Consider the following 63762-nt stretch of genomic DNA (forward strand, 5'->3'; position numbering starts at 1 on the left):
TCCAATGGAAAAGCAGTTCTAAATTTATCTAGTCTTAGATCTTTTATTTATTGGTTTCGCCCGCGTGGAATTTTGTCTGTCATAGAAAAACAATAACGCGCGCGTATTTGCTCACCGTTTAGACCTACCCTGGACTACGACAAACATTTTAAAACCAAAATCAGCTCAATCGGCCCAGCCGTTCTCGTGTTTTAATCAGACTAACGAACATCAATTCATTTTTATTTATATAGATAGAATAGATATAGATAGATAATAGAAAGAAGAGCAAAGTTAAAGTTCCATCCCTAGACCAAGTTACTGAGGCGAGACTTAACGCTATCCGAGATTTGTAATTACGGCGCGGTAACAAATCAGCGCGCACTGCGCGAAATTATCGCGCACCTAAACACTGCGCACTCGCACGCCCGCGCGCGCCAGAAAAATTGGAACAAAAGCAACTCGTTCGTTTCAGCCAAATGACGTCCACTGCTGGACAAAGGCCTCCCCCAAGGTTTTCCACAATGAACGGTCCTGCGCTGCCCGCATCCAGGCTCTTCCCGCGACCTTCACCAGATCGTCGGTCCACCTAGTAGGAGGCCTGCCCACGCTACGTCTTCCAGCCCGTGGTCGCCACTCGAGAACTTTCCTGCCCCAACGGCCATCGTCTCTACGAGCTATGTGCCCCGCCCACTGCCACTTGATTTTAGCAATTCTGCGAGCTATGTCGGTTACTTTGGTTCTCCTGCGGATCTCCTCATTTCTGATTCGATCACGCAGGGAAACTCCGAGCATAGCCCGCTCCATCGCCAAAAGCAACTAAATACATATAAATCAAAGGTGACTGACTGACTGACATAGTGATCTATCAACGCACAGCCCAAACCACTGGACGGATCGGGCTGAAATTTGGCATGCAGGTAGATGTTATGACGTAGGCATCCGCTAAGATTTTACGAAATTCCACCCCTAACTTATTTTGTAGTTAAAACAATAATTCGGGTTAACGTAAACAAAAATGCCGAGTCAAAATGCAATAAAGCTTAATAGTCGTTGCAACAAAAACAACCGACCATAACAACGTTTTAACGCACATTTTAAACGCGTAAACTTTAACTTGTAGGTCATAAACCATTGGCCATAGACTATGGACTGACAGAACCTCTTCTCCAAACGTTTTAAAAACTTGTCTCGGAATTTGACGCGTTGATGTCTTTTTCATGAACTCCTTGAGAGCGGAATGTCATGATTCTTTAAACTGAACAATAAAATAACAATAAATATTTATATGTGACGTACCTAACAGTACTACTTTTAGAGCCTTTTACCTACTTAGTATCTATTTGATAAGTTCAGTTTTCCAAGTGAAGTAAACATAAAATCCAAGTGTAGGTACTTATTCGTATTTTCATTTTTTGAACATAACGTTATTTTACGCAAATGAACGATTTGAACAGATATTAAAATTGATTGGTGAAAATAGTGGTGGTATAATTTTATCTGGAAGTAGGTAGTAGATCACAGACTGGATTGCCTAATTGAGAATATAAAGCTGTTGCTAATGTGCACTAAAATCGTCCACGTCCTGAAAAGCCTCGTCAGCGCGGTAGTTGTATTTTTGTGCCTAAGCCCAAAGCTTGTGCCAAAGCTCAAAGTGAGCATCGACAGTTAGCCGGCGGAAGTAGGCTCGTGACGGGAACGCTAAACTGTGTACCGTAACTACTTAGTTGCTGCCCTTTATTTGCTACAGTATTTACTAAACAAACTCGAGCTAGGAAACGGTTAGAGAAAATGTTTATTTAAATACACAATTTGTAGGCAACTGACCGGTAAAATCTCATCTGTTTCGTGTGGTGGGTGTACAATAAGCAATATCAAATTATACCTACAATACACTACAAAAAATTTAAACAAAGCCTGATCGATGGCTTTCGCGCAGTAAACAGTTACAACTCTATTCATAAGGCTTGTTTATAGCCTTATAATAGGACATTAAATATGAATCTACACTTAACAATAGATCCAAGTCTGTGATTAGTCTAAATATGAAAATTATACTAATCACGTTCTTGAATCTGTTCTCGAACTTTAATGGAACTTTGAACTTTGTTAAGAGTCTTAAGAGAATATGATCTTACGATTTGACAATGTTTAAAAAAGTTTTGTACAATATGTTATCTATTGAAAGAAAGAAAGAAAAAAAATATTTTGGCAACAAAAGACATGAAACAAAGTTGCCAAAAAAGGTACTCAGTAACATCTTGACAGTGTAACCACAGAATAATAATAAGTAATACGTACAGAAGTTTTACTTCGCGAAGGTATTTAAAAAAATGTATGCTCAATGTCATTTACAATATGGTGTAATTTAGCCTGTCTCAAGAGTCAAGCACCATTTTGTTGACAAACGTCAGTGATCGGCACTGCGCCGAAGCTATAGGGCTGACTTCGGTAAAATGATGTGACGTGAGGTGCCAAACTGCGGAAAATGGCGGAGGAAATACCTACATGATTTAGCATGAATTATCATGAATAATATTAACTACTTATTTAGCTCTCACTCAGTGTCTTGAGGCAACTTAAAAAAGTACATTCTGTGTTTTTATTATTATTTAGGCAGTTAAATACTGCACAGTATTTATTACACCATTTTCTTTATTTTCTTCCATCATACACAAGAATACGCGTGCGTGAGTCAATGTTCGCTCGTATGTGAGGCCTTGTCGAATAGTATCCTGTAGGTGGGCCATCGTGCGTGTTTTGTTTTCGATGTAAACTCGCGGAGATGAACAGGCCTGGTGTAACTGACAAGAAGCTGATTTTCAGTGGGTGGGTCTATTGCATAGGGCTATACTCTTAATTTTATTATATCGATGATGTATTGCGCATTGGTGGGTAGACCATCTCCCTAAAATCGGTTTTCTGGTACCTACCCGGACTAAGCCCATAGGTATATTATTTAATTATTACGTTACAAACTATAATTCAAGCATATTATAAGCTAAGTAGTTACTTACTAAAATATGTTTGTTTTGTTTACTTTATAAACACGAAGTGTGTATTTCTATAAATTCCTTACACCTTGAACGTGCCTTTTGTCAGCGTTCAAAATATGTGCATATTCAGACAATAATTCATTATCACAATGACGAAATTATTTTACAAACCGTTACAATATGTTGTTGTTTATTTATATAAGTACAGCAGTCCGCATATCACGAGTAAACTACATAATATTTATTGTAAAATTGCAATTATTACATAAAAAACTCCACAGAATGAACTAAGTAGCCGACATCTTTGTACAAATGCATGTGGGTGGAATAAATAGGTATGAACGTAATCTTTAAATAGTATTATTAATATAATAAATTGACTATGTTAACGCAATAACATTAATATGTTAATTTAACCCTTAAATGCATGATTTTTTATTTAGTTATGAAAAAAATATTTCAATTAGATTTTTAGTCACAGATAGGGGGAAAAATAATAAAAAAAATCTTAGTACGAAAAAAAAAGCATATTTTTGAAAATTAACAGTATGTAGCCAAATGTCTACACCATGCGTTTGTATGCCGTAAAATTGTTCTATGGTTTGTTTATTTGGCTTTTCTTTTCAGCATGTTTGGCTCGCTATCTGAAAAGGAAATTGAGACAGCTCTTGCTGCTTTAAATGATGGTGCAGTCTCAGAAGATGATGAAAATTTAGATGATGATAACATCGATTATTACCCAAACGTACGGGATTTGTTGCATGATCGGGATGAGGAGTCCATAGATCATAATCTACCCTTGGAACATAACGAAGACCCTGGAACATAACCCTCCCATAGTCTATGAAGAGGAGCATATATTAGATCAGATCTTCGTTATGTTCCAAGGGTAGATTATGATCTATGGACTCCTCATCCAGACCATGCAATAAATCCCGTACGTTTGGGTAAAAATCGATATTATCATCATCTAAATTTTCATCATCTTCTGAGACTGCACCATCATTAAAAGCAGCATGAGCTGCCTCAATTTCCTCTTCAGATAGCAAGCCAAACATGCTGAAAAGAAAAACCAAATAAGCAAACCATAGAACAATTTTATGGCATAAACGCATGGTGTAGACATTTGGCTACATACACAAAAATCAAGTCGAAGGCACATTCGGGATAGATTACCAAAAAAATAAGTTATAATAATGAATTCTTAATTATTTCTAACACGTATGTATTTTTTTCCAATCGTTTTAGCAATTAATTCTCACTGAATCCGAAATTCAAATACCACAAATTTTAACACTACCAATTTTTTCTCTTTCGCAATCGCTATGTCAAATATCAGTTAATTTTTTTTCAAATCTACCTTCATTTGCGTTTTTTTTATTTTTATTATGATGTTTTCTTTGATATTAGCGTACGTTCAGAAACGCTTATAAAATGTGTTACTTTTTATAATCAAAAAAGTACTTCGTAGACATATGGCAACACTATGCATTTAAGGGTTAACGTCTGAGTCAGGTATACTCAGCGTCAAATAGTTAGTGACACCTAAAGTAGCCAATAGCTGACTGTATCATACTTACGCCCGTATTCACAAACATTACTATGAGGTCTCAGAGTGCGGGTGGACGCAAAGGGTGACACATGAACCAATAACAGAGCTCTATTCAAAGTTGTGCGGTCGATTTGCTGCTTCACTTAAGCAAGCATCGTTTGTGAATACGGGTGTTATTGCTCGTTCCGTTTTGCAAACATCGCAGTTAAGTTAGCAGTTATACAAATTAAGTTATCTCTGGAAAAAATCTGCACTAAAATTATCTTGTCTTTGAAAGTTGTTTGAACAATTTTTTCTGTGCAAAATGCAAATGCGCTAGCATTTCACGTATTTGTAATGTTAGTAACCGATATATAGCCTGACCAGGAACATAAAAACCCTGGCACAGAGGCGCTTCAATTGCATTTGATAGTGCAACACTGAGTACAGTCGTACATGTGTTAAATTAATAGGCTAAATTTATGTATCAGGATTCAGGATTACGGGCTAATTTGATATTTTCATAAATTAACGAAAAATATTATTAAAGATAACCTGGTTTAAATAAATTAAATGAAACCATCAATCGAGCTAGTAGGATTTATTTTATTATTCATCAATAATCAAATTCAGAACATGAATATTCAACTGCAATGTCTGCTCATGAACGCTTCAAACTCGGTACTTCTTTCCCAATTCCATAAAATTCAAAACTTAGAAAGTGACAAAAAACTTTAAAATAGGTAGTTGAAACAGACTACAGCTAATTTTCATAGTGGACTGTACCATACGATAAACATGTCAGTCAATTTGACAACCTTTGTCGGAAACATTATTCAATGAAAATATTGTCCGAACCCTTAGTATTTCTCTTCGACAAATACATTAACACATCGTGAACCACTTTTCTTTCACGACTATAAAAATATTTTAGCAATTTAATTCACGAAATCAATTGCACACATTTAAAATAAAGTTTGTTTACACTTTGACAACAATAGACTGACATGCATGGTGACATGTCAATGAAGTTTTCAGTTACTGTTGCCATTAAAAGAAATTAGTACCATTAGTTTTCCGCAACATGGCGAGGGTTTTTATGTTCCTGGTCAGGCTATAATAGGTTATTTATTCATTTTACTTTTCATCGCAATCTTATCATATTCCCTATGTAATTTTGATGTTGCCTCGTCTAACCTGAGTTGTTGATAGAATTATTCCCTGATACTTGTGTAAGTTAATGTCTATTTGTATATAGCATCCTTGAAGTCTACTTTATGAGCCACCATAGGTGATAAGAATAATGTACGAACCATGTGGTGTGTTTTAAGCAGCACAAAGCAAATGACTGCAATCACACCTGATGTTAAATGAGATGCAGTCTAGGATGGTAGAATACCTACCCTGTAAGTCCCTATTCAGTCTCGCCTACAAGATAATTCAATTAAAGATTACAGGTTCAGTTACCATTATGACTAAGTTTTACACATAATATTTTTGAAATCTTTGAATATCCAAAGGTATTTATTAATTTATATTTATCTACAGATAGTAACTATTCTGAACTAGTCTACAGCATTATCAGATCGATCATACTAACGGGACGGAACGCTTACGCCGGTCATAAAACCATTAGTTCACAAAAAGTCTCTTGAAATTAGTTTTTAATCGCATCCGCCATGCTTTTGCGCGCTGCGGATCGATTACCTTAAACAACTGTTGTGCAACTAATTAATATAAAGAATACTTTCAAACTTTCTTTCTATAAACGTGTAGTAGCTAAGCAAAGTTTAAAACATGCGGGTAGTTGTGAAACTTTGATTGGCAAAAAAGCGGGAGTAATTAATATTTTTATTTTCAAAATCTATTTTATCCCTAAGAATCCAGCAGAAAACTGGAATTGTATCTCATAAAATTATGTGAATTGATGAACTAAAAACAATTAGGTGTAAGTATTATCCATGACTGTTTCCTGAAAAATCTTTAAAAATATTTCACATAATTTTCCGACAGTAATAAGTTTACCAATGTAATAATTGGTAAATGCCGTTAATTACTAATTTTTTTCAACACAAAATTTTCGTCGTTTTAACTTCAATAGGCAATGTAGGTTATTGCCTTTTTACCAAAAGTAAGCGGCAAACATCAATAATCTTGAAAGTAATTTCAACTCGGATTTTTATTTAAGACAAAGTATTGATTTAATTAAGACTGTCGTTACGATACTGGTTATGTCACGGAGTGCTGAAGTTGGGAGTGTTATGAAAATTTTTACTTTACGTAAGAAAACCGGGTTTTTAAATGTCACGGAGAAAACAATACGTGCGTATGCACCTTTCATGCACCTGAAGTTCTGCAAAACTGTGTTTACTTTCTCGTAGTTAACTTAGGCTTTGCCCCCTTTTACTTTAACTTTGAACGTCAAAAATCTGTCAAACACCATACAAAAAGCACGGGATTGTTACGATTAAAATAAGGTGGTGCTACCCAGCCTTAATATTTTAGCATGCTTTTGACTGTTATGTTAGCTTTTGTATCAAGCTTCATTTTCAGGTTTTCACCAAGGTTAAATGAGGTGAATATTTACTACGTTTCAATTATGAATTAACAAGCCTAATTAATTGTTTCTAAAAACTGCCAAAACGTACGACGTTCTGTGTGCTCAGCTGTTGGTCCAAGGTTCAGAAGCGTTGGGGCCAACATTGTCTATACTCTATAATATCGGTGTTTGAACATTGTCTCTTTATTGGATTGCTAATGTATTTGCTCAAACATTTGATTAAACTTTACGAAACCTGATACCTGTAATTGTACATGTGTTTAAAGTACTTCTTAACTAAAGTACGCACCTATATTTAAATTAATTGCTACCTACCAGCTGCGGTGCGCAATTGTATAATAAGTCAGATCCAATGTTTGAAGAGTTTGTGAAAATTTACATTCCAACTGAACATGGAATATGATCTTGACAGTGGCAAAAAAAACTCCGTTATTTTGCGAAGAGTTCGCCGGGTCTATTGTTTTGCTGAATACACAACACTACTTTGCTACAAAGTTATTGAAATGACATTGTAGAAATCAATTTACCGAGCGATGAGCGAAGTGTGATTTCTCACTTTCCAGTTTTTTGCGTATTTCTAGGAGGCTTTCAGATTTTAGGGAAAGCATTACACAATCGTCCATAAACACTTGTTTTTAATTTTGTTAAAACAGCTAATGTTTTAAGTTAATGTTTTTAAAACAGCTACTTATAGGCACTATAAAACTACGAGCCTTAGGTAATACAGCTGAGGATTTGTGGTTGTTTATTTTAAAAATAATAAAGAGTAAGATGGCAACATAGTAGCGAGATAAAAGTTTAAAAAGTACGTAAACTTGGCCGACATCCGTGTGCATCAATTAATTAGCCACTGAGCACATTCCGCTGTTTTCTAAAGCGTAATTTATGTAAAGTAGTCCATATCAACACACTAGAAACTTTCCAACCGACAATTTAAACTTCAATTAAATCTGGATGCATAAACAGATGGTACTCAAAGACTTACTTGTGTTTAAGATGTAAATTCCAGTTGTAAAACCAAAGGAGAATAAATTCACTGAGGTGTAAGTTTTGTAAACACAGCACAGTCACAGAACTCGTTACTCGTCACGGCACTCGCGCGCGCGCTTCGTGCGCTTGCGTCGGTCGGCTCGCCCGTTATGTCGTGCGGCGCCCGCGCAGCGGTGGAAAGCGGCCGCGACAAAGATGAAGGAATGGTGGCGGTAGGCAGAAAATTAAAAATTATTTTTCTTAATTTTCCTCATGCAAGATTACAAGAGCGTTTACATAAAACATGTTAGTGATTTAGAGTAGGTTTGCGCTTACATTTTTATTACTTTTGTGTGAAAAATGTACGGAAAAAATATTTTTTAGAACTACAATCATTGCGTGTAAAGGTTTCGATACTTTGGCTTATAATTTGTTGGATTTTAATACGGAAACTGTAACATTTCCTCATGTAGTTTTAAATTAAGTAGTGCAAAATTTTAAGGACAAGAATACCGCAGCAGCAATTAATAAATTTTTCATTAATTAATTAAAAATAACGTAGGTACAGTCATGCGCAATTTTGTTTTAAACTGGTGCTATTCTTATGTCCATTTGCTAAGGTTGGAATTTGGCTTTTTCACGTTAACCTATTACTTGTGATGACTGTACTAAAATTAGGTCAGAATTTAATCCGCTTTAACTTTTGGATCAAACATTTTCCGTAAACTTCAAATACATGAAACTATAAATATCTTAATTACCCAAGTAAAATAAATATAATTTTACCAAAAATGTCACTGTAATTTATGCTTTGCTTTTAGCTTTTAATACGCAAATCAGCCACCACACTTGCTTCATAGGTAGAATACTGTACTACGCACCTGTCATCTCTGCGCCTTAGTCTATGCCCGCGCATGTTATCAATGAAGATGGGAGATGCTATCTGCTATCGAGGGAAAGTGCAAGAGGCACGACCTCGCGAGGTAGGTTATGGTCCGAGGACGCCTGTCTGGTGCCAGCCCGACTGGGAAAAGTCTACGCTGACCATACATAGCAGTGGACAAATCTCTCTGAACGGTGCTATCCGATAAAACATCTTAGTCATTAGATACTAAGCCAACAAACTAGAAACACAGGAAATATAAAGTGATTCAAATAATATAATTATCTGCAGGTAGTAGATAAAATTAGTCATTATAATCTGTACGTTGAAGCGTAGTTACATTTTATTAAGTGTGAATTTATTGCGACCTCGATAGCTTTAGTTCAAACTTCAAACCCTAGTGGTTTTTAAAGCTATGTATCCTATGTAGTTACCTAATTATATTTTACTTGTTAAATAAATAAATAAAAAGTACTTTGTTTTATATAAGAAGGGTCCTGTGCAACATCATTCTTCATCCCTTCATTTAAGTTGTCCGCTTTTCAGGAATGAATGTTAATTGGCGATGTTTTACATAGATAAGTATTTATTTCCAAGTACAATGTGGCAGCAGAAAATCCCAAAACACAAAACCTTTAACAATGGGTCGTAAAACACATAATAACACAGTTAACAATATATTTAGTAGTGTCAGTGTGTCGCAAAATATCCGTGATTTCCGCAGAGTAGTAACTTGCGCACGCGCCGGATAGTGTAAAAATAGCCACATCAGCGCAAACTAATCGGATAGTATCGATAAGTCGTGATTTCACATGCGCAGCCGCACGCAGGCTAACCTTGGTGCGCTGGCTGAATGACAACGCGGGGAAATGCGCCGGGCATCCTGTCCGGGTAGGGCGACCACACTGGAGAACTAGAGAGCTAGGCCCGGTATCCACCAAAGTGAAGAGAAGTGTTTGAATCGAATTTTGAATCACATCACCGCTCTGCGCAGCTTTGATTCAGAATCTAACTGGTTATGTAAACACATCTCCCCTCCTCTCCACTTTTGGAAACCTTGCCTTACTGCTGGGAAGTGGTATTTCAGTGTCCATCGTCCAGTTTTAAGGCCTGGTATTTTCTAAACGCGTGTTTGTTGATTAAACAATGTTGTTGCTATGTAGAAAATTTCCGATTATTGAAAAAGTGTCGCCGGATACTGCCAGTGCTAATGTGACAACAACAAATAATGCCATTTTGTAATGAGATTTAAACACAACTAGAAACAATGTAAGGTTTAATGTATTTTTTTTTTAGTTTAGCGAGTCGCTTTTGTATTCGTTTTAAATCTCTTAAATAATATGTAATTTAAAAGAAAACCGTCTGAATGTTGTGCTTACCCTTAAGTGACATATGTATATATCAGAAATGTTATCTTCATAAATGTTAATCATAAGAGTATAATATATATGTTGTTGGTATGCCATATAAATAAATAAATAAATAAGGTATAAAATTATTACAATATGTATAGAATTTGTACACTTGATTTCAAAACCAGAATCAAACATCGTCCTATTTAAAATGAAGGTCTGGTACAAAATCATTAAAAAAAAAACTCAGAATGTCCATATTTTTGTTACTACACATGGTCAGTATGGTCACCCTTTTTCTGATTCTCAAATGTATGCCCAACCCAAGGTCAGCATGGACGGAGAAAATAATGCTAATCGTAGAAAGGAGAGATTGAGCATTGACTCATGGGGCGAGCATCCGAGATGTTATGGCTGCTTAAGTGATAATTATGGGTTTTATACGAAAGTTAATCAGTTACAATATAAACACATTGTTTGTTAATTTATTGGGCGGATTTGGAGAAAGTATAGAATAAACATACTGCCTACGCGTTTGGGGGACACGTTAGAAACCTCATCTTGCGTATAAGTAGGTATTTGACCTTAGGCATAAAAATGGTTACATAATCTCGACTTACTGAACTGAACTTTGATTAGGTATGGGAGTTCCAGATATTTCCTTTCAAATATAATTTCAAAGTTACAGAGATGACATTTAGGCAAACTAATGACCCTCAAAGTAGCCAAAAAGTTCGCAGCACGTGCTTGATTATTTGTTACAATAGAAATAAGGTTGTGTTGTCAACTTTTTGACCACTTTGGGTGTGATGAACTATTTGAAGCTGACTGTACGTAGTTTTTAAGTTTTTTCCTTTTTCCCGTAATTTGAATAACGCAAAACCAGGTCACAACACTAAATTCTAGATGCACTCGTGTCAGTCCTGCTCACTTCCCGCAAACCACTGAAGGTGGTTGCTGTAAGTTGTTATTTAGTTGTGTAGTTGTTGCTACAGTTATTTTCCAGGAACAACATCCTGGAAAATAACTGTAGCAACTGATTGCCTACTTACGAGCAACAAAACACGATTTCAGAATCACCCTGTATAGTTTTAGAGTACTTTAGGACCGTTACAAAGGAAGATTACCTTGTTATTACGATAAATAGGGTATAAGCATTGTATTTATTAACCAACATAAGTATTACATGCTCCTGTAATGTAAAACTGCATTTGTAACAAAAATCTGAAATGTTTTTCAGTAAGTACGTTTATTCCGGATTTTCGGCTAATCTATGAAACGTCTGAACCGATGTTTTATGAAATATCGTAGGCTACTTTAAGTCTGAGCCCCGATTACGGTAACTTTTAACGTCTACAATCCAGACGCGTTTCTGATTCTGCAATACGATTGGTCAAAACAGCTGACGTGCGCTGTTGAACGACCAATCGTATCGCAGAATCGAGAAGCGTGTCTGGATTGTAGACGTTAAAAGTTACCGTAATCGGGGGGCGTGTCTGTAATCGGGGCTCTGAATTGCACCACTTTATTTTAACCGTAACAATTACAATAACCGGTGCTTTTTGTATGGAGTTTGACAATTTTTTTGTCAAACAAAATGGTGCAACTCAGCTTTAGTGTAGAAAAAAAAACTTCATCCAACTTAAATTATTGGCAACATTTTACTTATACATGAAGCAATAAAGATATTATGCTTGTGATTATTGACTTAGCAAGTTATATTCTGCAAAATAATTAATACTTTTTTTTTTTTTGCGTCAGGAAAATGTATTGAAATGCATACCCACCGGTCCGGGGGTTCCGGTGGGTTATGTGGGGCTCTCCCTGCCAGAAGGGCAGGGCCTACCCACTAAAATCCTGACGGGTCCCTCGGGTGGCGCTTAGTGGAGTAGCACGTAAGGCGCCGTTAAGTCGTTCACGTGCGTACCCCCACGCTTTGGCCGCAGCCTCACTCAAACTGTCGCCCTTAGAAGGGCAACTCTCTCCGAAGCGCGCGAGGACTCCGCGCGCACTTCGGGCCTCAATGTTAGGAGGCAGACGCCCCCGCGTCTTCCTCCATGAGGCTCGCCGTCGTGCCGGCTCGCTGCGCCGGCTTCGGCTTTTGCGCCGGCTGAGGGCAATCTTTTGCCCCCAGCATGTGCTCCACGGCCTTACCAGCCGCTGCACACAACAAGCAGCGGGGAACCTGGGATGCTTGACCAACACCTCGGTGGGCGACAACGCTCATTCACACAGTTTACGGTCGATAGAACGTCTTCATTCGCCCCCACCGAAGCAGGACCCCACTATTATTATACATCATCTATTTAATCTAAGATATTGAATGTGATACTGCATAAGGAAAGCCCGGAAAATATGCTTACAACGAGGAAATTGGTTTAAAACTTACATTAAATAAAAACATTGTAACATACAACGTAACTACACAAGTCACTGTAAACGTGAAACATTTAATTTTGTTTTTTGGAAAACAAAAAAAATGCATTAATTATAACTATACAATACACCTATAAATTACAATCCATTAAATAAAGTTACTTTTGGTAAACGAGTGTAATAATTAACTTTTTAAAAAAATAAAACCGACTTCAAATGCGTGAACACAAAAAAAAACTAAAAATTGAAAATATTGCGTATAAAAAAGTTCATCCCCAATTTTCCACCCTTGGGGGTGAAATATTTTCTTCAAATTCGCATGAAACCACCCTTTTGATAATACCTATTCAACAAAAAAATAATCGTTCAAATTGATTTATAATCGGCGGAGATATTGCGTATAAAAAAGTTCATCCCCAATTTTCCACCCTCGGGGGTTGTTTTTTCTATTATTAAATTTAAATGGGACCACCCTTGAGGTATTACCTATACGCCGAAAAAAGATTTGTTCAAATCGGTTCATAATTGGCGGAGTTATCGCGTAACAAACATAGAAAAAAAATTTTTTTAGAATTTTATACCCCGTAGTTATAAAAATAGAGGGGGGGGGACATACTTTTTACGACTTTGAGAGCTGATATCTCAAAAACCGTTCACTTTAAGAAAAATGTTTTTTAGAAAACTTTATATCATTTTAAAAGACCTTTCCATTGATACCCCACACGGGTATGTACATCGAAAAAAAATTTTCATCCCTCAGTTACATGTATGGGGGGCCCCACCCCCAATTCTTTTTTTTACTATTTAGTGTCATAATTTTGTAGCGGTTCATACAACACATATTCCCATCAAATTTCATCACTGTAGTACTTATAGTTTCCGAGTAAATCGGCTGTGACAGACGGACAGACGGACAGACGGACAGACGGACAGACGGACAGACGGACAGACGGACATGACGAAACTATAAGGGTTCCGTTTTTGCCATTTTGGCTACGGAACCCTAAAAAACATACGGGTCGAATTGAGAACCTCCTCCTTTTTTTGAAGTCGGTTGAAAACTAAAGAAGTAGCTTAAAATAGTTTCAATGAATACGAGTTGCTCAAACTACAATAAACCGTGTAGTTTATTGCGTCTGCTCATGTTTTGCGTGGTGTTATCTTGTGTAACTTCAAACTTTCCTTACATGCATACAACCTTGCTTATTCGCCATTTGCAATCTCTATTATTAGAAATGTTAAACAACACATTTGGTATATTTCCGATATCAACAATATGTGAGCCTCGTAATGTTACGCCCACATAGGTGAGTGTACCTCCACACAAGGATTGTTGAAACTTGAAGTCAAGAACAGTAAAATTTAACAATTACGTAATGCAAATACTACTTCTTGGTGTTTACACTTCCGGTTTTGGTTTGATATTGTATAACGACTATGCAATCGCCATCGATTGCTATTAATTAGTATTTTATGTTAATTTATGAAGTCAAATAAATTATTACGCTTATTTTGTCCCAAAAATTTTAATGATTTCCTTACTGTGCCAATTTTTAATTCCCTTGCGCGTAATGAAAATTAATTATATGATTCGGATTCCTATCTTATTATATTTTTTTTATATTACGGTACAGAAATCTTTTGTTTTTACATAACCAATAAAGCGATAAAAACTTTACGCATCCACATACAGTTAACCTGCCCTTCATGATACACGATAAAAATTCTCATTTAAATCTGCTTTTTCTGAAGAATATTGTCTTAATCAAAGGACGAGCGATATTTTGTTGTACGGCGACCCCGAAATAAATTATTATTTAAGGTACCATTCCTTTCTTTATTTTTCCTTTGACGAGCCGAAAAACACGCAAGTAAAACCGCAAGCCAAGGCTATATAGCCTCACGTGCGCGTATTACCATCGACCACATACCACCGGCTTTCGTTTGCTTTCCGATATCGCAATTAAATTGCATTATTTGTTGCATATCTTGCCGACAACTTCCGCAACAATCCGCGGTTATTACGGCACTTATGTAATTTAAGTGAATAATTAACCCATGCAGCAAACTAACTGGTTTTTGTTTGGGACTAGGCTCAATTAGCGGATTCGTGTAATGGAAGGATAGCGGCTATCATCGCTTGTCGAATTTTGGTTCTGGATTTTTTCTGTCATTGATTGGTAATTGGGAAAGGAATGAAATAACGAACTACTTATTAGGTTGGATACTTAAACGGGTACCCTGCAGTAGGTAGATGACTATACTGCGTGCGTACCTACTTTCACCCTACACACTACATAAGCAAAATATGATGATATTTATAAAACAAAAAGCCTGCAACCCTTTTTTGTGCATTTAAATGCCTTAATATAATCATCATATTTTTATATAATAATTTAGACTTGTTACTTAGCTTGTTAATCAAATGCTAACAAGAGCATTCAACTTATCATCGTCATTAACAGCCTGTTCAGAGGCGTAAATGTTTGTTTGTATAGCAATCGTTCATTAGGCCCAATTTTTATAAACGCGCGTTAATATCTAGTTTGCACCAATTCACTTCACCGTGGTTGTGTTCTCATTATCATTGGTAATAGCATAAATCTAGGTTTTCAGCAATACCTAAACTACTTATTCCATCAACATCAATATATTCTTCAGTGGCGGGGCAAGACCAAAATTTGATGTGGGCAAGACAGATTTCGCGAGGCCTTTTTCTGTGGCGACCTGAAGACGGATTTTATATAAAAAAAAAACGGGTCAACGGTCTATTCATTGACTAGTTTCTGATTTCTTGATTCAGTGATTATTTTTAAAGGAATATTGCGCCAAAGAATAATGTTCGTCACTTAAAACCGTGTTGTTGCTTAATTTTGTGTCTGATTATGGCTGAATTTGTTTGGAAAAAATATATTTTTTTTAACTACACTGTTTATCTATCAAGAATTTTTATTTAATAGTCAATGTTTGCATTTATTGTCGTATTGTGATATTGTCATCTCCACCTTGTATACATTTTTTCAAAATTTTTGATGCGCGAGGCCCCTTGTTCCGCGAGGCCGTAGGCGGTGGCCCACGTCGCCTACGCCTTACGCCGCCTCTGATATTCTTCGTAATAATCTTCTATAGTTGATCTCCAGTTCACAAATTGTACCTAAGCATGCAACGACATTAAGCATGAATGAATACTCACTCAATAATAGATTGAAGTCTTTGATTGATAACATGCATGAGTTTGTGCAGGAACTGGGATCATGTTTTGAGTTTTTTTATTCAAGGCTAAGTGACAGATGCCCTGATGTTACACTACGTATAGTAAGTAGGGGAAAGTAGTACGAGATGATCCCCTTAAGCGGGAATCGCTGTAAAATACATATTTTTCAAGGTAAACCAAAAATAAAGACGATTACTACTAGTATATTTATCTATCCAACTTTCCTTATACTCAAAACCAGAAATTAATTAAGGCTTCATTAAAATATTTCATTTTTTGCAAAACCTTACAAAGTGATCATCTTGTACACCCCTGTGGGTAAGATGATCCCCCAGGTAGGGGTAAGATGATCCCTATTATTCTGTTCTATGATCTATTATTTTCTGGTTATATTCCTTTCAGAGTACCTAATTATGCGAACAAATCGTTAAAAAGTTAGAAAAGAAAAACATTTACGAATTAAATAACGAAAATAAGTGATTCTTTCTTAGTACCTGCTAAAAAGCGTTTAAATAATTGAAACGCTTTTTGGCTGGAGCTGTGTTGAATATATCACTAATAAATTCACCTGCTTCATCACCCTCTACCCCAGCACATGCTTTTTGGCCCCATTTTCCACATGCATAACATTTTATCCATCCTTCACCCTTGGTATCGCTTGAAAACTTTTCTGTTCAGTACAGCCACTCGGTATCATCTCCTTCAGACTCAGGTGAGTTATATGAAGTTCTCTTTCTTTTATTTCACTTCCCTTTACCTACTCCATTGACTTTTTTGTTTTAATTCCCAGGGATCATCTCGTACATATAGGAAGGGATCATCTTGACCCAAGTCCCACTTTTTGTTAAATATTTGCTAAAATAATCTACAAGTACGCGGCTACGTTTTTATGGCCAAAATATTAAAATTAAACATAATAGAAAGCCTAACGACAACAGTAATTACATTTAACATTGTTTGAATAAAAGTAACATAAGCTCAAAGTCATGCCTATTTTAGATCAGAAGTACACAATTTTTCTTTTTTCTCGTCAAATTCGATGTATCGCTCACGCCACCATTACGATTTGACTGAGGCGGGGATGTGTCCAGAGCTATGTTTTACCAGTGAAAGAAACTAAATGACGTTAGTGGTTTCAGCACAATCGCGAAAGATCATCTTACCCCAGGGGATCAACTCGTACTACTTTCCCCTAACATGAAAATAAATACAGTAATTAAGTAAGCCTTCGCAAATCGCTGGCGAGCAAACCTAATGTAAACTCATGGTAAGCACACTGAATCGACCAATTAAAATAAGCTAAAATTAGTTTCTAATGAAAACTAAATTAGGTTTTTACAGAGCTATCAAGCTGCATTTCCCCCGAGTCATCTCAGGAAGAAGTTCCCATCAGTGTTGCCAGTGTTGTCAGTGTTGCCACACTGCAATTATGACGCAACGAGCCGGCGCTAACCCGAACGCGCGGCGAGGGAATTGAAATTAGATATCAATGTAGCCAGCTGAATTGAGCTGTGCACTGTAAATATTAATCTAATCCTCGTTTGGCTTAGCCGTAGGTGGTAGAGTTGAAAGATAGGTTAATGGGCTGCTACTGGAGTTTGTGCTACCTTGTAGTTAACTGACATAACAAAATACAAGACATTTTACTTGTGCTTCAAGATATTGCCTTTTGGCTGAGGTTCTACACACAGTGGATTTTTGATTAAAAAAATCTAACTAACTATATTTTTGTTTTTTTTTGTTCTTGACCTTAAACAGAAAGACACACATTATAGAGTCAGATAGACCACAAAGTGATGCATAATTTCTTTTAGTTAGTTACCACTTTTGATTTAGTTTGTAAAACTGTACAAAATTAGCCAGTGATTAAGGAGCTTTAAAGCTTTTCCAGACAAAGCACATACTTTTCTATCCACGGGACTTATCCGTTTATTGTCAGGCAAACTTAAACCAAACTTAGCTAAACTATTCCCCAGATTTTAAGATTACGCTAAATGCCTTCGCGGCCATGCTGCATACCAGCAGCCCCTTGGCTAAGCCAAGACGCCCCATCATAGTCATAACTCTGCGTGCCACCGCCGCGTATTTATGACGGCCCCGAACAAAGGCTTATCCTGTAAACGAGCGAATTAAATGGTTAAAAGAGCCAGGAATCCGCGGGTCCCGAAGGAATGCCTGGACGGGACGCACTCGCGGTAATGTCAGGTGATTTGATACCAATTACTTATACTTGGCTTTAATTGTAGGGGTATAAGTATCTTACTAACGTGTAAGATTTGATGAAGGGAATGAGGGAGGCCTGTACACTCTAAGAAATTTAATTTCGGCCAAATCACTCGGGAACGTGACAATTACAAACAAAACACATTTGTTTGTAATTCCTAAAATAAATAAATAAACGTCCATTTCAAACACACATTACGTAGTCCAATGCAAAAAACTTAGTTTAATAAGATACACCATCATCATCACAATAGGAATCTGAGAATTGAACTAACTAATTTAAGAAGAAAGAAAATAAAAAAATGTCTTAAACTAAAAAGTATGATAACTTGCATAGCCCAAAAAGAGTCTTGAATCAATAGTACATCCTTTTTCCGTCCATACATCTCTCTGTTGATACAGTTATATTATTTTTTTTTTCAGATATTCCAAGCAAATGCGCTGTCATTACCGGCAGTGCTGGCATCTGCGCGAGCGCACCGCGCTAACTCGCGCGGCGATTATCGGCGATCTGCGCATCACGCGCATCTCAGCGCGCATGCTAATTGGGAACATCGGCGGTAGGGTGCCCACGTTTCATCCCTTTCATGAAGGAAATGAAGTGAAAAAATCACAGGCCTCACATTGTATCAATTGTAAAATACGGCACATACTCGTCCTCGTAAATTCATAAAACGTTTCGTTGTTTTCACGCTATGATCTGTGCTATGATGATACAGCCAGAATAATTTGACATGTTTTATGAAATACTTCGGGAAGAACTAAGTTTAGAAGTAGAACAAGAGGCCTGAAAACATGGTATTACTTGGTGTCAACGATGCATGATGATCTTTGAGCAGATCTTACAGCTAAGAACCAGAAGACTGAACTCCAAACAATCAGGAAAAATATAAGAAGTGGATGGAAAATCACTGTAAACTCGCCTTTTAGTAACGAAAGACAGTCTTAATACGTTTTTATTTATTAGCTATTTGGTATCTAACGAATTCCACATGCATCAAAATATTACCTATCCTCAAATATCAAAACCACCTGCTCACCCTACAATGCACATTGTCGAAATACCTCCCACGAAATATTTCCCCTTTATCCGGCTTTATGCCCGGGGCTGCGATGGCCCCGCTAATGACTGAGGCTCCTGGACGTGATAATCAGAGGCACACAGCCGATGTGATAATCAGGATAAGAGCCTGAGAAATACCTTTCTACTCTCTTTCAGCTGACGTCAAGAGGTTTGTTGCCAGTTTTATACTTTGAAAGGTACGGCAAAAAGTATATCGATTGAATGTTTAACATATCCTTTTTAAAACAACTGTGTGTCGTAGAGATCGTCATTATGAAGATAGTATAATATTGATAGCGATTGCAATTTTGAATTGGTCAAGGAAACTCTAATCCTGAAGACACCGAAGTAGAGCAGTCTCATCTAGCAATGGACCGAGTCAAGGAGGACTATGAATGCGGGTCGGCTTTTCCGAAATATTAATTTGTAGGTACACATTTCCTTAGATTGAAAAGAAAGTATGTACCTACGAGTAGGTACTGAGTTCCTTTAGTTAGGATCTTAGAAATTCCAGCATGTAAGAATTCCTATTGTTTAAAATTCTTGCCGAGAGAAATAAAAAAACTGTTCTTTCGAAAAAAAAATCTATAAAATTATTGTCAAAGTTTTTGTTATTGGCTTTAAGTTTAGATAAGTTCAAAATTTTTCAATCAGCACTAAGCACCATCAACGTTTGAGATCGCGGAAGCGTCCGCGCCGTGATCGATAGGCGACTATCGCCTGCGCGCGCGGCTATGGCCACAATTAATTTCGAACGTCGTCTGTTCGCAGATACAAGCTTTGTAATGTTCGATATTTAAGGCGAGAACACACAAAGTAAGGGTTTAAAAGTTTACGCAAATACTTAATTCAATTTTCATTTTCTTTCCATCAACGAAAGTAGTTCTGGTAGAAGTAACTTCAAACTTATTGACCAAACTCTACGTGGTTAGATAAAACGACGAGCAAAAGCTAGTGAATAATGAAAAGTAAGTACCTACCCTACCTACTACTACCCTACTGGATAATTTTAAGAGCGTCAACACGAAACATCCGGGGTAGCGTAGAATGTTGCTGAGACTGCCTGAGGGACACTTCGGGGGAGTTTGCTAACGTTGCTGCAACACGTAGAATCTGAGTTGCACGAGGCATTTTGTCCCCTAAATATCCATGGCTTTATTCACTACCAAAACCCCGACTAATTACTAAAACTGCTAAAACTAACGCCGACAATATCGATTTGATGAAAATTTTGAAACGAAGCAATTAATGATTTTTCATAGGAGAAGAGGCAAACGAGTAATGAGGATTTGAAAATGACCCTCATGAGAACTAAAATCATTAGACATTGTGCTTACCTATACCTACTCTTTCTTCTTCTCCCAGTAAAGATGTACCAAGCCTTACCAAAAGTATGTTTGCGTTTGTTATGGCGCCCTTCCGTGTGATCGGCTAATTAAATTGGCCGCTGCTCGCTGCTAATACAAAATCGCGCTTCATAAATCTTTTGTGTGGTTTTGTTGCTCTGCGCGGGAGTCGAAGTCCTAGTGATGCGCAACTCTTCCGCGTTCGGAAATTGACAATTCTATATAATTTAAAAGCATTTAATTTACAATACTAATGGTAATGGATGCGAGGACCGGTCTTTGTGGAAATCCTTGGGGGAGGCCTTTGTCCAGCAGTGGACGTCTATCGGCTGAAACGAACGAACTAATGGTAAAACAAGCCTTACTAAAGACTAATGTGATAGTTTATCCACACTAAAAGTGATAAGTTAAGATAGGTCGGGTCTCAATTTATATGGGCACGTATACGATGAACGACAATCCTTTCAGCATTAGAATAATCTACTTACAATTTACTGAAACGTTAAAATTTTATGTCTTTTATGTAGTAAACTTACGAGGGCGCATTTCTACAAAAAGTGCACCTCATAAGCCAATCACAAACTTTTTGCTATCGAAAAATATGCCTATTAAGTAACACACTACAACCCAACTTACAATGTGGCAGGTGATTCTAAAACAATACTTACCTACTCGACAATCCTACAAAGCTCATCCCTCCAGCTTTTCAATGAGAACTGTAATGGACGCTTTTAGATAAATTATTTCCCGCGCTTATTGCAGCTGTATCTCCGCAGTGTGGCGGCTAACTTATGTATTCCCCCGTAAAAATGGCTTCCTGGTTTTACGTGTGAACGGGGGTTTGGTGGGAACCCACGTTGTTTATTGGGCAAACTTATAATTGGCAGAGAAGCTTTCTCTAATATACTTCTCTCTTAGTCATAAAATATGTAGGTAAAGTGTGCAATGTGTGTAGTAGTTAGAACTATATTCGTTTCTATAGGTAACCCTGTAGATGCTTCTCAAGGATCGCTTTTTTTCGTCTTATTAAAAATACCCTCCCTAACTTTTAAGGATAAATAAATGGCTAAATATTTTTACCTTTAGATGCCTCTGTGGATCTTAAACTGCAAATTCGTCGTATTCTTCAAGGTCTGAAAAAACAATAGTAAATGACTTATTTAGGACCTCATGGCTAGAAAATATCTCATTAAAATCATCAAATAAATGTACAAGTCAACTAATACCTCTAGCACGAAAAACTTTCGACTTCGAATCGTTTGCGTATTCGAATCGCCGTCAAAAACGAAAAGTATGAAAACTTAAACACCGCCCCTGTGAACGTGACCTGAAGTGAACTCAGTATGAGAAATGGTAGAACGAAACTAATTGACAGTCGAGATCGTTGAATTCGAAGGCTGGGTATGGAATTCTGTCGAATACGCAAACGAATCGAAGACGAAAGTTTTTCGTGCTAGCTACACAGCAGTTAACCTGTCTCCGAAAGTCAAAATTAAGGAATTACAGAACCATGTCAAAATGGGTAATGTGGTGAGTGTTGTGCTGCCAAACAAGACGCGTGCTTTCTCTATTATTATTCATTACGCAATTTATTCTTCCCCAAACAATAGGCTTATTACAACCTGTAATTTAGTTTTGGAAATCGTGAAAATTTCGCCCTGACAATGGAACAAGTGGGTAATAAATGTGTGATACACGATACACGATCATGCTTAGCTGCTTCTGATGAATTGGCAGTAGGTACATTAACCTAAGGTACTTAGTTGTGAAAAGTTTACCTGATGACTTCATCAAACCTACACCTGCTTCCAAGTCTTTAAATAAATCTACCTACTTGATGAGACATAGGGAAAACTTTGACAATCACTAAACTTTGTTGCATGATATTCCAGAAAAGCCAGAAATTGAACTTAGGACCTGTCAGGGAAACTCCAGAACTTAAGTAACTACAAACAAAATGCATGTGAGTAGATAAAGTAGGTACCTACCTATCTACTTGTTTGATGTTTCTGATTCATTGTAACTAACTATCAACATACGAGCACATGAGTAAATGTGATACAAGTGCTTAGCTAGAGATATCGTATAAATGAAATTACCTATGCAAATAAAACACAGATGGCCCAATTGCTAAACAGACAGCGAAGGGGCGCCGAGCGAAGCGGAGTCGTGGTCATTTTTTCTAAACTAGTGTCGACTCTGGAGAAGTAGAGCAGAACACCATGTAGGTATGCTGTAAATGAAGATTTTGATATTTTACAAAACCCTACATTAAGCATTCTTTCTTTGAGTAGGTAGGTAAATATTAAGTTTGTGAATACTTACTGCACTTACAATAAATATCCATTGTAAATAATCTAAATTGTTTTGATTTTGTTCTGTGTGGTTCTGTGCTTGTTTTTCGACTCGGCCAATGCTTTTTTTTCTAGAATGAGGGAAAAAAAATATACCCACCACACGGTTCCTTTTAATATTTTTTTTTTGTTTGACCACTGAGGCAAAGATTGTGCTAAAAGATGCGTGGAACGAAACAGCTATCACACTATTGGTTAATGGGAAATTTTGACATTGATCAATGCCATACCTTATTGGCCGATAAAGTTCCACTTGATAAATTATCTACCAATCAGTGAATAGAATTTTTGATTTCAACCAATCACAAACCGCGTCTTGAAATATAAATAAATTGATATGGCGTAAAAGCTGATCGATGTTATTTGTTGAAAACAAAGTTTTTAATATAAATATTTTATAATACTACGTTTAAATAAGGTTACGTTATAAAAAAGATATCGTTTTAACTTAAAACATGGATGAAATAGAGAAATTAAGTTGTAGTGAGTGTAATTATAACCTATGTGGTTAGCTTGTTATTTAAAGAGAAATTGTGAAATAAATTCGTGTTTTTTCAGAGGAAGAATTAGAGAATAGCGATATGGACCAGTCAGCTACTGAAGAACTCAAAGACATTGAGGAGAAACCTAAGAAAAAGAAGAGGAGACGACGAGAAATAGATATGGTAGTCAGTCGAGTTTGGTTCTAAAATTTCAATAGGAATCTAAACATTGCTGCATATTTTGTGTGAAGAATGAGTATAGTTTCATTATGTACGATTCTACTGTCAGTACTCAGGTAATTTCTTGTTTTAGATCAAACTATCTGATGATGATGAGACGGATGATGAAGGCCTGGCCAAGAAGCTCCTGCGCCGTCTTAGTCCCGGGCCTAACTCGCCGGCGTCTCACAGGGAGCCCAGGACTTGTGTTCTGAAGGTATGATTTGTTGATGTTAACAAAAAGCTACACAACTTTTTATGGTATTAAGTTTTGGTCTAACTTAAATTCCATATTACATTATCATACTATAGCTACTCTAATGTGTCAGCAACCTCAAATGTGTCTTAATCTCCGACTGTCTCCGATAGATGTTGTTATAGTCAGCTACATTAAAAATAAATGTTATTTTGCAGGCCAGTCAAAAGCGTCGTCCCCTATCTCGTTTGCTAGAACAACTTCTTCGGAACTTAGAAAAACGAGATCCAAATCAATTCTTTGCCTGGCCGGTGAATGACAACTTTGCTCCGGGATACTCCACCATAATCAGGAAACCAATGGACTTCTCCACGATGAAACAAAAGATTGATGACAATGAATACAAATCTCTGAACTGTTTTATTGTAAGTACAGACAGCTTGGTTGCTTTTTATGCTTGTTCTCAATGATAGTATGAATTAATAGGATTTTTTCCCAACGAGTCACAGTCTTACATGATTCAGTGTGACTAGTTGGGTACATGCTCCGTTTTACAGGTTATTGCATTGTAAAAGTTAGCAAATATCAAATTTTCATACAAAAATATACAAATCTGTATCATATTTACACTAATATTATAAAGAGGAAAACTTTGTTTGGTTGTAATGAATAGGCTCAAAAACTAATGGACTGTTTTTAAAAATTCTTTCACCATTCGAAAGCTACATTATCCACGAGTAACATAGGCTAAATTTTATTTTGGAAAAAATAGGCGGGTCCACTATAGGCTATATAATGTAGTCCACGCGGGCGAAGCCACGGGCGGAAAGCTAGTGAGTTATAATTTAAGGAGGAGAGAGAGAAACAAAAAGGTAAGTACTATCTCTATACACATAATGAGCGGTGGCCAATTTTGGTTCTAACTTATACTTGTTTTTTGTTATCTCATTCTGTGTGTTATATTTTTTAAGTTTGAACCAAATAAATGTTTTTCTTTCTTTCTTTCTTTTTCTTTCTATCAAAATTCAATGCCTCTTTCCAGGGTGACTTCAAACTAATGTGCAATAACGCTATGAAGTACAACAAGGCCGGCACGGTGTACCACAAGGCAGCTCGGAGACTCCTCCACGCTGGTCTGAAGCAGCTCACCCCGCAGAAGCTGCGACCTCTTGGCAACATCCTCACTTACATGTACGAGATTCCGATCCGTGAGCTGGGCTTCGATATCGGAAAGATGGATGTGGTAAGTGAGCGATTTTTAAGTTTCAAATTGATAAAGCTTTGAAACATACCAGAAGGATGTCATACACTTATTATTTTTCCGTTTTAATGCAAATAATAACACTCATAGCTTTCTAATGCTGTACTTTAACTGTAAACAACAGTACACAATATCAAAAGTGAGTTTTTTCATTGTTTGTGTGTAGTGTTCACTAATCAACCGGCTGACAGTGGTGACTGAGTTTCATGCGATGTTCCTTCTCAGCTCAGCACTTGCTAAATGTTGGTCTCGAAGAGCTGGTAGGATAAAAAGATTATGAGACATGTAGAGGCTCCTTAAGAGCAAAATATTTGATGATTTGTAAGTACTAATTAATTAGTCTATGCAAATAAAGAAATTTTGACTTGTGACTATTTCTCAGTATCTGAGATACTATGCACACTATGTAGCAAATAACTTGACCAATGACCAAGTTTCTATTCTGCTACTGAATTAATGATAAGTGTTTGCCTACCTTAATAATAGTAACTGGTATGTGGTAAGTGTGTATTTGTCCCATCACGTCCAATCCAAGACATTTCTGCAATAATAAAAAATATTTGACTGGCTGAGTGAATGTGGATATTGGTCAATTATTGTGACCATATTTATTAGTCAATTATTATGACAAATACCTACTGTATATTATTTTCTGTTAACAGTAAAATGTGCCAAATAATATTTTAAGCACAATAAAACCTACACAAAAAATGTAGTAAATGTTTATGACCTAATCATAAAATAATGACCAAAAATCGATATTTAAGTTTCTTCAAACACTTAAAAAATAATAATAAATGGTTGTACTGGCACAAAATAACAAATCGATATCATGTATATCCGATTTGAAGTAAATACAATCGATAATCTGCAACACTGTCTGACAGAAGTGAAAGAAAATAATTAATTTGTCTACTACCCACATTTTACAGCAGTCGGAAATGTTCTTGCATTTATAATCCCGACGTGTTTACAACGTTTCGTGTGCGAAAATAATTATTTCTGTGTTATTAGACTAAAGTTTTACTAAATCACTTTTTGCAATGCAGCCACTTAGGACGTACGGGCGGAAGGTGACATTTTGCTATAATAATCTAGATTTAAATCAAATAACGTAGTGACTTGTTAGAGACTAGCATTTTGTTTTGCTTCGTATACCGATGTGGATGTTGTTTTGTGAAGTTTTCGAGTAAACTCAGTGATAGTGACCTAGTGTTTGCATGTAAAGTGATTTATTATCGGCACGATTATCGAACGATTAGTTTCAAGCCAGTGGTGAGTTAGTCTTCATTACATTTTTCACAGTAAATACAAATAGTGATGACGTCTCCAATTTCTAAGGGAAAGTTTCTTCTTAAATTATTATCAGATAATGGGAAGTTATTATGTACTTTTTGTTCTATAGACAAATCGATTCATCTAAATTAGTAGTGTAAATAGACGTAATAAGCCAATTACTTAAAATTCATTGGTAACATGAGATAGTACTGGCATTAGCCAATTTCAGCAACAAACACGCGAACTTGAGCATGGCTGGATAATATACATGATGATTCTAAAATCCTTTAAAAAATACTAAGATCCAAAAACATACCTCGACATTGCATGAAAAATCTTTGTGAGTTCGTATTATCAAATGTTTTAAATTTTATTATGCTTTACAAAATACAAACCGCACCTTGAGCTACGCTTAAGCGCAAGTAGGCAAATCTAAGCTTGTCACTCACGCGACAAATGTGACAACACCTTAGTTATGAAGGCTTAGCCCGCGATGTGGCTCACGCTTATCGGGCTCTCTGTCAATACACATTTCGGTATTCACCCTGTATAGTCCTGTACAAAAAGCCGACAGATTAATGATAACTTTCTAAAACCACTGGCATTTATCACAACTTGGGTGATTGCTATAGTAATTGGCCTATACATAGTTATTTGCATATTGGATTGTTAATAAGTAAGAGACAAAAATATTTACTACATTGGACTGCGTATTGCTCAGAAAAAATATTTGTCTCTTTTCCTCTCTTAATAACTTCCATTAGGCTTGTTTCTTTTCATTTTAGGCAAGTTGGCCAATAACTGTGTATTGGCTAATTACTATAGCGTTCACCCTATATCAAAATTCCAAATAACAGACTTTCGTAATGGCGGTTCAATAATCGTGCCACTGCATAGGCGTCCCCGCTGTTGCCGAATAAAAATGGGCGTTAAACTTATTAGCATAAGGTGCTAAAGCGAACGAGCCCGATGAAGAGCGGCGGCTCGGAAGCGGAGACGGTTTCGGACGGGCAGGAGCGCCAGGACTCCGGCGACAGCGTCAAGATACAGATGGAGGCCGCCAGGGAGCAGCACCGCCGAAGGCTGGCCAAGAAAGGTAACTGCATATTGTACTTTAAGGTGCTAAGTAAACTAGTGATGACAGCGATAGGACTCGAAGCATCACCGGGGTGCCTAAAAAATTTAATGTCGACACCCCGTAGAATACAGATTTTGAATGTTATGCCCGTTTTCACCATCAATGCCTAATTTTTAAGTTACACCTGTGAAAACAAAATTCCTGTTATGTTTTACCATAGGGGTCACTTAAAAATTAGGGATTGATGGTGAAAACGAGCATTAGTCCACCGATAGTTGGGTCAGATTCCAATTTGTATGAAGAACCGACCTATACTAAATTGGTGTAAACGCACTACAGTGTAAAGTTAACAGCCCGACCCAACTATCGGCCAACTAAAACTCTGTAGTCTAGTCTACGGGGTTTCTAAACTCATTGGCATAAGGCGAAAAGTAAACGCAAACGCAGGACATCTACACTGTTGATTACCATGCATAATAGAAAGTATTGTCATTTAAAAAGTCGGCCTATTATTTCCGATAAATGCTCGTTTTTGTTATTTCGACATTCTCGTACGCAGTCACAATAGAAAAGAAAGGAGAAAGTAATATATTGTGTCCGGACGTACCATAAATCATTCGGAAGCTGAATTCGTCTGAAAATAATCGATATTTCGATAGAGAGTGGAAAATCATGAAACCATTAATCAAACAAAATCTCTCAATAAATAATTAATTAACCTCGCCGAGATAAAATTTAAACATCAATTAATTAAAAAAATGTTTTACTATTAATTTGCTATTAATCATACAATTTATTAGATATACGAAATCATTCTACAGAATTCGTATAGTATTTTTTATTTCGATAAAGTATATTTTTTTACTGGATGCGGGCAGCGCAGGACCGTGCATTGTGGAAAACCTTGGAGGAGGCCTTTGTCCAGCAGTGAACGTCATTTGGCTGAAACGAACGAACGAACGATACTTTTTTACATCTGACATCAGACAGAATATATCAAGAGGGTGGGTAGCTATCGCTGTAGCCTGTAAAGTCGGCGTCAAATAGTTCATGACACCCAAAGTAGTCAATAATGTTCATAACACGTCTTTTTTGCAATTGGAATAAAATACATAATAAGCAACTTTTTGGCCACTTTGGTTGTCACAAACTATTTAACGCTGACTGTACCACGAGGCTACAGGGGCCCTTAGATGCCCTGAAGACCTTCTTAATTTTTTTTAGATGAAAGAGCCCCACAGAAGGACCAATCAGATTTCCGAACCGAATGTGAGCGGAAAGGCGATGTGGAAATAACGAATTCTAGTTGGCAATTCAAACACGTCTCTTCTCCGCATTGTTGGAAATTGGACCCTAAGCACGCTATGCCACTGTGACACTGCGTGTATTAAAAGTCATAAACTCATTTTATTTTTGCAATTACCCTTTTAAAAAGCACGTTTAAACGTCCCAGTATTAACCCTACCACTGCTTCGGGACAATAAATGGGCCAGTGCTGAGAAGAAGCAGCGCGAGACACTCAGTGACTATTTTATATTGTCGTAGCCTTCCCACGCATGGACTCCGAAGGCAAGACCACGCTGTGCCTGGTCACCAACACCGTGGAAGGCTCTGGAGATGAAAAGCCGCTGACCCTGGGCAAATACATCGGCAAGCTCTCGCAAGGAACGGGATCTTTGCACAGTGAGTATACTTATCTATTTATTTAGTTACTAGAGTGCTACAAACCGCTAAGGAATAAACCAGAATGCATTTTTTTAAACATCGTTTTTTTTTTAAATGATATACGCAATGATTGCGATCTGTGCGCGCATATTATGCTAGCCAGTGTCTCACATTTTAAAGTCGCAGGGCCGGCGTACGCCTCATGTCATGACCATGTTTGCCATTCTGATGTCTGGATAGATTTTGGTCTCAAAACTGTATTTTATATTCTTTGCGGATTCAGCCTATCAAACTATTTTTTTTTAAAAACGACCCATAACGCAACAAAAATACCACAATGACTAGCTTGAACTACTGTCCACACTACGAGTAAAGCTTCAACCACACCAACGCGTGCGCAGGCCAATGACAGATCGCGTGAACTGTCATGGGGTCGCGCGACCTGTCATTGGCCTATGATCGCGCCGCGATAGCGATCTGCACGCGTTGGTGTGGTTGAAGCTGAAGTAAATCGCTGCTAAACTGTCTATTTTTCAAAAATCCTCCGATTAAATTCCCTACTAACAGTCATACGTTTCCCAGCGCCTCGCGAAGATCGACGTAACCTGGCGAAAGGCGTCAAGCCACTTCACTACGGGCCCTTCAGCTCCTACGCGCCGTCCTACGACGGCACTTTCGCCACGCTCACCAAGGACGAGTCGCACCTCATCTACCACACGCTGCGTGAGTAATGATAAAACCATGATTGGTGAACCCTGAAAACCGGAGAGGCTCGCTGGAGAGCCAGCCATAGCCTGACAGCTGCAGACGAATGTCAAGTTAGGAGAGTAAGGCCCAGAACAGACGGTGAAACTTTCAAACTGGTCGCGTCATGTGTGGTCTCTCAACGGACGCTATGGCAGAAACTTAGATGCATCTCAAAAGTAACTAGCAGTTGCAGTATCGTTGCAGTTGCGTTTCACCGTCTGTTCTGGGCCTTACTCGCGGCTCCGTTTCATTGGTCTCCGGTGGACACCGTCTTGTTTTAGTGCACTTATGCCCGTTTTCACTATCAATCCCTAATTTTTAAGTAACCCCTATAAAACAAAATTTCTGTTATAATAATATGTTACCATAGGGGTCACTTAAAAATTAGGGTTTGATGGTGAAAACGGGCATTAGTCCCTGGTATAATGAGGATCATTTCGATTTTTAGCTGTGAATGCAGATTTATAGGGCTAAGAAATCCTTAATACACAGTGCAAAAATTTTTGTTCTACGACAAAAATTGACGAAGTTATGGCCAAATTACTAAAAAAGTTCACTGACCGCCCGGCGCGGGGACGATGACGTCATTGTATCCGATCCGAACGCTGCCGGCGTACTGCGTGGATAGAAAATATTTTTTTCTAGCCAAATTATCAGTTTTAGAGAAAAACTTGTAATGACATTTATTCATCAGAATAAAGTAAGCTATCGATAGGTAATTTTTAAAAATGGAAATTGTGAAAAATAACGCAAAAAATCCATACGCTCATACGATTCAATGGCACGCAGAGACGCGATTGGGGTCTCCGCGGTGGTATATTTGGCGATTTATTCAAATAAAGTGTACATAAGTGTTGTTAGAGTCATATTTTTTTTCTAAAACTGATAGTTTAGCCGGAAAAAAATATTTTCCATCCCATTAGTACGCCGGCTGCGCTCGATTGGGCTATAATGACGTCACGCGGCCTTGCGTACGTTGACTTTTAGCGGCAAAAACGGCCTATGTTTATTACTTAATATCTTCGTAAGTAATGGTCCGATTTGGATAATTCAAAAAGATATATCTTTCTTATGTCTTAAAGATTAACGTAGATACTAGTTTTATTGAATTTTCTACAACAGTACTGATCCTCATTGGTGGTCCCCATCGGTCAGTGGAAAAAGTGGAACACACGCATGCGAAGCATTTCCCGACGTAAAAAAAATAGTCAATAATCATTATCATTTCATCATAATATAGCAATCCCTTCCTGAACGTAAGCTTTCTTCAAGGCGCTTCACACGATATGTCGGCTTTTTCATCCAGACAGCTAAATATCCTTGAACATTTTATACAGGGTCATAAAAGAGCTAGTTCGAATCTGGATTATTTAACGGTCGATTGGACGACTCTACATTGATTTATTTATATGCTTTAAATTAAAACACATCACATGAGATGGTATGTAGTACTTAGCAAGTAAAGTAATCCATTTACTGACTGTAAGCATAAATAAAACATTTCTCCAACAGCGGCGGAGACCGGGCAAGGCAACGAGGAGTTGCTCCGCTTTGCACCCGATTCACCATGGACTCTATTCTACGACATGGAAGCCATGTTCCCTGAGAAGAAGACGCAGCCAGAGCCACCGCCTAAGGACGACAATGTGAGTTTTATATTTTGTATCTTTAACACAACCATCATCATCATTTCAGCCATAGGACGTCCACTGCTGCACATAGGCCATTTCCATATCTACCGGTTGGTTGGTCTGCATCTCAGTATTCTAAATTAAATTTAAGTTTTTAACATTTTTGTTTATAACATATTCATAAAATATGTTTTGGCAATTTATATTTATTTTTCAAAAATAATGTAACAAACAAACATTAAAAGTATAATTTTATCACAACGTAATATTACAAAATCATCGGTTTACATTTTAACCACTAAACAATTTTTTTAAATTATTTAGATCTTGCAAATGTACTATATTTAATTTTAAATAAGTAAAAAAGTAAAATAAAAAATGCAAAAAGTTCTCTCCGGCGGGGAATCGAACCCCGGTCTCCCGCGTGACAGGCGGGGATACTGACCACTATACTACCGAAGACTTGGAAGGTGCGGTAAAATTAGTAGTCGGTATGCGCCGCCAACCGTAGCATAGTATGACGTCATTTGAGTGCTTGCTAACGAAATTCTACAAAGTGCTGAATAGCGCCATCTATCGATAGCTTTATGAACTTGGTTGTCTCGAATGACTTGTGTTAGTCTTCGAACCGAAAAGTATCCAACATAGAGAGCGCAATATTATTTTCGTTTTTATTCATTTATTGATTTCTGTAATTCATTATAGAAAAAAAAATACAATAAATAAGTAAAGATATACACTCGACATCAAATAAATCGCACCTCCCGCGACAAGCAAACGTATGCTTCCCCACTTCCCACCAATATTGGCACCATTTAGAAGCCTAGTTCTAACCTTCATTTCATTAAAGGAAAGGTTTTTACCCCAAAAATGTGTTTTTAGAAGGATCCAGAGTCACTTCTTCAAAAAATAGGTAGTTACGCTAGAGCCAACTTTTATGGCTATAAAACTGTTAAGTTGGGATTAATCGCTATCCATCTGTTAAAGAGGACACGTGAAATCATTATTTGGTTTTATAACCATAAAAATTGGTCTAATTGATCCCATAGGTGGGCCCAAAGTGAGGTATTTTTTCAAGTCACATTTATGGTATATTTTAATCATTTATTAAGAAATTAAATGTGTTTTTCTTTAAGAATATTTATTGGGCTTTCAAATAACACCAATATTTGATTGTTGGGGCACCATGATTGTGTCAGAAGAAAATCGTTAAAGTTCGCGTCGCGGAAGGTGCGGTTTATTTGATGTTGAGTATATTATTTGATTTAGGGCATGATTGGAAAGTCTGATAATTTTCTCATAAATGTCAAGCAGTTTTTTACTGCCCGTTTTTCTTTGAGAGTCGTCAAACCTATGAACTTTAATATTTTCTTTAGTATTGTAAACCTATGTCTTCATTATCTCATAGTTGGCATTATAATTTAAAATCACAATTAATTTTATTTTCTGCCCCCAGGACATATCAAAAGTAAAGGTGGACGTCGACCAGCTGCGGACTTTATCAGAACTGGGCATCGACGTGGAGTTCTTAGCGGAGTTGGAAGACGACATCGCGGCGTCGCAGCACGACTACGGCATCGGGCCCGCATTGAGACACACCTGCGAGCTGCTGCAACGCCTGGAGAGGGAGCAGCGGGAGCGGTGAGTGTCTCCTGGCTGACATATGCTAGGCAGGGCCGTCTTTAATATACTAGGGACCCTGAGCACTTAAGGATCTGCTGCAACGCCTGGAGAGAGAGCAGCGGGAGCGGTGAGTGTCTCCTGGCTGACATATGCTCGTCAGGGCCGTCTTTAATATACTAGGGACCTTGAGCACTTAAGGCGATTAGAGTCCTCAATGACCTTGGGCGTTTGACCTTCACGCCGCGAGCAACACCCGCGTACCCCGCACCAAAAACTCCGATTTGACACCGATCAAAAATACACGGGCATAGGTAGATACAGAATAGAAGCTCTTTCTTCATACATTACTGCCTATTATTTTAAACTTAAATTGATGAACCTTGATGTCGGTGTCATTTAACTCAGGCGTAAAGGTATTTAATAAAAATAACAAAATCCATGAAGAATTTGTACGGGATAAAATTTTATTTTATTTTTCGTAAATTTTCTAATGCTTTTGTCGGTTCAGTCGTTCTCGAAATTTGAACAAATCCGACTTTATTACAAGCTTTTATTTAGCTTGCAATTTATGATGTATGTAGGTAATTACATAAATGTTTGTTCGGGTGGAATCTTGCAAGCTGAATTAGTTAGACCAACTTCCTGACGACAACTAGGCTAGATGACAAAATTTCAATTATTTGTCCGTCAGACAGATAATTAAAAAATATTAGACTCATATTTTTTATTTTCTTTCATAATTAAATAATAACAGTGCTACATCGAGTTGAAATGGCGCGATACGCCACGCTTGAGTAGAATTTTTACTCAAATGTGACGTCACGCGACATTTCAACTCACCCTTTCAGGACGACCTAACACGATCGTGCACGTTATTTCAAAAAATTCCCGCGACTTTTCTAACCAACTTTTCGGGCCCAATACGCTAGCCAACGATCGTGCAACAGTCTGTTTATGAATTAAACGCATAGGTGCGAGAGAGAAGGCAGTCTGTGTTCTTTGACACCGAGGTAAAGATGTCGACCTCTTTTGTTGAGCGTAGTGGTCAGCGTTAGTATTTCGTGATTAATTCAACTATTTTACTAGAATTTTGGTTTTAATATTTTGTTTAGTTAGTAATGTAATTCGGTAAATAATATTTTTGGCATTATTTATTTTGCAGTGGGAAATATTACATCTCAAAATTTTGTTTGCACGATAGTGATGATCCGACTCAAACCCAACATTCGGTGCCATACTTTGTATGGCGGTGAACTATTATATTTTAATGCTTTTAATTAAATTTCGGCTTTTAGGAACAGAATTAACGGGTGAATTGTTGCTTCAGCTTATTGGGTATGTCAATTATTCCGAAATTGAAGAGATGGAACATGATGAAGGCAATGTAGAACTCTTGGTTTGCCATTGATGCCTACTGATAAGCCTCAATTACCTCCAAGACCGATACTGTGCCAATAGCTCTCTAAAAGTCATCGGAAAGCCATGTGACTGGCCAAAGGGTCTTGATACAGATGCCATTGAACCAGAGGGATTATTACTATCCAGAACTATTGTCAGTAGTAGTAGTCTCCTTTGACCTACAGTGAAGGCTTTTGACGATATGTTTTTTGAACATGCAGCTGTTTCTACCAATAATTATCCGCAAAACGGGAAAAGTATTGAATACCCCAGTAAAAAAGTTCAACAAGTAGTTTGAATTAATTTCTTCATGGGATGTATTCCGTCCCCATGCATTCACGTGTATTGGCGTCGAATAGAATGAGATTAGCTTTAGTTGATGACAAAATTTTCAGAGATCTTTTTTCAGTTTTAGTGTGGCTTTTCATGTAGTAAACAGTGATGGCTTCATCACTGTTTACTACATGAAAAGCCAGTCCTGCAGTAGGAAAACCAGAATTGAGTTTTGGAAGGAAGGGCATGCTGTGTTTACTCAAGTCTAGAATGCTTGAGACAAAGTAGAAAGCCAACATTGTTTTTTATTCCGTAGACGAGCAAATGGATTTCATTCTCTGGGACATGTTCACATGGTTTTTGACATTTAAAAAAACAAAGCCACATTCACAGCAAGAAAAATAAGGACATCAAGCAAGAATCCCAAATATTCATTAGTAATGACATTGTTATTGTAAAATGTATGGATAATGGATAACAAACCCGTCTTAGTAGCATCCAATTTTACATCAGGAGAGGATTTTTTCCTCATCAAGAGATGTAATAAAAATCTACTAGTGCCTACCGTTTTAGCTATTTTAAAATGATTTGCAATTTAAATCAGATATAGGGGAGAGTTCGGTATATTGTACCGCCGGGTAAATTGTACCACCCTCATATTTCGTAAAGTATTTATTGAATGTCTGTAACTGCAACACTCAGCGATACACAACTAAAATCAATTAATATCGGCCATGTGGTTTTTGCCGTGACAACAAACACGTGTGTTTTATTTTGAAAAGTATTTTTTCATTGTTTTCAAGTAACTTTTGACAATACATGTTTAGTTTGTAATTTTGTTAAATTTAATCACAGGGTGTTTCTAATATATTATTTAGAAGCGTAAATTAGTGTGGATTACAATTATTTGAAACATTTTTCGGTATTTTGCAACTCAGCCAAAGAAAAAATTCATTTTGATCGCTAATGTCAGTTTGCAGCGAGTGACACAACCTCCCCGTCTGAAGGCCAACGGCCGACTGCCGCCCGCACCCCGCGAAGGCCCCCTCAACAGCAAAACGTTCGGAATTTATCAAAAGTAAAATTTATGAATGAAAGTAATGTTCGATTGAAAAACGCAACGTGTCATTTAAAGATTAAAGAATTCCCAATCTATTCGTGCAAAAATCTTTTAAATTAACATAGCCGTTTTGGAGGAGTAGGGAATTGAAGTAAAAAATCGATGTCCCGTATTTATTTTTTTAATCCAAAACAAAGAGACGTAGCGAAAATTCAAACGTCACAAATGTAGTCCTTGAACTGTTGTATAACATATATTTTTTTCAACTATTTCTATCCAGCAGTAAAAGAGGAGTAGGCTTTACAAAATGCCCATTTGGCGCGGATTGAGGACTCTAATCGCCTTAAGGATCTGCTGCAACGCCTGGAGAGGGAGCAGCGGGAGCGGTGAGTGTCTCCTGGCTGACATATTTTATGCTCGTCAGGGCCGTCTTTAATATACTAGGGACCCTGGGCACTTAAGGATCAAGGTCACAGACGACCAGCTGCGGACTTTATCAGAGCTGGGCATCGACTTGAAGTTCTTAGCCGAGTTGGAAGACGACATCGCGGCATCGCAGCACGACTACGGCATCGGGCCCGCGCTGCGACACACCTGCGAGTTGCTGCAACGCCTGGAGAGGGAGCAGCGGGAGCGGTGAGTGTCTCCTGGCTGACATATGCTCGTCAGGGCCGTCTTTGATATACTAGGGACCCTGGGCACTTAAGGATCTGCTGCAACGCCTGGAGAGAGAGCAGCGTTAGCGAGTCTCCTGGCTCGCTGACATGATTTTTTTTAATACAGGACAAGGCAGGTGTTTGACCGCAATCGTACCTGCTGTTAAGATGCAGTCTAGGATGGTACATATCTGCCCTGTAAATGCCTATTCACTCTTGCCTTGAATATGTCCGGTCACGACTGTTAGCGTCACTTGGCTTACTTGACGATGTCCTATGTCCCCTAGATGGGACAGAGGGCGTCCACAACAGTCCTCCATCGCTTTCGGTCTTGAGCTTCGCGTTTGATCTCGCTCTATGTCTTGTCGATCTTCTTCGCCTCGTCTGGTACCGTGCGCCGCCAAGTGTGTGCACTTATTGTAAGCTAGGGTACAGGTGCATAAAAGCAATGATAGTTTCCGTCGCGCCGCTATGAAGGTTATGTATTTTTTGACAACAATAGGAGTCTAGCGTAACCAAACTGTGTGGATAGCCGGATGTCCACTAGAGGCAGCCTAAACCACAGCACACAGCACGACTCGTTGCGAGGAAAAAATAGTCGCCGCGGACTGAGCCTCATTTTGTCGCTCAGGACGAGGCAGCCGCTCAGCCCGAGGCTGCCTCTAGTACATACGTGACTTATAAAATATTTATTTCTCTTCGCAGGCTGTCAGCGCCGCCGCCGTGGCACCTATCTCTGATACCAAGACCTTCTGGCTCGGAGCGCGAGGTGGCGCGCCAGGTGACGTCATGCCTGCGCGGCATGGTGGCGCGCGTGCCGCCGCGACACGTGGCGCCGCTGCACAGCGTCCGCAAGGCCATGGGCGTCACCCTGGACCACCTGGGTGAGTCCCCGGAGACTGTCTCTCATAGCGACCCTCGGGCTCGGAGCGCGCCAGGTGACGTCATGCCTGCGCGGCATGGACCACCCTGGACCACCTGGGTGAGTCCCCCGGAGACTGTCTCTCATAGCGACCCTCGGGCTCGGAGCGCGCCAGGTGACGTCATGCCTGCGCGGCATGGACCACCCTGGACCACCTGGGTGAGTCCCCCGGAGACTGTCTCTCATAGCGACCCTCGGACTCGGAGCGCGCCAGGTGACGTCATGCCTGCGCGGCATGGACCACCCTGGACCACCTGGGTGAGTCCCCCGGAGACTGTCTCTCATAGCGACCCTCGGGCTCGGAGCGCGCCAGGTGACTTCGTTCCTGCGAGACATCAACATCATCATCATCTCAGCCATAGGGCGTCCACTGCTGAACATAGGCCTCCCCAAATGTTTTCCATGTTGCCCTGTTGGTAGCGGCCTGCGTCCAGCGCCTTCCTGCTACCTTTATGATGTCGTCGGTCCACCTTATGAGTGGACGCCCCACGCTGCGTTTTCCGGTACGCGGCCTCCACTCTAGAACCTTGCTGCCCCATCAGCCGTCAGTTCTGCGTACTATGTGCCCTGCCCATTGCCACTTCAGCTTGATAATCCGTCGGGCTATGTCAGCGACTTTAGTTCGTTTACGAGGCATAAATGATAATGAACCTGCGAGGCATAAATGATGTATACTCATAAACGATCCTAAACGAGATTATCGTGACCTGTAGTGAGACATAGTACCATCAACAAAGTTGACGCTTGAACACTTAAGGCTTCAATTTCTTCGCAGCGAATTGATCCAACCCCTACCATGTGTATTTTTTTCTTTTTTTAAGTAATGGACAAGACAAAATACAAAATTGTGGGCGGGTCATTTCTCGTGCAAACGAAATGTTTAAAAATTGATAATACGTCAACTTTGTTGATAGTAAGATGTTACAAAATGCTTGTATCAGATTTAATGATTGATAATTATTCACCTTAAAGTGGCTACTCTTTTTAAGCTAGCTTTGCTGTGCGATCAAAATGTTCAAGATTTATTTTCAAAAGAATATCATGTTTCAATGACAACCTCGAAGAAAGCGCGGGCGAATGATGATACATTTAGAATATAAGATGTTTTGTTATTATTTAATATTTTATCTGTTTACGTACGTAAATAATTTTTAATTTCGAAATATTCCAGACACACCGATGGCAGTAGACGACTTTGAGCTGGAAATGCACGAGCCTCGGGACACCGCATCGGACCGCGACTCCCGTTCAAGCCATGACAAGTGACCGCGAACGAGCTTCAGCGATTGACCAAGAGATGGCGTTAAATTCGCTTTACATGGCGCTAAAAAAGTTTAATTATTTTTATGGTAATGGTAGAAAAAAAGACTGCCGTGGGTTATATTCAATGATAACATTGAATTAGTGCAAATAATATGATTAGAATAATAAGCTGATAGTTTCTAAAACGAAAATAAACTTGTATTTGTATGGTATTAGATAATTTAGATGTACTTATTCTAAACTAATAATGTTAATTGTTAAGATAAGAATAACTACATAAAAAGAGAGTAAAATCTGATTTATCTGTAAAATCTTGTTTTCTTTTATATTTTCCTATAATAAAAGAAATATTGTATCCCTGTAATTAAAAAAAATAATGTCCCACAAATATTTTCATACACACCATATTTCTAAGTTAGCGCCCTCTTGTGACACATTCCTGTACTTAATTACGGACATCGTCTGTTCGTTCCCTTCATGTTATTTTCAACCCATGTACTTACATAGTTCCCAAAACGAATGTAGATGTCGTTGTTACAGTTTCCATTTAAAACAAGAGATGGCGTCACTCTCCTCAAATTGAAAAATAATTTTGGTGAAAAGTTTTGAAGATGATGAAATTGAAGAAAATTCTACTATTCTGTGCCAGTACTACTCTAAGCGTGCGGGTAAGTCTCTGCATACTTTTTAAAATGAAATAATATGATTTTACAGTAGCTTGCTGAAACCCAATGGAGCTATTTATTATAAGTATGTAATTTGCTTGAATGAAACCGAAAAGTAGGTAGGTATACATAATGGCCTACTCGTTATACAAATTTAATCATATTAAGTTTTGCTATGATTAGGTATTTAAAAATTTATTTTTTCTTCTTTTATTTTATTTTTTCTTCTTTATGTACCTTTTTACACTTGTAATTGTCATTTTTTGTCCCGTGCCAAATGAATGAAAGATTTATTATTATTATTATGTTTGTACGCTTTGGAGCTCACGGGCCAAAAGTGGCCCGGTCCTTTGTAAGGCTTGCGTGGGGATACAGGTCCAACACGTAGAGGCCGTTTTAAGCGCAAAATAATCGACAAAAGTGAAAGTGATGCACATGCTGGATCTAGTCTCTGACTATATCATGGGATGTAGTCAGAGACCATCCCCAGCCTGTGCACAGGAGCTATTGCAGTTATTGGAGAATGGACTAGGGTTATGGATGAAGGATGGAGGGACTGGTTACTGGGCTATGGATGGAGACTACGGGACACTTGCCTGGTTCATAGTCTCTGACTGAAAAAATGGCAGGCGGTGACTAGCCAGCGACTAAATGGCCCCCCCCTGGCGTCATGAGTCGTATAGACCGGACTGAGGGGCAACATTGGCGTCTGCCAGCTCAGGGGTGTAGCGAGGTGTGCTGCGCTTTCTCCGAGGTTACTCGCGGCGTTATGCCCTTTAACACTTCCACCCCTGGAGCATATAGCTCTAGCGACTCCACTCTGGCCGGCCGGTTAAGGCAAGCCAGAGGTGAAAGTCCTGCAGACCCTCTCGGATTCCACTTCGGCAAGCCGAAGACGAGGGTCTTGACCGACTCTCGGGAGCACTCGGATTAACAACTGGCCCCGTGGTGTCGCTACTCACCAACAGCTCGCCATATTATTATCATAAAGTTTGAATACTTAGTAATTTTTATTACAACTCTGTTGTTGTCCTTAATAAAATAAAGTATTCGTCCAACAAGTAAGTTGGTAAGTAAATGATTGTTGTCCTTTAAGGTCTTCAATCCTTTGAAGCCTTTGAGGCTTGTGACACGAGTGAATGAAAGTGGCTGAAATATCAGTTTCCGAAGATTATGTAAGATTATTTTTTAGGGAAACTGCGCGAAGATTCCCTTCAAATTGACAACATGGAGAAATTAAAACTGTTTGTTTTGACAACCGATTAATATCTCTTTATCAATTTAATAAGAGTCATCCTTTTATATCGTGGTCTTTGCTAAACTAAGTCATAATCCGCATCTTCTAAAGCATATTGTAATACATACCCAACTTATTTTAAAAAAAAACCCTTTATTGATTTGCCATAGGTAAACACTGGATGCGTTCTGCGCATATTCAGGCAAAGTGAAAAATACAACGAACAACCCCAAATAAAACCAGAGATAATGTAAATAAAAACTTGTAAAAACACATCATTGTTTGTTTAGGTAAAAGTAGGCAGCTTTTTTAACCAGGAATATGCTCTCTGTCCATCTACCACGGGGAGACGGCAGGTTATGTGGGGCTCAAACCCACTAAAACCTGGGATCAGGGGCGTAGCTACTAAGGGGCAAGGCGGGGCCCCCATGCTCAAGGGGCCCTCGTATCCTTACCAGAAAATCTCAATTGAACTGAACTTTGGAAATTTCTCCCATTTTCAAAATAAATAGAGAGAAATTGGAAAGTTGTATCAGGAGTAAGTAAGCTTAATGTCAATAAACTTGATAAAACCTCATTTTAGATTGTAGTGGGGCCCCATTTTTTTTGCCCAGGGCCCTTGGTTACCTAGCTATTCGCCACTGCCTGGGATATTTTCTTCCTTCAGTCTATGTATTTACCTACACTATCAAACCCACTATCATTTGTTTTAAATGTGACAGACAATACGAAGTCAATTTCTAACCAGCTACCTCAGCAGTGTCAACATGATCAATCAATAGCCAATCCACCCCCGACTACTTACTCCCGCGCACGTCGCGTGCAATGCGCGTGTGACCGCGCGTGCGCGCGCTTCACACGCGCCGGGCCCCCTCGCATTCGCAAAGTGCGATTAAACAATTGATCTTTTATGGAATAGGAGTTAAAAGTATGAAAATATTCGCACTTGACTCAGTTTCATGAACACGAATAAGATTTTTATAAGAATTAGGAGGTACTACTTAATTTGTGACGTTATTTTCCTTACGTCAGAGGTAGATCTTTAGACATACTCTGTAAGGTAGATTTACCACAACAGTCCAGTGAACGAGGGTGACGTCACAAACTTAAGTCGTCAGTCCGTTTAAACAATGTATTAATGGATTGATTGGGGTAGAGTGGATTTTGTTTAAATTTTCCATACTATTGACTCAACTCCATCAAAAATTTATAACATCATTAATAACAGCCGTTGAATGTCCACCGAAAATGAGCATCAAGCTTTCAAAACGCAACGGTAGTAATGACATTACTGTGAGATTATTTTACCTATTATCGACTGTTTTAGACAAATGTTATCGTAATGGAAATTTCTCGTATTGGAAATATTATCTTTCCTATAGTGAACATTAAACAATAGGTAGAAACCATACGCACTATTAATCGTCGTGCATATTATTTGCATTACACATCGAACAATCGCACCACCCCAACCACCCCCGTCACCTACATTCACACGGGAACCTATCTCTCTACGTAGTCCCAAATAACATAAAACAGACCAATATAACCCCTATTACACACTGTTTAAGTCCACAAGTTGCACCCTAGGGAGCTTCCGAAAAGCTATATTCTAACCAAATTAAACCTTATAATCGTTGTGATAAAGTGCATTATGGTGGAGGTAACATGATACGAATAAGTAACATTTTTTACTGTAAATTATACTTGCCCCGTTAAGTTCAGTGGTATTGACTGATCGTAATTATACAATAGAATACGCTTCCATTTGATTCGTTTTGTTACACACAAAACGTGCCTTTTAGGAAGCTCGTTTTACATTTTATGGTATTGAAAACATTATGATTTTAGCTACGAGTACGTCCGTTGTCGTTAAATAATTTATTTTTGCACTTGTTTCGATAACGTGACAATTTAAATTAGGCTATATTATTACAAGTTACAGTGGCGAATGCCTTTATGGTATTTTTGGGAAAAAACAGGAAAAACACAAGAAATATTTATCAAACTTTAACTACCTTATATGAGCTACTAAAAGCCTGGGAGACCTTTCAAAGAATATCTTTTGTTGTTTAGTATGTTCGTCACTATGTGCATTCAATTTAAGCCGGCGATCGTACGCTCTACCTACCTCAGCTATGTGCCTTTTTTACAAAATTATAAGGTTTTTTTATGCAGAACAAGGTAGGTAGGTATTTGACTGCCATCGTATATGAAAACCTAAACTATGAGTATTTCTGAAAAACCTAAACTAAAATGGAAACCTTCGTGCCCAAAGTAATGTCACAAAAAGTATCAATTTAATCCAGTGCACACACTTTCAGTTGATACGACACCTGTATTAAAATCCCACAAGGATTGTGCTGACCCAGTGACCTTTGGCGCGGCCTCCGTCCATTGACTCGACCCTTACCTACATAGATAAGGATCAGCAATTGGTTTACCTCCAAAGGTATAGCCTAGAGCAGTGTTTTTCAACCTGTGGGCCTCCATAGGGGGGTCGCGAAGCCTCTATCCCCTATAGAGGTCGCGAGATTTCGAATTTCGAAAAAGATTGAAAAACACTGACCAGAGAGTGAGAGGGACTAATCCGTCTGCGGTCAAAGACAAAGTAAATCTTGAGGGCTCTCGTCCTTTTGATGTGTTTGGGTTGAGGAATCCCGGCTTTTTCAGTCGGTTTTGTACTCTCACAACTTATTTTTCACATTTGGCATATTTCCACATAGCGCACTGAGGAACTTTTTCAAGGTCAGCTAAATCTTAGTTTGAAAATGAGGCTAGAGATTACTTAAAATTTCTAAAAACTGCTGAAAATTTGTTTGATTTTTTTTTGTAATTGTATATCAGCAGCTGTGATTCGGTATCAGCAAGCGCTTAAGCGATCCAAGGTTTAAAGTTTATTTGACGTTATTATTATTGCACTACATTGCTCACTGTTTTCATGTTTATGAAAAGTACTGAAATTAAATACGAGTAATAAACATCAAAAGTGAATAATTTCGAGTTGCGACTGAAACTCGTCTTAACAATTTTAATCCTAATCCCATATCACAAGCAGTATAAACCACTATCATAGCGAGACCCGGACACCCGGCGACCTGTGGGCTCAGTACCTCTAGTACGAAAAACTTTCGAGTTCGTTTCGTTGCGTATTCAAAGTGTCATCGAAAAATTTTGTATGAAAAATTAAACAGCGCCCCCTATATTATAGCCGCCCTAGAGGGCGCTGTTTAATTTTTCATACAAAATTTTTCGATGACACTTTGAATACGCAACGAAACGAACTCGAAAGTTTTTCGTACTAGAGGTACTGTTCGTTGATCCACTCAGCCCGGTAGTTGCATGCACGACACAAATTGATTTTGCCACAAAGCTAGCCGTTGGAGAGCTTTCGGCTAACGCGTATTGATTGCATCCCTGCGCTACGCGTCCCCAATTGACTTACAAAATGTTATGCTGATATCTGATTCATCATCTCAGCCATAGGACGTCCACTGCTGAACATAGGCCTCCCCCAATGCTTTCCATATTACCCGGTTGGTAGCGGCCTGCGTCCAGCGCCTTCCTGCTACCTTTATGATGTCGTCGGTCCACCTTGTGGGTGGACGTCTCACGCTGCGTTTTCCGGTACGCGGCCCCTACTCCAGAACCTTGCTGCCCCATCGGCCGTCAGTTTTGCGTACTATGTGCCCTGCCCATTGCCACTTCAGCTTGCTAATCCGTCGGGCTATGTCAGTGACTTTAGTTCGTTTACGGATCTCCTCATTTCTGATTCGATCTCTTAGATCGATATCTGATTAAAATCTGTAATTATACATCTGTTTTATCTAAATCTAATTAATGTTTCATTTCCTTGAAGCATATTCTGGTATTTCAATTAGTGATATTAAGTTCGTTCAGTGTAAAGTTTCAGCTGAATGTTAAATTAAACAGGAGACCTTCATGCTCGAATTCCATTGTTATCGAATAACGAAGAAGCGAAGTAGCGACCCGCCAGGCAATGTAATACTTGCTATGTTAACTATCGATTCAAACTAACTTATCTATATGATTAACTAGCGACCGCCAGTGACTTTTTACACGTGGATCCCGTTTTACCCTCTTAGGGGTGGAGTTTCGTAAAATTTGTTCTTATTGAGCATCTACGTTCTAAAAGAAACCCCCATGCAAAATTTCAGACTCCTAGCACTTGTAGTTTCTGAGATTTCGTGATGAGTGACTGAGTCAGTCAGTCAATCAGTGACCATTCGCTTTTATAAATATAGGTAAGTAGGTACATTTAAAAGAAATTTAAATATCCTTGGACATTTTACACTGCGCCGCTAGTCCCAAACTAAGCAAAGCTTGTACTATGGGTACTAGTCAACGGATATAAACATACTTAAATACTTTTTTTTTTTGTAAATACATACATATTATACATAGAAAACACCCAGACCCGTCACAGAAATTAAAATTCATCATTTCAATTTCTGCCCGACCGGGAATCAACAAAATAAAACTTTTTTTAGTTTTTGAAACAAGTAAATAAAACTTTACTATATCAAATTGTTACTCTACGCATAAAATATTCGCGTTGACCAATTACATCACTATGTTTGTATCAAAGTTAGTAACTTTGTCGTCAACCCAGAAACCGGTGGTAAATCACGTTGAAACGTCACACGCTTGTAAACACAATAACTCTGTAACGTAACACGAACGGAAGCTCGAGGCAAGCTTTGTCAGAACTACTTCCGAACTTTCAGGCTTTCAGCAACGTACGTAGTTAGCTAACACTCCCACTTCGCGCGTCGTAAACAAGTCGCTAGTTGACCCCAAAACTAAGCTTTAAGTTTAAACGGAGGTCCTTCACAGAGCACTCGAGAAACCTTTGAGAGTTTAAACGTTCGAGGGCTTTGGAAAAAGCTTGGCGCTTTTGATAAAATGGCGACTTGTGTTTTATAAATATGTTTTTTCTTAACTAGGCTAATTGGCTAGTTTATTATGATAAAATAAAGTCTTACACAAAGTAATGGGTAAGTTTTCTCGCAGATCCCGTATATGGCTTTTAGACCTAACGAAGGTAAATTGAAATTCAAAAGCCTAATTACAAAATTACTTAGTTTGTAAATAGTTTCATGAGTTTCAATGGACTCGCTTTTCAAAACGGCCCACCTTGCGAAATAAATAAGGACTTAACAGTGTCGGGCCGCGCTAAGTGCCCTGGGGTGCTCCACAAACTCCACAAACCGCAAAGAGAATTCTTGAGTGAGGTTCAGAACTTGAAGTTAAAGGCTGCTTACGAAGACAGCTTATCTTGCTCAGTGTTATGAACGAAACTAGTTCATGCCGGTTTCCTATGTTATTTCTCCCTGATTTTCTTACTTTTAAATGTTTGTTTGATTTTTGTTTTGATTGTTTGAATAATGAAATGGTATTTTAAAAAGAAAGATGCAGATTTTTTACGACTATAACCTCATTTTCTTACTACAATTACCTACTCCTGTGGCTTTAAACTCCTTCACAAATATTTTATTCTAAGCAGGTACCTACTCTTTTTGTTTATTTTTGAATGGTAAAGGCTTTTGATTCGCAAACATTCTTCCGCAGTTCATCACACATCAAACATGTTTATAGATCCGCGTTCAAGCTTAAAAATAAACCATAGATAACCAGCAAAACAAACAAAAATATTGACTTAATTCCCACAAACGCATCGAAGGCTAATCAAACTCGCATAACACACAAAGGCTTATCTACAAAAGCTGCCTTCCACAAAGAACCGACCGACAAACTTACGTTTGCAGCCATAAATGTATGAAATAAGGCTCTTTACGTTCTATTTTCGCCACTCGACGTCAACAGTAGCGCCTATTACTTGGGTTGCCAACTCGAACAATACAGTTAACCGCGTATAAACCCATTCAATTTAAAACTCTACTCGTTTACCTTAAAGCCTATCATTTTTTAGGCTGCACACCAAAGGGATGAATTTGGCACCTGTCAAAAAGTCCCACCGACTCTTCTCACGCCTACAAAAAACGGGTTACATCTTAAAGTCGAAAAAATATACTTTGAAGAGGTTTTTTGGTGATTTTTTAAGGCAAATCTGATCGGCTGAAGGTTGTGATATAATCTGTATTTACCGAACGCCCGAACTACTTTCAAAGGAATAGAACTAACGTGATATACCAAGGTTTAAGTAAATGAGTTATTCAACATAAGATCTTACCACAAAGCTGCTCAAAGAATTTGCATCTTATAAATAGGAAGCATGTTCTATTTCCTTGAGGTGGTTTTGTTTTCAATTAATTTCAGCGCGCTCTTAAGCTATGCAATTACAAACGCTCCATCAAAATATGCGCCAAAAGGAACAATATCGAACGACACATGAACTACAATAATTATCGCCAGTCGAAAAGCGGCTTTGTTTAGTCAATGGATCCTATTTTTTCTATTTTTTTACAGTCCTATCAATGAAGAGCTTATAAAACGGATTAAACGCGGACAATGGTTTCAAGTGCGGGTCGACTTCAGCCCTGATGGGATTACATGTCTCAAAAGACGACACTTTTGACAAAAAAACTCGTTAAAATCTTGCAAAGAATAAAGCTAAGGCAAGCAAGATTCGGTTTATTAGCGTGGTTCTTTATTTTAGTTAAAGTATTAGCACTCATTTAAAAAGCTACCTCAATGACAATTATTTTGCTAGAGAACATAAGAATTGTATTGATGAGACATGAATGAAACGACTTGATTAGAAAAGTTTTCTTCAGTTAACTGTGCTGATTTACTAGTTCATTTAGATCTTTGAATTTCATATTTTTTACTGAAAACAAAGCTTAGCTTTAATAGTTATCTTTAATTTTGTATTTTTAATGCTAAACATACATCTCGGAACATGTTAGAACGCCTAAAAAATATTTAATGTTTCGGACTCTATCTTTCATAAAAACTCATAAAAAAACAAACTCATTTATTTTTGCAAATAGTTAATAGGCTTTTCATAAGCACTTTTACACGTCCCAGTATTAACCCTACCACTGCTTCGGGACAACAAATGGGCCAGTGCTGAGAAGAAGCAGCGCAAGAAACTTAGTCACAATAAAATTGTTTTATCGATTTATTAATTAAGCACGAAAGTTCTCACAATGACAAGTGACAAAAGGTTTCAATAGAAGTCCTAATATTGTTAAATTGTCACTGATCTCCACTTCTGCAAAACGTCGGGAACTTCCAAAGATCTGCCATCTAACTTAATCTGTCCGATGTTGTTGATTTGTATGCAAACTTTGCTCGTAATAAAGCTCTAAAGTTTAAATTCGAAACAAAGTTTGGCAAGTAAAGCTTCGAGCTTTCTAAAAAACTTTTGATTTAAAAGGGCAAGAGGACTTACGGAAAACAACTGGCTTTATTATTTTATCAGACTGAGTGATCCTCTTTTTAAATTCTTTCGCAATAGGTACTTTTAAGTAATGCTATTATTGTATACCTTTATGTATTGACTCACATTAGTGTCTATGATTTACTGTTATATGACGTATATGCTTTGACTCAGTGTCTAGAATTTACTTTCTAGGATGATGTGTCTACACGCTTAACTCATTATCGTATCAAAGGCTGTAGTCTATGTGTGAATTGAAACCACCGAGGTAACAACCTTTAAATGTGGCAATAAAGCATCGACAAGTTGTTGTCTCAGTATCAGTATCGGGCCTAATAACTGCAACTGTTTTGGCCCGTATTTTGAAACGTTCAAAACCTATTGCTTAGACCTAGTCGCGTGCCGAGCGATAGTGACGTGTGCCGCACGCCGATTAAACGCGTGCGATGCACGTTCAAGGGTAGCTAGAGCTTTCAAAGCAGACCACTAATTGTTGACAAAATCCCAACTAATATTATAAATGCGAAAGTAACTCTGTCTGTCTGTCTGTCTGTCTGTCTGTCTGTCTGTTACGCTTTCCCGCTTAAACCTCGCAACCGATTTTGATGAAATTTGGCATAGAGATAGTTTGAGTCCCGGGAAAGAACATAGGATAGTTTTTATCCCGGTTTTTGAAACAGGGACGCGCGCGATAAAGTTTTTCTGTGACAGACAAAATTCCACGCGGGCGAAGCCGCGGGCGGAAAGCTAGTATTGAATAAAGACAGAATCAGCATTTTGTTACTAGTGAAATAACAGAAATGTAACAAAAAATCCAACGCCTACTTTACCGAAGTCGACTTTTTTAAATTCTTTTCAAAGCGTCCAATCAATTGAACGAGTTTCAACTCGATAAAAACCCGCTCGTGAAAATTTTCCGATTCGATTCGGCTATCTTCTTTATTCCGATAAGGAGAGTTTGTCGAATTCCCCCCCGAGCCCGTAACTGATTGGCAATTCAGGAAATATTCCTTCCGATTCCCCGGCCTGCAGTTTGACCTTTTCCTTTTGTGATATGGGATTTCAAAATTATTTTAGATCAATATCGAAAACGCTATGTGTTATTTTCTGTGACATGGTTGACGACATTTTAATTTAAATCTTTTACTGACTAGCAACCACGTGAGTAGGCCCTGTACAGATCTCGAAGAAATATTTTTTTTTCTGGATATCTGAGCTTTTATGTTACTTTTTTACGTATATACATCACGCTAGACTTAGCGTATGATTCAACATATCTTTCTAAAACCCAATCCTTTTGTCCGACTCAGAATGAATAAAATGCCCGTCAAAAAAGTCGGACATCTCTACATATCTCATCGGATTGAATAAAATATTCTTCTTTTCTATTATGGTGTTGTTTAAAAATGTAGGAAAAGCCTGTTGATTTCCACGGCCGCGTGGCCACAAAGTGTCGGCGTGCGTCCGGCGTGTGACGCCGCCGGTCACGAGCTTCCACTCCTAACCACATTGTGGCGGATGCCGGCGGTTGGGCATTTGATGGACGGCCGATAAAATACAAAATTGTCTAAGCCATTTTTTTCATCAAATAATACGAGTAAGAAGAAGGGAATTACATAACTCTATATGATCATGTCTATCGAGTAATAAAATGAATCGACACCCAGAACGGAAAAGCTGTATTATATATTTTCACACCATTTCACTGTTTTATTAGCTTACGAAAATCTAAAGGGGTGTACACAATAGCGGACTCAAAATTAGTATGTAAACGTTGCTTTATCCTCATGTACGGCCGGTCCCACGGTCGGGCCCCTAGCCCTCTCCCTCTTCCCTCCCATACAGTTCACACCAATAGTTCGCCGAATAAAATTGCGTTTCCTAATTGCTCCTCAGTTTCCCACCGTGCGCCTGACACGCGGCACTGCGAACCACCCAATCAGATAAGAAATAACACATTTTGAACTTTATTTACAAGTGTATAGAACAGAAAATAAGTGCAGTGAAATCAAAACTAATATTGAAGAAGTTTAATACGCTATTCGACCCCTTCATTGCCGTCCCCGTGACTTTTATGTGCACGCATTAGCGTTGAAAATCTTCTATTTCGTCGCATTGATTTCGTTTGTGAGTTCAAAATAGTTGCCAAGTTTCGAAGCAGTTGTAAACACCCTTCTGTGGACTAAATAGGGATTGTAATCCTGCGATGGGGGTGCATGTAAAGTTGGTGCGAGATAAAGCGCGGTCGCCATGGGCGGCGTGCTGCGCGGACGCCGGCACGCGGCCGCACACTCCGCGCCCGTCCGTCCACGCGCGCGCACGTGGCCCCACAGTGCACACCTAGCCTTACGTTTACGTTGCACTTCGCAAACTTTTACAAACTTTTTGAATAGTTAAAAATTTTAACACATTGTGCCCGAGGCTTTATGATTTTGTTTTAAGTGTTTTACGAATAAAACTAATTAGCAATATGTTTTGAAAACATTTTTAAAACTTGTTTTGAGTGAGTGACATAAATAACTGTGACTGAAACTTGTGAACATGGAGTACCACCACCGCCATATGGAGCAGACCAGCGTGGTCCATGCGCAGACGCAGCCCCCCCAGTGGGGCTACGGGTGGGGCCCGCCGGCCCCGGCGCCCGCTCCTCCGGCCCCAGCTCAAAGAAATAAGAGGACCCACTCCGAAAGCGAAGACGATGCCTTCTCTGAAGAGAGCAGTAAAGATGCGCAGTAAGTACAATTTATATTTAGAAATTCTATGGATGTTGAACACAGATTTTAAGGCTTTGTTATTCGTACACAATGCTATGGAAGTACAAAGAAAATTTATATAAATAGCAAACAAAACAAAACAGAAACATCTGCGTAAAAGAATTCCAAGAACGTAATTATGCTCGACATTTCGCCAGCATTTCGTAGCAGCCTGTAGCCGTAAGCTTACAAAGCTTATGTTTTACATAATTCCACGTCTCTACTCGCGCAGTGTCGTAGCAGCTACGACGTCGCGTAGCGGATGCTACGAATGTTGTTACAATAATGTAACGTGAATATGAACTTGAGGAAATTCTGTTATAACAAAGGAAATATAAATTAGTTCATTTTATTCCAATTTGGACCAAGGTCTGTCCCAAAGCAACTGAGCTCAATACTCGACTATTTTTTCCAAGTTACCCAACCTACCTACCTACTAAAACTACTAACCTGAATAGACTTTTCGCGGTCGCGTTGTATTTAATAGATGACTGAGTAAATGAGATAGTTTGGTAGATTTTCCCAGAAAATTAATGATTATTACAAGGTTAGCTTATTCTAATATTGTGTTCGCTAAGTTAACACAAATATACACGTTGGAAAACATTACTTATTTATTGATACGATATTTGCTCTACAACTACAAATTAATAATTATACCCATCTAAATAAGGTAATATGTTACTTTTCGCTGATAAATTACACCTAAAGAGATCAAGACACGTTCTGATTGCAAAACTTTTATTGGTATAGTTGGAAAGATCGTGTGGGTGATCGGAAGTAGCTTTCCGATAATCTTTTTTTTTTTTTTTTTATCCACAACGAGGAAGCTCTTGGCCTGTATCTCACCTGATGGTAAGTGATGATCAGGCCGAAGGTGGAAGCGAGCTTCACCCGGAATCCTCAACGACGGAGGAACTGGCTATCTTACCTCTAACTGCCGGAACACAACAATGCTGTTAACATTGTTGTTATGGCGACAGACTTAGGTAAGATGGTGGTAGCTAGCCAGGCGGACTTAGAACAAGCCCTACCACCAACCAAACCGAACAGAAAATTCTGCCCCCACTGGGAATCGAACCCGGGACCTCTGCGTCTGAAGCAGGTGGTCTAACCACTAGACCACAGAGGCGGTTAATCTGTACCTACTTGTTAACGTGATGAATGTTGTGGTTGCCTGTTCGCGGAACACGGCAGAGGAACAAAGCTGTAAGCCCCAGTAACGAGCTTTTGCGTAGAAACTACAAGTCGCAGTGGTTGAATAGCCCACTGAATCGACAGTATAAGAGTTCATTAGGTTCGCAATTGCTTTCCCTATTTGTTGCTTGTCCCTTCCGGGCTACCGCGTTGAACTTTATGGATATTCTTGCTCTATCTTTCTAGATATCTTCACTCAAGGACTTGATAAATGCAAAAGATTAAAGGCAATAAATAACAGCCGTAAGCTAGTAAAGTATTCATTCCCCTAATTTGAGTTTCTTTAGCAACAGGCTGTTGTTGGGATCGGATTGGGAAGCGATAGGGCTTCTTACGTCACGACGAACGTTGTTTACGTTACGCAACTAATCACCGAAACATTTCCACGAATGCAAGGTTTTTAGCGAGATAAATTCATAACAAATGCCGAATGTGATACTTGTTTACGAATTTGTCGAGGCTCCCGGTAACTTGACAGGGCAATATCGCGTATTTATTTGGGAAAATTTCCTCTTGCTATATCTAACGTAACATTATATTGCTATTATGTGAAAATAGTTAGTATTATAGCCATTTCTTTATACTTTCATCAATGTATGATGATTCCGTGTAGCATTGTTTTGAGCTCTGAATATTCGGGGTAAAAAAATAACCTAAGTTTTAGAAATACTGTAAAAAGTGTTGTCTCATTTTATATCTACAAGCGCTCTAATTTAACCGAAGCAGTTCTTTTAGAAGCCCCAACATAAGGTTTTGCCCAAGCTAACAAAGTACGGCACCCTCCAGGTCTCCAGGAGGCGACTCGTGCCAGCTGATGACGCGCAAGCGGCGTCGCGGCGTCATCGAGAAGAAGCGGCGCGACCGCATCAACACCTCGCTGACGGAGCTGAAGCGGTTGGTGCCAGCCGCTTGCGAGAAGCAGGGCAGCGCCAAGCTGGAGAAGGCAGAGATACTCCAGCTGACGGTCGATCATCTGAAGATGCTGCATGCTAAAGGTGGGTTTGAACTTGGCTCATTGTTTTGCCGCGTGATTCTTGATTAAGAAGATTTCAGATCTGAATCTGAATTTCACAAACTCTTTCAGCACATAGTGTTCAGTACTATTTCATAATCTAAATATCACCTTATTGGAAATTTTGAGACCTTCATTTCTATTTGTTGCTTAGCTTTGTTTATGTAAGCGTAAGTGGCGATATTTGTTCTATGGTTTACGCAAAAGTTGTGGTAGAGGGAACAGAGATGGGAACTATTTGAACTATTCTAAAATTATCTGTACTTTAACCACTATTTTACGTTTACCCCTTGAGTCAACGCCTAAAAGCGCATGAAATGCGATCGGCTGAAATTAGGAATTAATAACGTAAAATGTTAAAAATGTAAAATTTTCAGTAGGTAAGGACACTTTTTCACTATAAAAAAAAAGCCTAATACGAATTCCATTTATCTATACTTATAATAATAGATACTATTTGCGCTACATTCGTCATAGATACCATCAAGTGAAGTATTACGGGTCGTTGTCTGATGCAAAGAAATCCCTCTTTAAACTGACTGACGTCAGGGTGACGTAATACCACATGTTTGAGAATAGGCTTAGCGTAAAATGCGAACTCCGAGGCCTTTAACTGACAAACACACGAATGCTTACACGATCGTAATGTGATTCCCGGAAAAACTGCCTAAAGTTTTGATTTATGCGTAAAAGAAAACAGCTAAAAACAATAAGTTGCCTAACTTTTTATTGGATTTTTTTATTCTCACGTTAAAACAGCACGTCCTTGCAATTCACATAAAATAATATAACTAAACAAGACGTCAAGAAAGGAAGTAAAACCTGACAAGTGTATAATTTTACTTTCTTGGCATTTAAAAACGAAATCTTTCCCGTTATATCCCTGTTATTCATCGTATAACGACTCACTTCCTGCAAATTAACGGAAACGTAACGGTGATTCCCGATGTAGCGCGAAAAAATACAAAAATACTGAAGGCTCGATGGATCCTTGAAAATAATAAAAAACCTGACGCTTCCGTCATATTATACTCTTTTTAAAAACTTTTTTGGCACTGTTACTTTTAGTTGCCAATTTCGTTTTCCAACACCTTACGCTTCCTCCAGTCGGCGGGCGTTATTTTTTCCAATTTGTCGAGCGAAGAAATTGAATTATTCGCTTTCATTTGCTATTGAAAGAACTGAGATGATTGGGAATAGCTTAAAACTTCTTTTTGTAGCACTTTAGAGAAGATGTAATGAAATTGTTACACTATACCAAATTTCTCTTAAAACGAACGCTACTTATAAATATCGTATTTCTCTCAAGATGAAAGTGATGTAAAGCTACAAGTATTATTGAACAGTAACAGAAAATAGTGTGGCACTTGACATTGTTTGTCTTATTTTTTTTAGCAAAGGTACGCATCATAGATGCTAATATATAAACAGCTCCCAAAATCTAATAAGCTTGCCGTAGACCTCAATATTTCCCATCAGAGGTAGAACAAGTTCTAGTTTCAACTCAACCATTACGGCTGAGTTGCGCCACCTAAGTTTAATCGTAACGATAACCGGTGCTTTTTGTATGGAGTTTGACAGATTTTTGACGTTTTTAAAGTTAAAGTAATATGGTGCAACCCAGCCTAAAAGCCACGTGTTAACTAGTTAACCGAAGTGCACTCACCACACGGTCAATGTCAACCGCTCATGTGATGCGGGCGCGTGGACCGCGGGTCCCGGGTTCGCTTCCCACGCCGCTTCCGGGTGCGACAGGTGGACGGGCGTTTTTATAACCGCTATCAAACATGTTTGGCCTTTTGACGTTTAAAAACGAATTAAGCCTCTTTCGGTGTTTCCGGAATTTAGAGCTTAGACCAAGGTTAAGGTTAAAAAATTAACTGAGTGTCGGTACATAAAAAGGTTGCATTTACCTTTTGTATTCATCTCAGTTAGGTGAAGAATCAAAATAAAATAAAAGTACGTAGTAAAAGAGTGGGTTCTTCTAACAATATGCAAAATTGATTCTTTTGAAACACACGCTATTCAGTTTTTTATCTTTGAATTTGTACCGTCGTTTTCAATTTCACTTCACCTTTGGCATTTGAATTGAATTTCACTGAACTTTCAAACGTTTCCGCCCATTTTAAAAATTCCAACGATATTGTTTGTGGTTGGTCCTCAATTTGTGGTTTCCACAACGCTCCGAGAAGCGCCTTAATCACTTCCGATGTAATGTAGAGAAGTAATTAAATAAAAGTCTGTTAACTTACTGAATATTTTAAACTTCGGAAGTCAACTTCCGACGGAGTTATTCAGACTTAAGGTCATTGCGTTTGATTTTGCAACATTCGTTTAACGTTTGACATTGTAAAGGTAGCAGGGAAGCGCTGGACGCAGGCCGCTACCAATCGATCAACATGGAAAGCATTGGGGGAGGCCTATGTTCAGCAGTGGACGTCCTGTGGCTGACATGATGATGATGATGATGATCTAAAATACACATAGTTTCGTCGGAAAATCAAAGAAACTATTTGTAAGTAGCAGTCATAAACACAATTACGCCCGTATTCACATACGATGCTTACTTAAGTGAAGCGGCAAATCGAACGCACAGCGTTGAATAGGGCTCTGTGATCGATTCGTGTGTCACCCTGTGCGTCCACGAGTACTGTGAGACCTCATAGTAATGTTTCTGAATACAGGCGTTAAAAAATACAGGTATTTAAAACCTTCCGTCCAAATAAAAAAACATTGACAAATGAAAGACTTATCCGCCCACAAACACTCAGCCATCTGACCACAACAATCTGCTAACGAAGTCTCAGTTACACCAGGTAGTAGCACCTGGCCCCGACAGGAAGCGAACCGCGACCACGCGGCGTGACTCGCAACAATCACGGACTCCATTGATTTACTTATTGTGCTCCCTAATTGAATTTGGTACGGCTATCTTGGAGGTTTTATTCTTTTAGACGAAAACAATTTGCTCTTTAGTTTATAGTTCCAAAATACTGAACTGTCCTATCGATGACATTGACAGCGGGGCGCCACCGTCAATACCGAATCGCTGGTTCCGATTTTTGCCATGTTGGAAACCATAAAGTTGAACGATGGTAGCGCCCCCCTGTCATTGAGTTTGGCGGGACAGTTCAGCATGGGTCATCTATACTTATAGCCTGACCAGGAACATAAAAACCCTCGCCATGTTGCGGAAAACTAATGGTACTAATTTCTTATAATGCCAACAGTAACTGAAAACTTCATTGACATGTCACCTTGCATGTCAGTCTATTGCTGTCAAAGTGTAAACAAACTTTATTTTAAATGTGCGCAATTGATTTTGTGAATAACATTGCTAAAATCTTTTTATAGTCGTGAAAGAAAAGTGGTTCACAATGTGTTAAAGTATTTGTCGAAGAGAAATACTAAGGGTTCGGACAATATTTTCATTGAATATTTTTTCCGACAAGGGTGTCAAATTGACTGATATATTTATCGCATAGTACAGTCCACTATGAAAATTAGCTGTGGTTTGTTTCAACTACCTATTTTAAAGTTTTTTGTCACTTTCTAAGTGTTGAATTTTATGGAATTGGGAAAGAAGTACCGAGTTTGAAGCGTTCATGAGCAGACATTGCAGTTGAATATTCAAGTTCTGAATTTGATTATCGATGAATAATAAAATAAATCCTACTAGCTCGATTGATGTTTTCATTTTATTTATTTAAACCAAGGTACCTATAATAATATTTTTTCGTTAATTCATGAAAATATCAAATTAGCCTGTAATCCTGAATCCTGATACATAAAGTTAGCCTATTAATTTAACACAGGTACGACTGTACTCAGTGTTGCACTATCAAATGCAATTGACGCGCCTCTATGCCAGGGTTTTTATGTTCCTGGTCAGGGTATACATTTGTGGTTTTATTACGTAGTTACGTTAGAATATAAAAATATATTCAGGTGTTGTTCTTGAAGTCTTCAATAAAAATGTAAATGAATTTGTTTTGGTACGTCTATAAAACTAATAAAGTCTAACCACAGAATAATAATAAGTACTGTCTAACGTAGACAATAAATACAATTTCAATGGATGAAGAAAAAGCTCCAGACACTCTTTTTTAATCCATATGGGGCAAACAATAATAAAAACCAATCCAATTACTTTTACCAATCCAAAGGGTTTCGAGTTAATTATTTTTGTTGAACAAACAGAACTTAAAACAGTGTATCAATCAATCAGTAACCCGATAAGGATTATCAGTGTTTGCCCAGGACTGTGGGAACCCCGGAGGCGAGCGCGTCCCAGAGGGACCCGAGGGTGCCCTGGGGGCGGGCGCCGCCCTCCGCGATTAGCGAATTAATACGTCGAATTTGCGGTCGTGGTGTGATGCGGCGGACCGCGTGGGAATTGGATTAAAAAGTCACTCTTATAAGGGTACATGAAAAAAACAAATAGTCACTTAAGCTATTTTAAAAATATATTTTCACACCTAGTTTTTTAACATTACCTATAGGTATCTACAAGCTAGGTCAAGTTAATTAGTAGTCTATTCGAAAAAGAACTTGAACGACATATTACCTTGGTTCAAATTAAAATTAATTAACAAACGTAGGTAAACATTACCAACGTACCACGATTTTAAATGCTTGTGTTAAGCTTTTGCACATTACGAAACTTTTTTTTGGAATTGAAACCAATAGGTACCTACTATGAATAACGAACTATTATTTGTCTTGATACAATGAATAAACCATTAACAACATATGTTAGATCCAATTAATTCGTCTTACTCAACAAAATCCACATTATTTTCTACTATTTCTAACCTACATTGAAACGATCCAGTTTGCGGCGCGTACGCACCGCGGCCGGAAGCGGAACGCTAGTAGAAGGGTTGTCACACCTGCGTACAGAAAAAATACAAAAAACTCTTAGAAAAAAACAACAACTTAATAACAAGGCCAAATGCAGACGGAAGGAAGGGAGCGCACAATTATAAGAATCCTGCGCATTTAAGTGGGACACTTTTGAGAATTTAATAGATTTAGGATAGGAAAGATTATGTATGTGTCTGACAAAAGGATAGACGAGATTTATTTGATTCTCTTGTGTCCCTAAACAATTCGATTGAATCCATTAGAAATTGAAATTAGATGACGTCAAAATTCAAAGAACCACTTGTTTCCCTTCAAGTTCTTGCGTATTTGAAGTGATCTCTAAAACAACTATAGAATTCTGAAAATCGTTACACTGATAAGAATAATTTTACTTCAACAGACAAGACTGATTTAAATACGAGTAGATACGCGAAATTCGCGAAATTATTCTTGCTTCCCTTGTCGTCCTGTTGTCTGGTGACGGGAAAAGTAAAGATTAAAACTGGCCAAATATGCAAACGAGAAAGCTGCACAAATAAGACAGGTTTTCAAAATAATACCAAAGAAAGGGAAACGAGATTCTTATCCCCAAGTTCAGACGCTCGGCACCCCGTTGGCCCGGTGGCCCAGTGCCCGACCAGCCGGCCCGGACCCCCGAAACGTCGCACATTCTATTTCCTCCAAGGAAGCGCGGAAGGGGATAGCGGATCCTCTTATTCAGGTTTTTTGCATCGGAAGACGCGAGGGGCTCCCGTTACCGATGCCATCCCTTTCACGCGCACATTCGAAAACACCCATCTCGCTCCCGCCACAACTTGTTGCGTAACGAGGGTTCTTATGAATGGACTTGCTTTGTTCTTGTTTCCTCGGGCAGACATCTGGACCGATCACGTGAGTTTATTTACATAACAATGCTCTCGTTGCAGGACTCGACACGTTCGCGTACGACCCGCAGCGATACGCGATGGACTACCACAGCATCGGGTTCCGGGAGTGCGCGGCGGAGGTCGCGAGGTACCTGGTGAGCTGCGAAGGTCTCGACATTCAGGATCCCTTGAGGTTAAGACTGATGAGCCATTTACAATGCTTCGCTGCGCAGCGGGAGTTGGCGGCGAAGTCGGCGAATTGGGGATACCCTCAGTACCCTGCCACGCCGGTGCCTCCTCAGCCTCAGCATTCTGGATACACAGATTTAGGGCACAGACAAGACACAGCTGTGACGACGGCGAGCTCGACGATCGCTGCGCCCACGGCTATTGCGGCCCCGCTATCGGCAGCCCCCAACTATCCGCACTACCCGCCGGGGCCACCAGCGCCACCAGGCCCCCCTGGCCCCCACCCAGCCCCGCCAGCCCCTCACTACCCCACTCCCTACCCTCACCACCCTCCACACCACCAGTACTCACAGAACAGTTCCAAGCCTTACAGACCTTGGGGTGCTGAACTAGCGTACTAACTAAATAAAAGTTACCTTCCTACACATTAATTATTTTGCGATTTCATTTATAAAAGATTTTGTATTAAGCTTAGACGAATATAGCAATGATTTAATGAGGGCTATCGTTTTAGCTCTCACCAGTTGGCGCCACTGTAGAGTAAGGTCCTGTCACTTGCTAGTAGCGAAGACAGTGCCGCCAACTTGTGAGCGCTAAAGTGATAGGAGGACTATCGTATTTGCACTCGTCAAGATGGCGCCACTGTAGAGTAAGGTCCTGTCAATCGCCAGGGGTGCTTACTGTTAAGTATAAAAACGATAGCCCTCATTAAAAAAATACCTCTGCCTTATCAAAAATAATTGCTCACTTGCGCAAACAGCGACTCTGTATTATATAAATACATAATTTAACTTCTCTAAGTAAAAATCTCTTCTAAATGGACTCGCCCTGTTGCGTCGATCTCAGAGTTTAATTGTCTAAATTATAAATATTTTTGAGACTGCCCTGTTATAGTTTACGAATACTATGTAAGTTGTGTGATAGCAATATAGTATATTATATAAGTTTATCGCGAATAGTCACTAGTACTTTAGGACCAAAAATTAAGCTTTAAAGTTGTACATAGTATATTTTCTAAGGTGATGCTCAACATTAGGCAAATAAAATGCTAATATCATTAAAACATTGACAATAAACAGTGAAATGATACTCTCTTTTATTTACGTCAAGATATATTAATAATGTAACGATAATAATTATGGTTGTGCACCTGCAAAGGATTATAATAAAGTACCTAGTTAGTATTATTAATAGCATTTATTTTATAACAAAATATTAAGTACACATCAGGTGTTTCCATCAGGTTCATTTATATAGGAACAAAATTAATTATTTTTAAAATCATCACGAAGTTAACTGAAGAAAACCCTTATTTTCATAAACTCATATTGTAATCTTTTTGTGAATCCCTTCACAGTAGGTAATACACAATACACAATTCATATTAACTGCACCGTGTGATGTTTGATGATTTATTGTTGTGAAATTAATAATAATGACAAGAGACACTTTGTACATTGTTTGTAAATATAATGACTGAATGTGAGAAATTAAATTATTCTTATGAAATTTTATTTCAGTTTTTTATTTTAGACAACTAAAATAAACTTTACCTTTTTCATACTCCTATTTTTGTTATCCTCAAATTTATAGCCCACTTACTGCCGATCACCCCACCCCTATCATTTTAATTGGCAGTTATCTATTAGCAAAAGGTTGCCGATGGCGATTGACCGACTGCATCGCACAGGTGTGACTGGAATTGCATTACCATAAACTGACCATATGGGGTGACTTCTGCGACTGAGGGGCGAGTCAGGGCCGTGCCACTTCAATGCTCGTATGGGATATCGCCACCCCTGTGTTTCCCACGCGTCTGTCTCGCTCACTCGCGTAGTTCACGTATCTCCGTCCCTCTCGCGGACATCCGTAGGAAGCGAATGCGCGGGCGCAGGGTGCAAAAACGCGGTTTTTGTGCGCGCGTGTGTGCTCCGCGCGCCGTGTGGCGGTATTTTAACAGTTAGGAAGCAGCGTGCCCTTCACGGATGAAGTAAAATGAACTTTATATTAGCAAAAAAGATAAACTTTAAAGGGAATGTTATTTGAGACAGTAAAAAAGCGTGGGAATTCAAATATTGCAGGTTGTTGACAGCTTAATAGTAAACAATAGAGTTGGAATATGATCTCCTATAGACTTTACAATAGCAATGTTGTTTGGTAGTGAGATAAACGCTACAAATCACATTACCTACTCACTCTTCCACGTAAATAATAAAAAAATAACAGTACAAAATAATATCTGTTGATAAAATAGTACTACATAAGATACTTTTTTGGGTGGTAGAGAAGATGCTCTACAAACATTTTGAGTTAATCTAATAGAGGTCAAACAATATTTTAAGTATTTTTGAATGTGGCATTTAAAATTTGCACCCTTTGCAATTAGGGTGCGAGTGGTGCAACCGCGGGCTAATTACAACATTATGAAAACATGCGCGACACGTCACTAATTGACTCGGCTAAAGCTGGAATTTCATATCAAAGGGAATTAATTATTGTGCGAAAACGCATTATTAAGGAGTTGGCTTAACTTTTCGTATTTAATTACCTACCCAAATTAATTCTAATTAGAAGTCAATAAAAGCTTTTAAAATTATTTTAAGTACATAAATATTTTATCTCCATTTGTTAGTCATTCATTGCTAAGGACGACAACCAAACTAGGCACAACTACCATTCCAAAATTTAATGAAGCGTTATACCATTGTCTTCTCCCGGCCACAAGTAATTAATGACATTATAATTAAGCTCACGAAGACTGATTAGGACAAAAACTAATTAGGAAATAGGAATGCTTGTTCGGTCACGTACGCTATTTGTGTGGACGTTGATACGCAATCTTGGAAACAATATATTACATAATAACATTGTTCTTTCAAGCTCGGGAATTTCGTGGAAACTTTACGTAAGATGATAACTTTTCCAAACATCGGCAGTTAAATGAAAATTATTCAAGTAAAGTTAAATTGGAATAGTTTATGTTTACGCAGCCTGTTTCATGAGAAATGCTGTTATGAAAGAATAAACAATGCTTTGGATTAATATCTTGCTTTTATTGGAAATTAACTTCTATTAATAACTGAAGTTTTAAAGGTTTAAAGATAAAATATCTTTTGTGATTAATTTGTAAGATATAATTTATTGATCCTTCAACGACATTAGGAGTTTGCCTATTAGAAGGTCAGCTTTATTACATTGCAACATTTGACGCTAATTTGCAGCAACAAACAAAACCAACCTAATCCTATTAAATTAATAATTATGTTTTATGGAAGACATTGAATAATATATGACCACCAGAAGGAAAAGAATAAAACATCATTAGTACTTACCTACTTATTTCAGCTAAAATTCTCAACATTGAATTAAAGGTTTCTTGAGGTTTGTTTTACCTTGTTATAGCTATAATATACACAACAGTATGTAATGGGAATGTAAAGGATAAAAGGCTCGAGTTGCAGAAACCTATCAAATGAAAAATCGCGTAAATATTTTATGGAAAACTCTTTTCGTTGGCATTACGAGGCTTCGTCGTCCTCGTGACTTATTTTAGATCGAATTCGGACAAATAAGGGTATTTAGTACAGTCGTCAACAGTTGGAAAACAGCAGTTATTATAACAACATAAGATACACAGTGCTAGCTTGATTCACCTTCATCCATATAAGCTGCAAGAACACTCAAATGTTCTTACGCCCATATTTTCAAACAAGGCTTGCTTAAGTGAAGCAGCGAATCGAACGCACAGCGTTGAATAGAGCTCTATGATTGGTTCGTGTGTCACCCTGTGCGTCCACGCCCACTGTGAGACCTCATAGTAATGTTTGTGAATACGGGCGTTATTGCATAACACAGTAAAAAGCCACTTTTTTGGTAGTGGTGACTGTATGTGCTTTCTTTATGTCACTTATCTGTTTTATTCATAACCTTTTTAAAATAAATCTTTATCTTAAGGTGATGCTTGAAAACATTTTAGTGTCAATAAAAGTTTATAAACTGAATTTATTATTTCTAGAGATCACCCACTTCTTTTCAATTCTAAAAACAACTCCTTGAAAAGTTGCTGAATGTTTTTAACTTGATTAAATCTACATTATTTTCCTCTATTTCAATTTATCTATAAACTCCTTGCTAGGAAAAACAATCATGTTTGAAACTCTATAAATCGAAAATTAGGGTACACATACCTGAAACAAGACCTTGTAATTGTTTTGTATAAACTGTACTAATTCTAAATAATTTGACCTAAATTGTTCTCTCTTTCGAATTTAGGGCACTCTAGTGTCAAGGACTACTTTCATGAGAATATTTTCAATAAAAATTCTGCTCTACCCACATACTTTTACTACTAGAATTTTAGGTAGGTAACTACAATTTTATCTACATTTCTAAAGCAAAAATGGAGGTCGGAGCTTGAGCCAACCGAGTTGATAGTCCGTACTCTACATACGAGTACAACCACTGTGCAGTTATCATTTGTACCATTGTGTTAGCTCATAACTGGTTTAAGTACCTAAACTAAATACCTATTGAATGTCATTCCCATTTAAAAACTGAAAGCTAATCTTCAACCCTAACAAAATATTACCTAAGAGTATTAAAAATAATGATGTTGTAAAGTTTGTTTGACACGTGTTTTTAAACAAAGCTCAAAAGCTTTGTGGCAAAGCTAAACAAGTTCCAACAGTCCACCGCTCAGTAATATTTCCGTTTCGCACAAAATCCGGGAAACCTGAAATACTAGTTTCTGGGTTTAAACTGGTTCCCTTTGTGCGCCTATTGATGGAGAGTTCGCAATGTATTGGAATATCGAGAGAATGGGAAGCTCGCAGGGTTGTCAATGTTTTACTCTGTACTCTTGATAGGCCGCCTTGGGGTCAGCTTTCGACCAAGTTCAACAAGCTGTAAATAGTGTGTTTCTCTTTATTGTTAGCGATACCGCTTGAAGACAATAAATAGAGCGTTTTGATTCCACGTTTCTGATTTAACCTTTACATAGCAATACATACATTA

The 63762-nt window shown here is 38.4% G+C and overlaps 2 protein-coding genes and 1 non-coding gene across 5 annotated transcripts; 2 read left to right on the top strand and 1 right to left on the bottom strand.

The window, feature by feature from the left end:
- Window positions 1-23170: 23170 nt before the first annotated feature.
- Window positions 23171-38769, top strand: LOC114362650 (Bromodomain containing 7/9). Of its 3 annotated transcripts, none has more exons than XM_028318122.1 (12): window positions 23171-23329; window positions 23405-23514; window positions 23642-23764; window positions 23962-24168; window positions 24786-24986; window positions 27225-27378; window positions 28906-29043; window positions 29608-29748; window positions 31285-31418; window positions 32860-33044; window positions 37119-37297; window positions 38507-38769. In XM_028318122.1, the coding sequence occupies exons 1-12, from the start codon at window positions 23302-23304 to the stop codon at window positions 38599-38601; spliced, it is 1695 nt and encodes a 564-aa protein (XP_028173923.1). In that variant the 5' UTR covers window positions 23171-23301; the 3' UTR covers window positions 38602-38769. The 3 variants fall into 3 exon arrangements, with proteins under 3 accessions (XP_028173923.1, XP_028173925.1, XP_028173924.1); XM_028318124.1 differs by having other exon boundaries at window positions 27240-27378; XM_028318123.1 differs by having other exon boundaries at window positions 23405-23511.
- On the bottom strand, window positions 31794-31865 carry TRNAD-GUC (transfer RNA aspartic acid (anticodon GUC)). The gene has a single exon. It is a non-coding gene; the product is annotated as a tRNA-Asp (tRNA).
- An 11629-nt stretch (window positions 38770-50398) lies between the features above and the next one.
- Window positions 50399-59313, top strand: Hey (Hairy/E(spl)-related with YRPW motif; the record flags this gene model as incomplete). Its single annotated transcript, XM_028318106.1, has 3 exons — window positions 50399-50598; window positions 52603-52811; window positions 58621-59313. Coding segments are annotated over 3 exons (939 nt in total), but the record flags the coding sequence as incomplete, so codon positions are not given.
- Between the last annotated feature and the right edge of the window lie 4449 nt (window positions 59314-63762).

Source organism: Ostrinia furnacalis, unplaced genomic scaffold, assembly GCF_004193835.3.
Source record: "Ostrinia furnacalis isolate ACB-3 unplaced genomic scaffold, ASM419383v2 OfSCF6657, whole genome shotgun sequence".
Classification (NCBI taxonomy): domain Eukaryota; kingdom Metazoa; phylum Arthropoda; class Insecta; order Lepidoptera; family Crambidae; genus Ostrinia; species Ostrinia furnacalis.

Bases quoted from the DNA above. Each gene is read 5' to 3' on its own strand.
- LOC114362650 (XM_028318122.1), top strand. From the start codon at position 23,302: ATGGATGAAATAGAGAAATTAAGTTGTA. The intron at 23,765-23,961 runs GTATGATTTGTT...GTTATTTTGCAG, and splicing joins CCAGGACTTGTGTTCTGAAG to GCCAGTCAAAAGCGTCGTCC. The intron at 31,419-32,859 runs GTGAGTTTTATA...TTCTGCCCCCAG, and splicing joins CACCGCCTAAGGACGACAAT to GACATATCAAAAGTAAAGGT.